This window comes from Tachypleus tridentatus, chromosome 2 (assembly GCF_004210375.1).
Source record: "Tachypleus tridentatus isolate NWPU-2018 chromosome 2, ASM421037v1, whole genome shotgun sequence".
Taxonomy (NCBI): Eukaryota; Metazoa; Arthropoda; class Merostomata; order Xiphosura; family Limulidae; genus Tachypleus; species Tachypleus tridentatus.
The window spans coordinates 44,026,596-44,098,684 of record NC_134826.1 but is presented as its reverse complement, the minus strand read 5'-3'; the positions used below and the strand labels follow the sequence as shown (position 1 = coordinate 44,098,684).

The 72,089-nt window shown below is 34.7% G+C and overlaps 1 protein-coding gene across 2 annotated transcripts; it reads left to right on the top strand.

Moving 5' to 3' along the window:
• The first annotated feature begins 33,497 nt into the window (after positions 1-33,497).
• On the top strand, positions 33,498-70,879 carry LOC143242367 (uncharacterized). Of its 2 annotated transcripts, XM_076485726.1 has the most exons (30): positions 33,498-33,624; positions 36,155-36,199; positions 36,436-36,596; positions 37,797-38,045; positions 38,986-39,138; positions 39,825-40,020; positions 40,671-40,917; positions 41,711-41,876; positions 42,205-42,372; positions 42,585-42,734; positions 43,669-43,813; positions 44,246-44,529; positions 45,093-45,245; positions 46,396-46,730; positions 47,614-47,796; positions 48,092-48,365; positions 48,838-48,994; positions 49,222-49,479; positions 49,941-56,194; positions 56,477-56,806; positions 57,103-57,268; positions 58,046-58,221; positions 58,539-58,819; positions 59,111-59,463; positions 59,714-59,958; positions 60,532-60,883; positions 61,296-61,735; positions 69,329-69,449; positions 69,746-70,071; positions 70,377-70,879. In XM_076485726.1, exons 1-30 carry the CDS (start codon positions 33,513-33,515, stop codon positions 70,473-70,475), a joined length of 12,579 nt encoding a protein of 4,192 aa, XP_076341841.1. In that variant the 5' UTR covers positions 33,498-33,512; the 3' UTR covers positions 70,476-70,879. The 2 variants fall into 2 exon arrangements, with proteins under 2 accessions (XP_076341841.1, XP_076341847.1); XM_076485732.1 differs by lacking the exon at positions 69,746-70,071.
• The last annotated feature ends 1,210 nt before the right edge of the window (positions 70,880-72,089 follow it).

The window sequence follows — 72,089 nt, the reverse complement described above, 5'->3', positions numbered from 1 at the left end:
ACTGTTACATTATTTCACCTCCACGGCTGAAAGGGCGAGTATATTTGGGAGGGGGGATTTGAACACGCAACCCTCGGATTATGAAAAGAGCGCCTTAGCCACCTAGCCCTGCAGGGTCGGAACAAATTCGAAGTAAAGTTTTTATCAAAACATCCAGCACTTCATATCACTGGTATTGTAGGTACCAAAATTTATATTTTATCTTTAATAAAAAAGTTTGCGAATAGAATTCAAAGTACTTTAAAACACTTTAATGAAAATAAAAAAATGCAAGTGAAATGTATGGAAAGAAAAAGTCTGAAAACAGTGACTCGAATATGAAAGGTAACAATGAAAAATTGAAAACGAATTACATTGCTCAAACATGGAATTTCTAATAAACTACATGGAAAATAAGGTAATAAAACAGAGAGAAATATAACCATTTCAACTTTCTTTATGGGCTGTATATTAATATTTATATTTGTCAATATAGCATGGTTTTCTTTTGTGATAATGGCTCGTTTATATATGTGTAATCATATATATATTCGGCAGAAGATGTTTCAATAGATTTAGAAATGACAAAAATAATATTGGATATGAAGTGACCTTGTACTTGAGAATAGCCGAGTACGTAACATAGGAATGGCCTAGTACTTAAAATAGGAATGACCTTGTGCATAACATGGAAATGGGCTAGCGCTTAACATGGCAATGGCCTAGTACCTAAAATGGGAATTACATTGTACTTAATATGTGAATGGTCTAGTGCTTAACATGGGAATAGCCAAGTACTTAACATCGTAAAAAAACTAGTATTTTGCATGGGAATAATCTAGTATTTAATATAGAAATGGCCTTATGATAAGCATGGGAATGGCGTAGTGCATAATTAAGGAATAGCCTAGTACTTAACATCATAATGGCATAGTGTTTAACGTGGGAATAGCCTAGTGCTTAACGTGGTAATAGTCTAGTGCTTTACATGAGAATGGCCTTGTACTTAACATGGGAATGATCTTTTTACTCAACATGGGAATGCCTTTACTTAACATGGAAATAGCATAGTGCTTAACATGGGAATAGCATAGTGCTTAACATGGGAATAGCCTAGTACTTAACATGGGAATAGCATAGTGTTTAACATGGAAATAGCCTAGTGCTTAACGTGGAAATAACCTGGTGCATAACATGGAAATAGCCTATTATTTAACGTGGAAATAGCATAGTGACTAACATGGGAATAGCCTAGTGCTTAACATGGAAATGACCTTTTACTGAACATGGGAATAGCCTAGTGCTTAACATGGAAATGACCTTTTACTGAACATGGGAATAGCCTAGTGCTTAACGTGGGAATATCCTAGTGCTTGATATCGGATTAGCCTAGTACATAACATAGGAATATACTAGAACTTCACATGGGAATGCGAATATCACTCTGTTTTTAACGCAGTGCCGCAGACGCATGGGTCCGTTATGACAGTGAGTGTCATTTCTAATAATTTAATTACAGTAGCCCAAGATTAGGTGGTGGGTGATGTAAACTAGCCCTTTCACTCTAGTTTACTCATGACAAAGTAGGGACGAGTCTTAAGAAATATCCCTTGTATATCACTACACTAATTTCCCAAACAAACAAAGTGAACAAACGCAACGAGAACTAGATGATACCCTAGAATTCTACGGATGTTTGTACTACTTGGTCTCGTTGAAAACTTAAAAATAAATAACTACGACAGTATAATTTAAAAGAGTTAATAAGAAATCACAAAGCGGTTAAATAGGTCTGTTCTACATGACACTGTGTCTATATGGAACAGTTTCTTTATTAGATAAACAACAATCTGTTGTTCACTGGGAGATTTAGTATAACTTTTAAACCCTCACCGAGATACATCCATATATATTCAAAATATTCAGCTAACTTACCTGATAGCAACGTTACACAAATATCTGAAAATCTGTTCCATTATGGGAGATTGAACTATTATATATAGACAAAATAATTCTTTAAGGACACCTATTTTATTGAAACTGTTTTCAACACACTGGTCGTACACCATTTCATCACATTGTTTCAGTTTTATATTCTTTTCGGTACAAATCAGTTTTGTAAATTGTGACGTTCATAGATCCTTGAAGAAGACGTTATATCCGGTGAAACAGAACACATTTATTTGAATATTCAGGAATAATAAACACGAAATGTATTTATTAACGTAGAATGATCAAAGCCCGAACATGAAAAGTACTTTGGTCATAGATACTTTAAGGCGTAATTAGTTGATTTGCACTTTTAATCTTATAATTTATTTTCTACAATATTAAGATAAATTACAAAACAAAACAGAATAAAGTTATTTAAATAAGGGTACATTGTGAAAATACATAAAACTCACCAATATTATATCACCAATATAATAAACTACACTACTTTCATCACTTGTGAGGTTTTACATGGTTATATGCAGAATCTTAACATCTGTATTTCAGTTTTGTCTTTATTTTAAATTTTCTGGAGGTCGATTTACCTGTGATATATTGAGAGTGATACGCTATATAAAACAGACGTCATTGGCTTTCAGGAAATTTCGCTATGTGTTACACATGGAAGATATTACGCTTCATTAGTTTGTTTTCTTATAGCAAAGCCACATCAGGCCATATGGTGAGACCACCAAGGGGAATCGAATCCGTCGTTTTGACTTGTGAATCAGTAGACTTACCTCTGTACCATCGGGGTACGTTACGTTAGTTATGTATACACTGAAGAAATTTAGAGTAACCACAATTAGTTAACTGATTACAACTCAGCACTTATATGGAACCACAGAACAAGTAACTTGGGGATTATTCTAGTTTGAAATTTCGCTATTTATAGTCTCTTAAAGATTAGAAACTTGTAGAAATCCTCAATTATTTAAAAGAAGAGAGAACTAAATCATCGTTAAACCATAATGTTTTGCAATTAGTTTAAGTAAATGTAAGGGACATGGCTAACAATTGTTAACTGGCTAAGAATGAGATCTATGTTTTGTATTTACACATCCCTGCTACCAGAAAGGACTTATGTCCCACAGGAACCGTTTCATTTGTAAATTTTGATCTCCTTTATTCATGACTCTCAAGACTGCCTAAGGCTTCTTTAGGTCTACCATGTCAACGAAGTCTTTCTTAAGCAAGCCTAAACCTCAAACCTTCAGGGACAACCTACACCATCATCATGAGAGACAACGAAATATTCTTTAAGTAAGCTTTAGCCACATCAGATACAGACTTCACCATCATCACGAGAGACAACGAGATTTTCTTTAAGTAAGTTTAAACCATAAACCTTCATGTACAACCTATACTTTCAACAAGAGTATCAATACAGTCTTCTTTAAGCAAGCTTCAACCTCAAAACTTCAGATACAACCTACACCATCATCACGACAATCAACGATATCTTCTTTAAATAAGTGTAAACCACAAACCTTCAGATACAACCTGCACCATCATCATGAGAGTCAACACCATCTTCAAAAGCAAAAACCTCCTCCTATATGAAACTATAATGAGTCAAAAACAACTATTTGACTTAAACATTAATGTAATAACTCTGTTCAGTATTATATATCACATATTGTCTAATTGTCAATTGTGATAATAAAAACACCCTCATCAACACTTGCAGAGGTACGAGTACCATCAGCCCTGACAATTATTCTCTTGATTTCTAAAGATGGAAAGAAAGTATACATATGAATCATTTGCCGAAAGTTGACTGTTCGTGGCCTAATAGATAGGTATATGTATAATGAATCCGAAAATTCATGATCGGTACTGCATTACCGCAACATTGCGTTCTGTGCTTTAAGACTTTAGGTGCGTTGATCAAATCCACTATTCAGTTGAAATAGCACAAGAATTGTCGGTGGGTGCTGTTGATTAGTTACCTTTCCTTGTATATCAATTTAAAGTTAGGGGTGATAGCACAGAGTGCTGTTAATAACAAGAGGGTGTTATAAAGACTATCAACATCGTCAGAAAATGACGAAAATGGGTATTGTGGGATACTTTGGGGTCATACCTAAAAACTGCTGAAAAGTTTTATCATTATAAGAGGAAATTCGTGTTGTAAACATATATACTGGAAGTAACATTAGCTCATAGCTTATCCACGTGCAGGGCGTAATTGTATTTGTGCAATGAACTTGAGAACGCATATGTCAATATTTGTCTGAGCATTAGATGTGGACCAGTTTAACAAGAAGTGAACTAGCTTCTTGCCGCACCCACGTATCACTACTAAACACAGTCACCATGCTAGTCAGCTCTTTTCTGACAGTTCTGCTATAGAATATCTTATGCGCATCATGTATTCCTCCCATTGAGTTTGAACAGGATGAACAGACTTCACAAGCTTACTCTGACTGTAAATAACAAACCTAAGCATGTATCTTTATCCTTTCAACATCAGGTGATAAAATTGGTACAACATGCAGTTATATACCGCGGTAATTTTCTTCAAGTATTAAAACTAGAGTGAATAACAAGCTAGTAGCTTCCAGAGACACCTTAGATAATCTGATGTATCTGATCTCAGTAAATCATTAGCGTGGCACACCCTGAGATACACATTTGAGTGGTCAATAAAATAAGTACGACACTCTGATGTGCACAAGAAACAAGTAGTACAAGTGCCCAACTATTCATGTGCAATATTCATCAACCTGTGCTAACAGTGCACTTTGTTGTTATCAGGCAAGAAATGCTTATGCTAGCTCTGAGCTCTTGATTGGAAATTTCGGCATCCAGTGAAATAACCTGATGTATGACTATTCATTCTTACAGCTAAAATGACTTTTATTACAACTCTTGGTTCTGGATGAGGGCATTTAATGAACACAAGTGGCGTCATTGTATCACAAATAGATCATCTGTCAATTTGTTTTGTATTTCTTAACCTTTTTGTGCTCCTGAAAAAGTGAATTAAATGTAACAACAGACTTCGGGTGCTCACTCAGAAATAGCATAAACATCCATAACAATTTTTCCTACCCTTCCATTCTACGGTATTTTACATTGTATAAATTACTCATATAGTAATTAGTTAGGACCCAGTTACTGAGAAATTCAAATGGAACCAACTTACAGATTATATATTAATGTTTCTATCTTAATTTTCACTCATTTAATCGTGAGTAAGGAGACCAAATACAATGAACTAACAACGACACTCGTTATTCTGCAAAACACAAATTATGATTACAATACACAAAACAAGAAAAATTGTCCAATAACGTATTCTTATATTTTGAAACAAAGTGTATAGAGAATAGACATTTCTGATAATAAAATCCGTGTTTTTTAGGATATATTTTATTCATAATTAAATGATAGTGTGAACTTGCAAATCTCAGAGCATAGTTTATACTTTTACTCAAAAGTTTCATTTAAATTACTTAAGCCTGGCATGTCCAGGTGGGTTAAGAAATTCGACTCGTAATCTGAGGGTCGCGGGTGCGAATCTCCTTCGTACCAAATATGCTAGACCGTTTAGCCGTGAGGGCGTTGGTAAAAGAGTAGTCCAAGAGTTAGCGGTGGGTGCTGACGACTAGTTCTGCCTTCTCTCTAGTCTTACACTGCTAAGATAAGGATGACTAGCGCAGATAGCCCTTGTGTAGCTTTGCGAGAAATTCAAAAACAATAAATTATATAAAATTATAACTAAAATTCCATACAAAATTTTACGAAATAATTCGCAGATTTAATGACATTTTGGTTCAGTCTACACACTTGTAGTAAACTTGGATAATGTACTTGTGGTGTTTTGTTGACCTGTCCTCTTGGCTAAGATCAATCATAATTTACTTTGATTTTGCTGTTTTTTCCCATTCTTGTCTTGTGTTGGTGTTGGTGAGATAATTCTCATTACTTGATAAATGATACGCTAACGATTTCAGTGCACCTTGCTTGCAGTAATACTGGACGGTTGAAAACCAGACTTCAATCGACGAAAGTGCCATCTAGCTGTTTTGAAAGCTTTTTTTCCAATCTCTCGTCTCTCTTTCACGTGTTTTAGTGTCATCAACTGATACAGCAGTGCAAGTACAACTTTTCTCTCAACACATTTCTCTTACACAGTTTGTTACACACCGTTGGTAAATGAGAATTGTTTTATATCATTAGATATCTTAGAAATGTTGTTTTCAATCGCTTTCAAAAGACCATCAGAATCTTCTCGTGAATGGAATTCTTAATACAGTCACGTAGAACACAAGCAATCGATTCTTTTTGTCAAGAGAACTGAAACTTGATGCTTTCAGTCGAGTTTATTCATTTGAAAGTTGAATGTCGTTGTGAATTAGATACCAAAGAAACGTCTAATTAAATAAACATCGTTTACTCGCCATGTCGGAGCATTGTCTCTCTTTTGAACTTGAGTACTTGGATAATTTCCTCGTATCTTACCTGTCACAGAGGGATCCTTAGAGTAGAGTAATCAATCCTTCCTCTTTTCTTTATTGGCGACTTTAATTTTATCTGCCGCTGTTTCCCAGCTGATTTTCGAGCCATTTTCATCTCTGGATCTGAACCGTTGCCACCACACTAATACTGAGGGCATTTCTCACAAGCACCACACATACACACTTTACACTTACAAGACATTTTCTTCTTTTCCCGTATAAACAATGCTGTACCAGCACAAGGTCAGTACAATGCCTCATTAAATGTTGAGAGTTTGTCAATATCTGTTTCGTGACCATCTGCGGAGCCGGTTTTCAAAAAGCATGCGGGAATCTCCTCGCTGTTGTCCAGACAGGTTTCAGTAAAAATGTTAACCAATACAGAAATGATCCGGATTGACTTGAAAAATAAGGTTTTGCAAAATTCTGGAAACCCTAAACTTGAAAGAACTATTAAAACAAGGTGCTAATTTTCTATTTAAAATAAAATAAATCAGATTAAATAACATTATATTATCTTTCAAACCTTAAAGCGAAACTTTTCGCTTAATTAAGTTACGTGTTTTACCTCGGACCACTAATTGTGTAAATAATGAACATAAGTTTTTCTGTTACAGATATTATAAAGGATGAATAAAAGGAACACGGTTATCATTCTCAAAAAAAAAACTATAAAATATGAAACATAATTGCAATTCTTACTAAAACTGTAATACATAAAACAGGGTTATTTTTCTCAATAAATCTGTAATATTTTGATCAGGATTGTCATTCTTTATAAAACTGTAATCTTTAAAATAGGATTCTCATTCTCAATAAAACTCTCATATTTAAAACAAGATTTTAATACTTAATGAACCGTCATATTCAAATAAAATTGCCATTCTAAATAAAACTATAATGATTAGAACAGCGTTGTCATTCTTAATAAAACGGTAATATTTAAAACAAGGTTTTCATTCTTAATGAAATTTAATATTTATAATTATTTGTCGTTCCCTATAAAACTGTAATATTTAAAACCATGTTCTCATTCCTAACATAGTCAAAATGTACTTAGTTTAAGTACGTACTAGGCTTTGTGATATTGTTCACGTCATCTTACTCGAAGCTTCTGATGTGTTAAATTGTGGATACGAGAGAGCAAAACATTTGTAGATTTTTTTGTTTCATGTTACAAATACAAGCAAATCCAGAGAGTTATGTTAGTGTCAGAGAGATATACTAAATTTTCCTCAGTTTAGCCATAAAGTTTCAGTATCGGTGACCATTTAATGTGTAATAATCACAGATTGTAATGTAATAACAGAGTAGAGAAGAATAATTATTCTTGTGATTTTGGTTCTAAAGTTATTAAAGTAGTCTCTGTGTATCTTTCAAGAAGAAAAGAGAATTACTTACAGCTCTACAGTTGACTACAACAACCTGACATGTTTACTATTTTTGTCCGTTAACCTTCTACTACACTGTGTATCTCTGTTCTTATAAAGAAATGATACAAATATCATCCCTACTTTCTTGTTTTCATTGTTCTTGATGGAATTAGATTAGCCATCCTTAGATTTACTTCCTTTCTAGAAAAATTTTTGTCTTTACTTGAAGACATTTATTCTCATACAATTTGTGTATGTGAGACAACCAGCACAAACGCTGGTGTACATTGTTAACATCGTGTCAGGACATCAACCACCTTGTCACTAGGTCTGGATTTACTTCAGTGGAGACAAAAGAAAATTAAATTTATATCTATATGTACCATCTCTCTATAACTTGTTCGTTAAAATTTAATTGTGAAGAGCAATCAAAGTAAACGTGCAATAGCAAAGTACTGGAAGGTCAATGTGAGAACAATAATATATTTATTACGTGTTGCTGAGATATGTTAGAAAGAAAACTGATAACTATATTTAGTTCCAATAAAGATAGTAATGAAAAGTTTATTCGTAATTTACATTCACAACGCTTTCACGTAAGGTACACTTAATATATTCGTACTCTTTTGTAGACCACACGGTCAGATCTTTATTATAAAAAACAATGAAACAACAAATTCAAGTCACTTTTCAAGAAAGTTTTATTGATCATAACAAGTAATTTTACAGATTTCTTTTAATCTAAGAATCTTTGATTGTTAAACAATTTTACAAGTTCTTCAGTGGAAACATTTACGGGCTTACAACCCTAAAATCAGGAATTCTCTTCTCCATGGTATACATAACAGGCATTCCAATGTGGCTTTAAATAAACAACAAAGAAGAAACAGTATTTGATAAATCTTATATAAAATAATCATTTCATACAGTGTCCCACAAAGTGACTTGCTTGCAACTTTTCCTTTGATGTTTACTCACCAGTGGCCTTCACTGATGTAGCATCTCTTGGTTTGTTTATTTGTCTTGGAATTTAACGCAAAGCTACACGAAGGCGACCTGCGCCAGCCGTCCTTCGTTTAGTAATATAATACTAGAGGGAATACAGCTAACTATAACCACCCACTGTCAACTCTTGGGTTACTCTTTCACCAGCGAATAGTGTGATTAACCATTACATTATAACACCCCAGGTCTGGCATGTCGAGCTAGTTTGTTGTGAAGGGTTTCGATCCCGTTCCTCCAACTTACGAGTCGACGCCGTCACCAGCTGAGAATGCCTGGCCAGCATATTTTGGACGCCTAGTGGGTGTTACAAATACTAGAAATTTCATTTGGTTTCTAATTTTCTTGTGCGTACGATTTTTTTTTTTGGCATTTCTATTATTCGTTGCAAATACAAACACAAAGTTAAAGCTCCGTACTAATTGGCTGATTCAATATTTTGTTAAAAATTTCATCTAGTCTCGCATTCTTATATTATTCAAATCGTTTCTTATACTTTCATGAAAATAATTGTCATTAAGCCAAACTCTTATTGTTACACGTTGAAAGCTTCCTCTATCCGAAAACAATTCTTCTAAATTAAATCACAAACCCTTAAAAAAATAAGATCACTCATAATGTCTAGTTTTACTCTACAGTCGTTATGCTTCTAAATAAATCTACATTATTCTGTTTTGTATGAATTATTTATTGGTAAGCACAATAATCATTGTAACAAAATATTGATCCACCCACTGTTTTCAAAACCTTGTGTTGGTATAATTTATAACGTGTGCTATACATACCTTTGTAGCGATTGTTATTTAACAGTCAATCCTACTTTATCTTGGTAAAGAGTGACCAAGATATGATGGTGGGTGATATCAACTCGCCGGCTTCTCTCTATTCTTTCACTTCGATATTAGAGTTGTCTCGTGCAAACAGTTCTCGAGTATCTTCAAGCAAAAATTTTAAAAATCCTGCTGGCACAGGTGTTCTTTATACAGAGATGAACAGTTGAAACAGATCATAAATAACTCTGTCAACTTTTACTTCATACCTTGTGTAACTCAGAACTTCAAAAAAACGTCAATTTGTTCTAAATATATTAATGTTTTTGTGTGCTTCAATTCAGTGTTTATCAACATGATAAAATTACCAATGTCTTCAAGTAAAGTTTAGCTTTAATGTTTCCTCTGAATTGTTATGAAGTAGAAATTGTTGTGTTTATTAGTAAACAAAACTCATTTTGAACATAGTTTGATAGATAATATAATCGAGCTCTCACTGTAAAACAATCGTATAAGAAACAAATGGCACCTTAAGATCAACTGTGCTTATGATTCAGACTGAATGTTGGCACGAGATTCTGGCTTGACTAGCTGATTTCGTGTTTTCGTCTAGGTAACTTGGTACTTCATTACTAATTGTCTATCCAACAACTAACTAGCTTGAATAAGCACATGATGGTTAATTGTTTCAATAACTAACTTGGTTTAGCGCCTCCTGGTTAACTGATCCAAGAACTAACTTGGTTTAAAGTCTGCTTGTTAACTATTCCACCAACTAATGAACAGGGTTTAGCGTCTGATGGTTAACTATCTTACAAATTCACTAAATTGGTTTAGTCCCTGCTGGTTAACTACCCCACCAACTAACTAATATGTTTAAGCGTTTGCTTGCTAACTATCTTAACAATTAATTAAATTGGTTTAGCGTATGCTGGTTAACTATCTAAACAATATCAACTAATTTGGTTTAGTGCTAGCTTTTTATATCACATCTCTTAATTGAAGCATTGCTGATTATCATAATATACAGTAAGAGTTTCTTCACTAGATCAACCAGATATTTTATCATTTGATATTATGTATAACATAGGAAGTAGTTGTGCAATGGGAGGTTTCAATGGAATTCCCGATAGTTGACAGTTGATACATTCTGGAGCACTGACTGTTTAGTCTGCTGCGTCCAGAAGAGAGTTGATACATTCTGGAGTTCTGGCTGTTTTATCGGCTGCCTCCATTTGAGAGTTGATACATCCTGGCGCTCTCTTACGTCTTCTTCCTCAATCTAAGAGTTGATACATCGTGGAGTACTGACTGTTAGTGGGAATTATAACATCTTGAGATACATCAGGACTCAAGGATGTTATAACATGGGTATTTACCATTTTACCAAAATAAAGCAGAGGGCAACGTTTCGACCTTCTTAGGTCATCTTCAGGTTTACAAAAGAGAGTTATCGTTACCGGGCATATGACTCAGGGAAGAGAGTGTAAACTGGTACAGAATTGTAGAGGACGTTGCAATTAGATGATAGGTTATTAATTTGTAAAAGTGTAGAGGTATTCTTTTATGCTGGTTTAATTTTTGTTTTAGTTGTTGTATAATTAGAGCTTCTTAGCATCTGGGTGTTTTCTATGATTATGTTGGGTTTATTTGATTTTCAGTGTTTTTTCGTGAATTCGTGACAGTTGTTGCATTATATTTTATTAATTATGTTGGTGTTTTGTTTGTCAAATAAGTTTTTACACAGTATGGGCTTTAGTTTTGTTCCGTGTTTTGAATAAATTTGGTATTTACTGCAATGTTGTATTTTGTTAAACGTTTCTATTTTTCAAATGTTTATTTCTTTCCTGATGTCGTGAATATGACGCAGATTGAATCACAAGCGATCTATTCAACTTTACACCTACCACTATACTGGTACAGATTTTGTGGCCTGGCATGGCCAAGCGCGTAAGACGTGCGACTCGTAATCCGAGGGTCGCGGGTTCGCGCCCGCGTCGTGCTAAACATGCTCGCCCTCCCAGCCGTGGGGCGTATAATGTTACAATCAATCCCACTATTCGTTGGTAAAAGAGTAGCCCAAGAGTAGGCGGTGGGTGGTGATGATTAGCTGCCTTCCCTCTAGTCTTACACTGCTAAATTAGAGACGGCTAGCACAGATAGCCCTCGAGTAGCTTTGTGCGAAATTTCCAAAAACAAACAAACAAACAGATTTTGTGACGATACAATTGGTTGAATCATATCTACTGGACATATGCTTGTTTTTTCTACCACGTTAACTCGATACACCCTAACATTAAGTTAACCTGTGAACAGGAAGAAACTAACCAAATAGCTTTTCTTAACCTCGATATCACAGGAACCGATACAAAATTCAAAAGAGAAATCCACAGAAAAATCACCCAAACTGGACAATACATTCACTTGGACTCAGCACAAAACTCAACAGATTAAGAAACCAAAACAACACAACCACAAAACTATGCTCTTCCTTAAAATTAACGATGAAATAAACAAATAAAACAACACTTCATCAACATCAACACCAAGAATCGTTGAAACAATTGTACTCACACACCTGGATGAACAACAATAAATCCCAAGATACAACAAACAACAAAACCTGACACTGCTGCATTCCTGAAGATGACGCAAGAAGGTCGATAAGTTTTCTCTGTTTTATTTTGGTAAAACTGTTAATATCCATACCAGTCGTTCTAAGACATATTTTTTTCGTCTAGTGTGTTTCTTTTCATCACAAATCCTAGAGTTCTAAATATTTAGTCTGCTTCCTCCACGGCGATTTACAACATCTCAATAATTAATACTTAAATTAATTTAGACAATTATCAAACTCAACTTTATTTGTATTATTCTAACTCTGAAAGTTAAGTGTTGTTTTGTTCGAAGTTCGATTTTCTCGCTATGGTTTGTTTTTGAAATTCGCGCAAAGCTACACTCGGGCTATCTGCGCTAGCTATCCCTAATTTAGTAGTGTAAAACTACTAAATAAATAAATACTTCTCATAAATAAAAATAATAAAGTGAGTAAAGTAAATCCTACTTTTTCTCTTCAGATGATGAATCAACAGATGTCGCTTGTGTTTGTTTGCCATATTCACGCAGATAGTTTTAAAGAAGACATGCTTTAATTGCAAACCTTTGTTTACTCAATACTAATTCATCGGCGTTATCATCGCGTGCAAGCACTTCAGCGCAGGATGATGCAAGAAGTACCGAGACAAAAAAGTAAAGAAAGTATGATGAAAGTTTTATTGAATATGGTTTTACATGGACAGGTAATGAAGATGGACCTAATGGGTTGTGTGTTGAATGTGGAACATTGTTGAGTAATAGTAGTTTGCATCCAGCACAGTTAAAACGGCATCGAGAAACCAAACATTCCTAATTAAAAAATCCAACTTCCGAGTATTTTAAAAGAAAGTGTTTGCAATTAAACGTAAGGAAAGCTACATTTCGTTCGTTTGTCCATCAGAACAACAAAGGTGCTGTTATTGCTTCATATAGTGTTAGTTACCGTATTGCAAAAGCAGGTAAAACTCATACAGTTACAGAATATTTGATAAAGCCATGTACTAAAGATTTGGTATAATGCACAATTGATGAGAAATTGCTTAAAAACATTAACTCTGTAGCCCTTTCTGACAACTCGGTTTCTCGAAGAATCAAGAATATGTCAGCAAATTCCTTAACGGAGTTAATAAAGTGAGTAAAAGTGAATCCTACTTTTTTGCTTCAGATGATGAATCAACAGATGTCGCAGGTTATGCGATGTTGTTTGTGTTTGTTCGCTATATTCACGCAGCTAGTTTGAAGAAGACATGCTAAATTGCAAAACTTTGCCTACTCAAATAATAGACGAAGAAATATTTAGACTGATCGATTTATTTATGGAAGAACATGAAATCCAATGGCAATTAGCTCAAGTATTTGTACTCTTGGGGCTGCAACTATGAGTGGAAAATTTTCATGCGCAGTGGCACGCATAAAAAAGAAAAAAACGGATTTCGAGAGTATCCACTGCTGTCTTCATCGTCTTGCATTTGTAACAAAACGAATGCCAGAATACTTTGGGTCATAGAAATAGTCAATTTTATAAAATCAAGACCACTCAATGCGAGGATCTTCAGTTTACTCTGTGAGAACAAGAAAAGTCCGACGGTTTTCTCGAGGAAAAGTGCTTTCTCAGTTTTACGAACTGCGTGTTGAATTAGGTTTCCTTTTAGCAGAATGCCATTTTCAACTTGCCTAAAAATTAAGAAACAAATGAATGCAACAATGCAGGGTACCAGGGTAACGTACTTCTAATCTCAGAGTAAAATCTAAGCGCTTCAAAGTAAGCTAAAACTTTGGGTGAATGTATACTTATGGACAAACTTGATTGCTTCGAAGATCTCAGTGATTTTTTTCCTTATGGATGAAATTCCCTTAGTGAAGATGCAAAAGCTTCACTCTTGCGGCACATATCTGATTTGTGTTCAGCTGTTGGGAAGTGCTTCCCTCCTTATTTAGAAAAATTACTGTGGATTCAAAATCCCTTTGTTGACTCTGCAAATACCAACGATTTGCCTTTGAAATAGAAAAAATACACCTTAAAAATAAAATTTCAGCAGGAAGAACTTACACAATTTTGGATTCAAATGGCTGTGGAATACCCTGAAATATGTAACAGAGCTTTGAAAATTTTGATGGGTTTGCCAACAACATAGCTTTGTGAGCAAAGATTTCACTGTATACAGTTACAAAAACCAAATTTAGAACAGGCTAAATATTGAAGATGATTTGCGTTTACAGGTAACAACCACAACTCCAAATATTAAACTACTTTGTGAACAAAAGCAAACCTATCCGAGCAACTAATAAATAAATAAGTACACTGTACTTTTAGTGATGTAAATTTTGCAAGCAGAATTTTTTTTTTGAACAAGTAAGTAGAAGTAAAAATTATTCTTCAAATATTGATAGGCCCGCCAGGTGGATGAAGGCGTTCGACTGGTAATCTGAGGGTTGCGGGTTCAAAAATAAAAGTTCACATATCACTTGATCGGCTAATGGTCACATAGTGTCTAGACTGTCTCCACTTAGAGAAAAGTAAAATAAGAGAATACTATGAAAAAACAGTTTAAAAATTAAAGTGATAAAATTAAAAATAAAAATATAAGTTTTAAACAGAAAGTAACCACTACAGAACATAAAATATCTTCCTTTCTTCATATCTTTGTTTATTCTGAAACTTTAAAACTCACGAAAATATTGTATTACACTTTAAACGTTCTGTTTTGTACGCAACGTTAAAACTGTGCTGGTTATCGTAACTTTAAAATTGTGAATGACGGGTATAAAAAGTGGCTGATCTGGTTGGTTTTGGTTCATACGAGTATAACTATGACTCTCTTAAGGTAACCAAATGCCTCGTCATATAATTAGTGACGAGCATAAATGGATTGACGAAATTCCCACTATCCCTGAGGACTCTCTGCGCTAGCCGTCCCTAATTTAGCAGTGTAAGACTAAAGGGAAGGCAGCTTGTTATCACCACCAACTGCCAACTCTTGGACTACTCTTTTACCAACGAATATTGGAATTGGCCGTCACATTATAATGCCCCCACGGCTTAGAAAGCGAGCATGTTTTGGTGTGACGGGATTCGAATCCGCAACCCTCGGATAACGAGTCGAGTGCCTTAACGACTTTGCGCTTAGTAACAGACAATCAACAAATAGCTGTTTCATAAACACCTGGGTTCAAATAACAGACGAATTAGAGAGTAGCTAATAAACTGCAATAAATAAGTATAGGTTTTAGTTGCTATGCTACTGTAAATGAATGTAAGATTAAAGAACAAAGGGAAAGGTAAGGTTGTCATTTTCAACAATGATTCTCACCATTCATTATCGCCCAATTTGAACATCCTAGCAACAATAATCACTCTAAAACTTTCATATCTTTATCTGCGGGTATAAACATAATTTACTCGTATTAAATACACTGCTACACAAACATCGCAACTACAGAGTAAATACAATAACAGATTTCATGGTCAAGGTCATGACTCCAACAAATTACAATAAACTACGTTAGTCCAAGCTGTCTGACACTCAGTGGTGTATCAAGTTGTCTGTGTCTCCGATAAATTGAATTAATCATGAGTTTAAGATAGTAAACCAACATATCAGTTTTTACACGTGCGCTAATCAAATATTCTTGTGATTCTGTTTTGACCTTTAAATTCATTCTGATAACACGAATTGAATATAATGTTTAAAACATGCCGGAACAACGTCTTTTTCTTTGGCCTAGCCTGAGATTTCCGGTGTGGTGTGGCCTTCTAAAAATTCGTTCTACCCAGACTTTAGGCTCAAATAAATGAAAAATCTAATATTTTAAAATATTTTATCTTTCTTTCACCGACAACTAATGAATAAAATAACGGTAATTATATTTTAACTCCAACTAAAATTACTGAATGACAAACAAGGTGAAAAATAAATATTAAATGATGTATGTGCTTTGCGTCACTGAATGTGCACATTGTTGGAGCTTATTTGCGTGTGCCCTATGACATAGCCTGTTAATGCTAAACGTGCCTGCGGAACAAGTTATTCAATTTCACTGCTTAATTTTACTATTATTTGCATTTAAGCCAAAAAGTGAGATAGTCTCTGGTTATTTGGGAATTTACACACGAGATCAAAATGTTGTATCTTGGAAAATTTCCACAAAAATTGTGTATTTTGGCTAGTTTCCGAATTTTAGCACAAACGTGAAGGTTATCTTCGCATAGCTGTCTCTAATTTTGAAGTTATAAGATATAGAGAATCAGAAAGTCAACAGCACGCACCGCCAACTCTTGGGCTACTCTCCTTTAAGAGAATATTGGAATTTTATCCTTTTTTCTAATACATCTACTTCTCCAAAGTGCGATTCCAGTTTCTGAGGCAAGGTATCACGATCTAAACCCTCCGATTCACAGTATGGGCATATTCATCATAGGTTATTTTTGTTTGTTTGTTTTGAATTTCTACACGAGGGATATCTGCGCTAGCCGTTCCTAATTTAGCAGTGTAAGGCTAGAGGGAAGGCAGCTAGTCATCACCATCCACCGTAAAATCCTGGACTACTCTTTTACCAACTAATAGTGGGATTAACTGTAATATTATAACGTTCTCATGGTTGAAAGGGCGACCAAGTTTGGTATGATGGAGATTCGAACCCATGATCCTCAGATGACGAGCGGAGTGCCTTAACCACCTGGCCATGCCGGGCCCCTATGTTATGTTTCGCCCAAATATGAAACCTGATATTCTATTTTAGTAACGGATTTCATACTTAGAGAGTATTTTTTAGTTAGTAAAAACAATACTCTTATTATTATTGGTGATTAAATGGTAACTGACAATACAAATTCTTACAATACAAGTTCTGAAGTTTTAACCTATTACAGTTTGTCTTATAACATTTGCAGGTCTACGAGACTATCTGCGCTGTGACCACCAATGAGAATTGAAACCCGGATTTTAGTATTGTAAATCGTTAAACTTACCACAGGCCCAGTGGTGCCTTTGCTCTTATTATAGCATCATTTAAAGGTCTATTATATTATATTAACTACTGTAAGATATCACTATTCTCTGTTATAAAAATATTCTTTCATTCTATAAACTTTATTAAAGCTTCTGTTTCGTATAAAAGTATTTCTGAAGAAGTAAGAAACCAAAATTGAGCAGTATTCGAACTTACCACTCTGAGAGCAGATAAGTTAATCCACTGAGACATCGCGTACATAAGACGGCATCTTATAGTTTTCTGTTCATTTGCTACAACTAGATGTTAACAGAATTCGTGTTTGTTTGTTTCGAAATTAAGCACAGAGCTTCACAATGGGTTGTGTTCTGCCCACTGAGGATATCGAAACTCGGTTTCTGGCGGTGTGAATCTGCAGACATACAGCTCTGCCAATGAAGAGCTACCACATGGGTAAGCCTGATAACTTATAACACTAAACACTGGTTTAGATACCCATAGTGGGCAAAGCACAGATTGCCCATTGTGTAGTTTTGTGTTATAACTACGAAGAAACAAAAAAAGCAAACATTATTCCATGTGTTTCAAGCCATGAACTCCAAAGAATCGAGTTCTTCTTCATGTTTTCTTCATACAGCTTTCAAACATAAATTTATTCAACAGATTTCTTAGGACCTTTCTCATGAAGCAACATTTGACCATCCTAGGTCATAACTGTAGACGTTGTGAGGGTAGCAAATCGACCCATGAACACGTTAGTTTGAGATTCCTCAGTCAGCGATCAAGGACTTTATTTGATTTTCGACTTACAATGACACACTGTACAACACACAAGCTTAACAATCAGATCCTAAAACCGCAAAGTTCAGGAATCGTCATTCCCAATTTAAAACTTCTGACCAGAAGGTTGTTTGTTTCTGAAAATCGCGCAAAGCCGTCCCTAATTTATATGTGTAAAAACGGCTCGTTTGGGTTGATAAAATATTTTACGTAGAGGAGCGAACAACGTTTCGGCCTTCTTCGGTCATCGTCAGCTTCACCTGAGGAGCCGTTTTACATATATATTTTTCTCTACAAATGGGTTTTCTCGACATCACTGATTATTATTTTGTCCCTAATTTAGTAGTTTAAGAATAGAGAGAAGGCAGTTACTCATAACCACCCACCGTCAACTCTTGGGCTGCTATTTTAATAATAAATTGTGGGTTTGACCATTACATAATAACGCTCCCGCTGCTGAATGGGCGATCATATTTGGTGGGACAAAGATTTGAACAAGCGATCTTCAAATTGCGAGTCAAGCGCCCTAGACACGTGATCCTGTTAGGAATAATCGTATGTCTAGTCTCAAACAAAGAGATGGATCAACATAACACCATTACAGCGCCTTCTCAGCCAAATTCCGGAGAAAGTTTCAAAGAAACTTTCAAACGTTCAGCATTTTTTCAAAAAGCAAGTCAATAAAGGAGTTCCTTTGTGGGTTGATTACACAGCATAGGTTTTAAATAAAACTATTAGTGTTAATAGGAAGGTTAAATCAAAATAATTAAGTAGTACGATTCAATTGACTTTTCTATTGAATATTTAAATTATATGCCTAGGTACCTGATAAAACTTTGATGTTTTGCAACTAGGTCACGTGCACAAAAATGTTCCGATATTTCTGTTTTTCATTGTTTTAAAGGAAAAGAAGGATTATTTGTTTGTTTTTGAATTTCGTATAAAGCTACACAAGGGCTATCTGTGCTAGCCGTCCCTAATTTAGCTGTGTAAGACTAGAGGGAAGGTAGGTAGTTATCACCACCCACCGCCAACTCTTGGGCTACTCTTTTACCAACGAATAGTGGAATTGACCGTCACATTATAACGCCCCCACGGCTGAAAGGGTGAGCACGTTTGGCGCGACGGGGATGCGAACCCGCAAACCTTCGATTACGAGTCCCACGCCTTAACACGATTGGCCATGCCGGGCCTGAAAAGGATGGAATAAACTGGCTGTTTATCAAAATTACAACATTTTTTGGTTTGGCTAAATGTTTAAAAAAGCTACGGCGGATAGTTGCCATTACATCTTTCTAAAATATAATTTCTTTTTAATTGGATTATTCGAGAGATATAACGACGTACTCTTTGACAATATTCATAATCTATATATTTAAGAATAAATGTTTTATTCTAAGAAAACCTTAAACTATTTACGTTCTACAGACCCAGTTTTTACAATTTCCCGTCTTAGAAGATAAAAGCTGATTTCGCTCTCCAACCACATACAAACGTTTTAGGGTTTCTTCAGCAGAGATAACTAATTGCATGATATGACAGAATACTGTTTATGCCTTTATGATTCTGTCTCTCAAGTCAAGTAATGACAGACAACATAAGCTTAATTCATTCCATAAAAGCTTTGTTCTTGTAAATAAAAATCAGAAATACTTTTACTGTAAAAGTAGAAGGGGCGCTTAATAAAATTACACAAATTTTCTGCTCTAAATCAAGAAACAATCAATACCAATGTGATGCTCATGTTGTAATGTAGATCCTCCTTACGAAAAACTTTAAGAATTTTATTTTACTGTTGTATCCAGAAACAGAAAACCTACGTTGAGTTATCTGTTGTCACGACAGTTAAAACATTAGTTCTGAACATTAAGTTAAATACCTACTTTAACTGATGTTTCATATTGGTTGAAATTCAACTACTTAAATGGTTCTTATAATATCATATGACTGGGAAACACCAATCAACAAGTTAACAATATGTGAACTTCTAGTACAGTGGAGCCTCATATAACGTTATTATAGTGAACCTCTGACAGAAGCATAGTATTTCATCATATTTATCTCATTCTAGGTAAATTACATTAAGATTCTCGACTCTTTTTACTAACGGTGCATTACTACTAAGAAAAAGCTTCAATTTTCACATTAACATATATATATAAAGTTCATATGGAACTTTGATATTTTTTATTGTTCTTTGCCGATAATTGAGCTCTATCATCTACAAAAAACTCAATTTTGTACCAATGTATCATTATGAGCACATACCCTTTGGTAGCAACCATGATTTTGTATAAAAACTGATTGTTGCATTCACCGGCTCGGAAGGTTTAACATGTTTTGTATCCATGTATCATTATGAACACTTACCACTTGACAGCAACCGTGTGATTGTGTGCAAACTCACTGTTGCATTCATCCAGGCCCGGAAAGTGTAATATAGATGAACTTACTGCAACCATAACTCGTAATTAAAGCCCCCGCATCTGTTGTGGTCATGACTACAACCATATCTCGTAATTAATTCCCCTGCATCTGTTGTGGTCTTGGCATGAAAGATACATGCATCCACAATCTAACAACATAATGCAGACATTTCTCCATAAACAGTGAGCAAGTCTCTTTCACTGTACAAATCAAATTGCGTTAGTGATGTCATCAGTGCAACTGGACTAGATTAATCATAAATACACACCGGGAACTATGCATCTGCTGCAGTGAAGATGGTAAAGCAACAACTTAATGTATTTATGGTGTTTTAGAAGCCCTTACGAACTCCGATGGGCAGCTTAACGTAACCACTTCCAACATAATTACCCTAAAAATTACATCTGTGAGAGATGAGATGTCTCACGCACTGCCGTATGGATTTGTTTGGTAACCTCCAAATGAGCTCCACGATATGACATGGATCACTCAAGTCTCCATGAGATTGAAGCTATAGTACACTTACAGTCGGTTAGCTCCTTCTCATCCATGAACTCTAAGACATCGATCATGGAATCGCTTAGACACAGCATAGAAGTTGCAGGAAGACCCCCATTTCATCCTAAGGGACTAGAGGTGCACAAGTTCTCAAAATGTGAACGTATTCTAGCTAAGGTTATCATGGAATAGCATGGTGAAAGGAACTACGTGCCACAGTTACCACCTTAACGACGTCATGCACCGTTATCATTACAAATCACATCATTTTCATTCACCAGTCGTGATTTTGGAGTATTATAATATGATTAGTCTTGCTTGGAAATATCACCCTTCTCACATTATCCATGCCTCCCAGTAACACAACAGTATGTCTGCGAGCTTACAACGCTAAAATCCGTGTTTTGATACTCGTGGTGGGCAGAACACATTGTGTTGTTTTGTGCTTAATTACAAACAACAACACATTATCCTGCTGAATTGCAATAAAATTCTCCCTACTCTACTTGGTGACATTACAATCATGAAAAATATATTATACAATAGGAAACAGACGAAGAACCGAGTTTTGAAAGGAGGTGGGGCAGTCTGAGGGTACTCGATTTCTCCTTTCTTACACTATTTGCATAATATCCGAATACCTGTACTTGATTAAGGCAGGTCCGACCTACCCATGCTCTACCATATAATTATAAGAGGTGTCTTTTATAGTGCAAATCTGGTAAATAATTATTTTTTTAAAGTAAAAAAGGAATAAGAAATAAAACAAACCTCAGCTTCCTCATTACTTCTAGTACGTACATAAGATAAGATTCCAAACCTATGAGTACGAGCATTTTCTTGATTCTTAAAATTAACAGAGAGGTTAAAACATGTTCACGTTAAAACTCTTTCTTCCGAGAAATATACAAAAACATTAGACCTTGTAACGGATTTACTATTTATATTTATTTTAGACTAGACCAATAAACATACTCAACAGTTATCACTTCACATTGGTTGACAGTCTGATTGTAGCTAGTGGATGTGCCATGTGTTTAAGACATCACTGTAACCTTAACATTAAAAAATATATTTAAATTGGTCATATTTGTACAGTATTCTTAAACACTTGTAGTAAAAAATGTTTCTGCCTAAGTAATTAATTACTTTTTATAATTTTTGTCAATTTATTTCATCCTATGATTGTCACTAGAGTCTTTTATGACATTGAAATTATTAGTATCATTACTCATGTTTGAATCAGTTTGTTAATAAATCAATCACTCTGACCCTAATGGTCTATTCTCTGTTTTTAAAAGGTTTTCACTCTTGTTACAATATTATATTGTAGTCCCTTACAACGGTAAGTCTTCAAATTTACAACGTTAAATTCAGGGGTATGATTCCCCTCAGTAGACATAGCAGATAGCCCGATCTGGCTTTGCTATAAGAAAAAAACACACACACATTACATCGTGAATCACTAGAATTAACTTATACGCAAGTAGATCAGGTGGTTAAGGTGTTGGACTCGCAATTTGAGAGTCGTGGGTTAGAATTTCTGTCACATCAGACATGCTCGCCCTTTCAGCCATGTGGGTATTATAAAGTGACGGTCAATCCCATTATTCATTGGTAAAATAGTAGCCCAAGAGTTGGCGGTGGGTGGTGATAACCACTGCTTTCTGTCTAGTCATATACTACTAAATTATGGACTGCTAGCGCAGATAGCCCTCGAGTAGCTTTGCGCGAAATAAAAGAAAACAAACATATACGCAGGTAAAAGTCTGTGTAACAATGTAATATAATTTTAATAAACCATTTTGATTATTTTATGAGTGTACAAAGGAAATTCTCAATAGCTGCTGCTCTAGAAATTCTTTAATGCAGGCTTGGAGCAGAATGATTTATGAGACTTTTGTTTCCTTTTTATTAATTATATTTTTATTCACCAGAAACACCAAGCGAGGTCGCCCCCAGTCGCACAGAGACATGTCTGTGGACTTACAACGCTAGAAACCGGGTTTCGATACGTGTGATGGATAGAGCACAGTTAGCCCAGTGTATAGCTTTATTCTTGACTTAAAAACAATCAAACAATAAACAAACCAATAGGGGGAGCGAGTATACTCGATTCAATTTTATTACTCATCAGGACCTCTACCAACCTACCCTCAAACTGAAATTATTTTAGGCAGGATTAAACTATTCTATGGGATTATAGATGTGGTCAGTTATATCAGGCGAAAGGGTTTCACCTCCTGAACACAAAACTGTAATTAGACATTAAATCGGTAAATAAGTGGCGGAGCTGTGAGATAACAGTTTGTATTAAATAAAACAACAACTATGAACCGATCTATGAGGCTGAATACCGAGGCTGAAAACGTTAAATAATTTCTAAAGTACCATCATTAATAATAAGGAATCTATTTTTGTTTCTGCCATCGGAGAAATAGGGCGTTTACCATATTGTTACTATACGAGGGCTGTTCAAAAAATACGCAGACTGTTTGAATTGCGCGTCTCCAGTTGGTTCCAGGGGAATCCGCTTGGTGTCGCTAGGTTTGCACAGATCAGCTGATTACGACGCCATTTCCCGATTGCAGATATCTTCATTTGTGTATTAGCTACGCGGTTTTAAGTGAAGTGCGATTTTTTCGTTTGGCGGATTTCAGAATGAATGACCTGAAGGAGCAACGACTTACTGTGAAATTTTGTGTTAAACTTGGAAAATCTGCAACTGGAACTTTTGCTATGCTTAACACGGCTTACGTGTTAAGAGTACGGCATGTTTCAAGTGGCATGAACGTTTTAAGGATGGTCGACAGCCCATTGAAGATGATAAGCGTCCTGGACGTCCTTCCACGTCAACTGACGACCCACACGTCGACAAAATCAACACCCTGATGCGGGCAAATCGACGTCTGACTGTCAGGGAGCTTGCTGAAGAGTGTGGGATATCAGTTGGATCTTGTTACGAGATTTTGACCGAAAATTGAAGATGCACCGCGTTGCTGCGAAATTCAGCCCTCAGAACTCGTGAGTTTTGGCCAAACACTCGATCACTGTTCTTCCCCACCCCCCTACTCACCTGACCTTGCTCCTTGCGATTTTTTCTTGTTCCCCAAACTCAAAAGACCCTTGAAAGGAAGAAGATTTGAGACGATTCCCGAGATTAAGGTAAATGCGACGAAGGAGCTGGAGGACATTACAAAAGAAGCGTACCAAGACTGTTTCAACAAGGGGAAACACCGTTGGGATAAGTGTGTGCGTTGGGGAGGAGAGTACTTTGAAGGGATCCCAGACCTGTAACTTCTAAATGAAGTACATTTTGTTTTATGACGTCAGTCCGCGTATTTTTTGAACAAACCTCGTATTTATCATATAGCATTATATTATATTATATTTTCTACAGTCCAGTATTTCCTATACATGAACGCTGCTGTAACTATAATGCACTATAATAATAGGAAGGCAAGCAACGATTTCCAAGTGTTAAGAAAAGTTTTATTGATGGTGAAACATACTTTGTGTTTGGACAGAACATTGATCTGTCTTCTTCAGATATTGCTTTATGAATCTACAATCGAATGTTATTTGGAGAATTTTTAATTTTTCTAATCGTGTAGTGCCACTTTCTTTATTACGTCATGTTTTCTTCTTCCTTATTTCAGTAAAGTTTTATGTTTTTGAAGTTCTTATACGTATCATATACAGCTCCGCATTTGTTTTACATTTCTGTGTTTTGCAGAAAACACCGTATTATTGTGTTTATTTGTTGTAACATCATGTTTCCCTGCTTCCTAAGTCCTTTTGAGATTCAAATGTGTTGTTACGTTTCGAATAGTTTTGTGTCTCTGTTCACCATATAGTTTCACGTTTTTCAGAATCATTTATTTCCTAGAAACTTTAATTATATTAAATTTTCCCTCACTCATAGATGAGTTCAGGGTTTTCTGTGATCCTGAGCTTTATCGTATGATTTATGCATAGTTCCATGTTTTCAAACTTTTATATGACTTACTCAACTAAATGTTTCTGAAGTTGTTCTAAAGTTCCACGTTTTCCAAAGTTGAATGCTTTTCAGAATCCCGTGTTTTTTTTTTTAACTGTGTTTCATATGGAGCCCAGTCACTTCTGCCAAACATTTTCCTGTACAAACCACGTTAACTTCTATGTTACTAATATTTTCTCGGAATTTCATGCCTTTTAAATTTGTTATCTCATGAGCTTTTCATTTTTTACTTTCGCATAGAAATTAATGTTTTCTCGCCCATTTCGTTCCTATTAAATTAACTGTCTTCTAAATTCCTTTCGTTATAAATATGTAAGCTATTATTTATATCATTCCTATCTTATCTCCCCAAAGTGGCCCGACATGGCCAGGTGGTTTAGGCACTCGACTCCTAATCCGAGGGTTGCGGGTTCGAATCCCCGTCACATCAAACATGCTTGTCCTTTCAACCGTGTAGGCGTTATAAGGGTTCAATCAATCTCACTATTCGCTAATAAAAGAGTAGCCCAAGAGTTGGCTGTGTGTGGTGATGACTAGCCATCTTCCCTGTAGTCTTACACTGCTAAATTAAGAACGGATAGCACAGATAGCCGTCGTGTAGCTTTGCGCAAAATTCAAAAGAAACCTTCCCCAAAATCGCCATTTTCTCTGTTTCGAAACTTCCTAGAGCGCCCTTCAGTGGGTGAGTGGTAAGTTTATGGATTTAGGATGCTTCAACTCAATATTATGGACAGCATAGTACAAACGCTCCTATAAATAAAGGCTACTTGTTGCGAATAAATAGCAATATGGACGCCATACTTGCAAAGCATAATGCTTTATAAACTCAGTAAAATTTCATCGTTTTCTCATTAGTTGTTATTAAGCACCAAGGGTTGTCTGTTCTCTGCCCACCACGGGTATCGAAACCCGGCTTTTATAACGTTGTAAGCCAGTAAACTTTCCACTGTTTCACCGGAGAACATAGATAAGAGAAAGAAGAAAATGAGCAATACCAGTGACATTGTCTTTCGACATTTTACGTCGTTTTGCTGTGGATGTAAGTCATTAGTATGATAACTGTTATGGTGTATAATGTGTACAGCATGTTTTTTTCCGATATCACTTAGTTACTGTGATCAGTTTGTATAATATATATATATAGAGAGAAATGTAGAGAGTAAACGTTATTGGCACTTTAATTTATGTTAATATATCACTCTGAAATAGGTTTAATACAGATACTAAATTGTTGAACTCAAAATTTAAAATATAGTCATAATGATAGTTTGTGTTAAACGACGTATGTGTTTATATGGTCTTGTGTTAGATTATATGGGTACTGTATCAGATAACGTTTGTGTTTAGTTCAAGCAGCAGTTAGTTAGTTAGTTAGTCCCTATTTTAACAGTGAAATACTAGAGGCAAGACACATAGCCATCACCACCCACCGCCAACTCTTGACGTACTCTTTTATCAATGAATAGTGGGATTGGGCCTGACATTATAGCGCACCCATGGCTGAAAGGGTAAGCATGTTTGATGGGACCAAGAATCGACCCTTAGCTTTCTAGTCCAGCGCCCTAACCATTTAGACATGCCAAACCCTCAAGTAAAAGGCATTTATGACACAACCAGTGATGTATTGGGTTAGATAACAGGAATGCCATGTTAGACAATGTCGAGACGTGTGTTAAGTTAATTAAGCAGAATAACGTACCATAAAACATGGCAAAGATTTTATGAAAATTAATCATCTTATTATTAAATCAAATCTTTCTTCTTCCTACTAATAAAAATCTAAATTAGTGGTTCCATATCATTCTGTAGAACTTTGTGTTCTTTATACAGCACATTTTCTCAACATAAAATAGATGTGTAAACCTAAACATAATAGCTTGTTATTGAATTTTGTTCAAAGCTACGCGAAAACTCTCTACGTTAGCCGTCCCTAATTTAGTAGTGTAAGACTAGAGACAAAAGCAGCTAGTCATCACCCATCGCCAACTCTTGAACTACTCTTTTACCAACGAATAGTGGGATTGATCGTTACATTATAACGCCCCCACGGCTGGAAGGACGAACAAGTTTTGAGTAGCGAGGATTCGAACCTCGACCCTCTGATTGTGAGTCGAGCGTCCTAACTACCTGGTCATGCGAGATATTAAATATAATGTGTATCGTTACAATGCTAAAACCTCCAAAAACAAAATTAGTTGTATAAGACGTTACCAAAATATTTGTATGACCGTTTAAAAATAAAATTAGTTAATTGTTGTTTCGCGTAGTAACAGTGTTCCAAGGAAACGACAGTCAATTGTCACACTTCATCACGAGTAACCAGAATAAATATTCTATTTCACCACAAATAGTCAAAAATAATGCTTATATTTCATCACAAGTAATAAGAAATTGTGGTCATGTTTCAGTACAAATAATAAAAAACTGCAGTCGTATTTCATTACAAATAATAATAAACTGTGGTATTATGTCATTACAAGTCATATTATTAACAACTTCCCATTATTTCAGGAAAAAAATTGTTTATTAATGAGGGAAGTAAACTAGATTCCTCGCCAAGAAATATAACTATTTCTATTCTGCGAAAATCGAATACCAAATTAAGTTCGACATCAAATAAAAAACACTAGAAAAGTTCCATTTCTCTATGATGCTATTAAAGCAAAAGTGTTTCGTGACTAATTTTAATAACTGGAAAGTTTTCCCTAAGTCTTTACGTTTGTTTTTATTATATTTTAAAGGTACAATATATTACGTTTACACAGTGTTTGCAAGTTTGGCGTTCATTATTGATATAGTTCACAACAGTGAAAAATCAAGTGATTGGAAGTTAAAGCACAAATCTAAATATAAATAAATACGAATCGATTATTAGCAATTTGAAGTTACGTATAACAGCAAATTCTTAAACAATGTGAAATGTGGTAATTGTTTTTCTTATAGGATGGACAAAAGGGACGATTATAGCACATGTACGCTGGGAGAAATGTACGTATTTTGCTCTCTCTCTGATGGTACATTCTCGCAGTGTTTTGTTTGTTTGTTTTAGACTTATGCTGGTAAAAACTTATCTCTAGTTTCCAGACTGAGACACTTTTATCTGGTACAATGTAAAAGTGACCTACTGAGTTCTGTTAGTTTGTCCTTTGTAAAGAAAGAATTGGCGGTCTTTCACTCCCAAGTTGTATCCAATCTTCCCTTCCTTCAGTCCAGTCAGGTAAGACATTCAGATTGAACATTTTTGATTTTTCTCTAGTTATTTGATTGTGTTTCTAATCTGTATGGTTATTTGGGTATCTGAGAACACCACGTGATCAAACTCTTTACGATTTCCTGATGTTGCTAAAAATTGGGTTTCGATACTCGTGGTGGACACAGCACAAAAAGCTCATTGTGCAATTTTGTGCTTAACAACAAACAAACTCTAAGGAACACTTTAACTCTATATCCATTAAAATTAAATGTGTAAAAAAATTATAAACTATTCATCTTACAGTTCTGACCCAAGACCAGGTTTAATCTTTTCTTGTAACTATCACAGATCGAGAGACTTATGATAAAAAAAAAGAAGAAGAATAGTCAGGTATTATTATTATTATGCCACTCGATTCCATGAAGAAACATAGGGCCGCAATCGCTTGCGGATTCATTAACAGGCTCTTTTTTTAAGTGAGCAGATTGTTAGCCTATTGCACAATCCCCAACCAGGACGAGAAACCTGAGCCGTCCCTAATTGTGCAGTGTAAGACTAGAGGGAAGGCAGCTAGTCATCACCACCCACCGCCAACTCTTGGGCTACTCTTGTACCAACAAATAGTGGGATTGACCGTAACATTATAACGTCCCCACGGCTGAAAGGGCGAGCATGTTTAGCGCGACTGGGAATGCGAACCCGCGACCCTCGGATTACGAGTCGCACGCCTAACGCGCTCGGCCATGCCGGGCATAATAGTCAGGTATAGATATATATATCTAAATAGTCTCATCCTATATTTACATACATATATATATAGATCTAAATAGCTTCATCCTATATTTACATATATATATATATAAATAGTATCATCCTATATTTACATATATATATATATATGTTGTTTCAGAAAACACTTTACTCACAGTAATTGTAAGAAGATTAAAAAGCCTCGTATAATACTTCGATATTTCTCAAAAATACATATATATTTGATGGGCAAAAAGCAATTTTATCATCTGTGTTCAAAATATAGACAAAAACAAATGTGTTTGGGTAGGTGGCAAAAATTTTTTGTTTCTGTTTTGGCTCATTTTGTTATGAAATAACTACAGTATTGTTAATCATGATGACCCACATATGACTCGACCAGACTAACTTATTATCAAGAAGTAACAGATTATTTCCATTATAAAAGATGACAATGAAGTTATCTACAACATGACAAACTTCGAACCCTGACTGTGTGAACTATATTGTACAACGTTTGTAAAAACTACCAAATAATGTACTGCCAAGGTCAAATACGTGCGATTAATATTAATTCAAGCCTATAAATTATAATATACACTCTAAAAAAAGGTCGGCCCAAACTGTCAAGATTAGTGTTTCTAAGCCACCAGTCCAGAGACCAATGTCAGTCCATCATAGCTACCAGTCCAGAGACCAATGTCAGTCCATCATTGCTACCAGTCCAGAGACCAATGTCGGTCCATCATAGCCACCAGTCCAGAGACCAATGTCAGTCCATCATAGCTACCAGTCCAGAGACCAATGTCAGTCCATCATTGCTACCAGTCCAGAGACCAATGTCGGTCCATCATAGCCACCAGTCCAGAGACCAATGTCAGTCCATCATAGCTACCAGTCCAGAGACCAATGTCAGTCCATCATAGCTACCAGTCCAGAGACCAATGTCGGTCCATCATAGCCACCAGTCCAGAGACCAATGTCAGTCCATCATAGCTACCAGTCCAGAGACCAATGGTGGTCCATCATAGCCACCAGTCCAGAGACTAATGTCGGTCCATCACAGCCACCTTGCTGAACCATGTGATTTCACAAAACAAACAAATAAAGGAACAAAAAATTAATAAAAACTGGAAGATTATTCACAATTTTGGGAGACAACGTTCTGGTTCCTGTATCGAAAAGTTTGAAAAAAGCTGGTATATGTAATTTTCTAAATACAAAGTTAATAATTATTAAAAACATTGAACTAACTTTTTTATCAAACAGCGCATTCTAAGCGCTTGACTTTTAGTTTGAGCCTAGTTTGCAACGATTACAGTTTTCTAATATTGTTATTTTTTCCATTTACAAGTTATGATCCTCTGTTGTTTTTTCCTCTCTCATTTGATTTTATAATACCGTAATCTATTTTAAATGAGTAGTTTTTGTTTGTTTTGGAATTTCGCACAAAGCTACTCGAGGGCTATCTGTGCTAGCCGTCCCTAATTTAGCAGTGTAAGACTAGAGGGAAGGCAGCTAGTCATAACCACTCACCGCCAACTCTTGGGCTACTCTTTTACCAAGAATAGTGGGATTGAGCGTCACATTATAACGCCCCCACGGCTGGGAGGGCGAGCATGTTTGGCGCGACGCGGATGCGAACCCGCGACCCTCAGATTACGAGTCGCACGACTTAACGCGCTTGGCCATGCCGGGCTCAAATGAGTAGTTAGCGAGTGTCCATAGATTGGGGTTTCAAATCTCTCAGTTCACGTGGAATGTGATTAATATTTGTATTTAAGAAAATTTATAGAACATGAGGTAATTGTAGCCTCCATAACGTCTTATTTAATAACAGATGATCATGTTTATTCTGTAATGATGGATAATTAGGTTCGTCATAAACAGTTATAATTAAATTTCTAGAATGTGTAAAGTAGCTACTGAAAGTTTTGTTGTTCTAAAACAATGATGATTAATAGATGGCTGACAAAACTTTTAACTCGCGAAGATCGCCAGAGATTTTATAACGGACTGACAAAGAAATGTGGCGGATTATAGCCTAAGTGGGTCAGTTTCGGTAAAGTACTTTTCTCTTCTCCAGTTTAAAGCAACTCAAAGAAAAAAATCCTCACTTAATCCACCCGTATTAAAATGAGGATTTCGTAAAAAGTTTCCTTTCAAAATTACAAATAAATTAAAATCATAAGCAACCCAAATATTTTCTACTTTTGTCTGTAGCGTTGTCTGTTTGTTTTGGAATTAATCACAAAGCTACACAATGGATATCGAAACCCGGTTTCTAGCGGTGTGTCGTCTGTTGCATGTGTCCTACAAAAATCATGATACATTGACTTTCAAGTTATATTCCATAGTAAATTCCTGCCTGTATATTATCTGTCATAAATAATAGACAATTGAAACTATAAATTATGAGTTTAACATTTTACAGTCGTGTAAAAATTATCATAACATGGTGACATCGTTTCCTTTTTTTTAACACCTTTGTGTAACTTGAACGAAGACTATTTTCACACAGTCACCTATATGTTATAACTACTAAACTAAAGAGAAAGAAGATAACAAACAACGTTCGCTGCAGAGTGTTGGGTTGATTATATCTGAACAAATAGTGGGATTTGAAGATCACTGTTACAGCGCACTCGAGGTCCCAAAGTGTGGGGTACGATTTTGCGTCAATGGGACGTGAACCATTAACCATCGATTCACAGTCAGGATCGCAAACTAATAGATCATCCCCAACACAGGAAACATTAATAACTTATTATCGTTGCTGTTAACATTCTGAATTATTTAAGTTTAACTGAATTGGGTTATTTATTCTTTATTTGATTTCATTATAGAGCACAACTAGGGGCAAAAGCCTCATTTGTTTTGGAACTTTATGGGTTCAACTACCTGAACCAGGTCCTCTGATAATTTCAAATGTGTTCATCTGTTGTTGCACACAGGTTCTTACCTGTACCCGGCCTGGCATGGCCAGGTGTCTAAGGCACTCGAATCGTAATCGGAGAGTCACGGGTTCGCATCCCCGTCGCGCCAAACATGCTCGCCCTTTCAACCGTGGGGACGTTATAATGTGACGGTCGATCCCATTATTCGTTAATAAAAGAGTAGCCTAAGTGTTGGCGGTGGGTGGTGATGACTAGCTGCCTTTCCTCTAGTTTTACACTGCTAAATTAGGAACGATAGCGTTCCTAATTGCACATTATGGTATATAGTTTTCACTTTGTAATTTCATATTTATTCATTATTATTATTGTACACATATACAGTAAATAGGCTTTGTATGTTTTGTCTTAAACGCATATTTTTTATAATAGGAGTTAGGTACAATGTGACAATACAAGGGATGGAACTCCGGACTTTAATATTATAAATCCTCAAGCTTACCTGTGATGTACATGAAACTATTGAGGTGTGAAGTTAATCTTCAACAGTTTATGGTGAATTAAAATAACGTTGTGTTACTCGTTGTTAAAACGATTATTTGGTTTATGAAATAAAAATAAAAATGTCATGTGTTTTAAAATGATACTTCTTAACATTATAATCCTATTTTTTTTGAGGGGTGGCTATTCATCCATTTTAATCTAATAGGGCTTTTAATTTTCCCCTTTTCACAAAAGTCATAAGTGCATCAATTACTTGGTAACTTAATGTTGGGGAATTCTATGGGGGGGGGGGAATTCAGACTCTTCATAATGACAAGAAACCCACTTGAAGTAAAAATGTATTCTCAAAACGGCTAGTATGATTATTAAAACTTTAATTAAAATCAAGTACATAAGAACGTTTAGACCTTCTTTGGACATCTTCAAGTTAACAGACTCTTTCTTCAAAAACACAATTCAAAGGTAAAATATTGTTTCACTTATTTTCATTTTGGCTAGATGGGTTAAAGCGTTCGATTCGTAATCCGAGGGTCGAGGGTTCGCATCTCCGTCGCGCCAAACATGCTTACCCTATCAACCGTGGGGGCGTTATAATGTGACGGTTAATCCCACTATTCGTTGGTAAAAAAGAGTAGCCCAAGAGTTGGCGGTGGGTGGTGATGACTAGCTGCCTTCCCTTTAGTTTTACGCTGCTAAATTAGGGACGGCTAGCGCAGATAGCCCTCGAGTAGCTTTGCGCGAAATTCAAAAAACAAACAAACATCTTCATTTTATATAGTTACATAAAGCACGAACATCTAAATATTTTGTTCCAATAACTCATTTTTCGGCATTATCAGGAAAGACTATGACAACAATGATTGTACATTCTTTCTTTCAAATTAATAGAGGCTTTCTACTACGGTTTATTGCCCATAATAGTATAATATCACTAACCAAATAATACAGCAGAAAGTATAACTATCATTTTAATTCGACAGTTTCAGAGAACAGCTGTCTGTAGTTACGTCTAGAGGCCGTCGTGCATGCTAATGAATGTACATATAAAATAAAAGCGATTGTATCGATGACTATTCGATAATAGCGGAACCACAACCAAGTTGAAGGGTTCATAATAACAGCTGATAACGACATCAGTTTCCAAGCAGGGTGGATTCTGTAACAGTGTTCTCTGTTTTCTGAACCCTCAAATCACATACTACATCACAGAGAGTTTTGTTTGCGTGTGTTTGTGTATGTATTCGTAGGTGAGTTGCTGTCGTCTATCTTATCAATCTGGCAATTATCACTGTTTTAAAGCGAACTCTGGACATCCTGGATGGTATAAAAGGACGAAAAGATGATGATACGTACATTGTTACGGAGAATTAAGCCAAAAAAGCCGCTTTTAAAATTTGCGGCCATGAAGTCTGTTCTCCTAGCTTTCGCCTTCGTAGCAAGTGCAGTTGCTGGTAAGTTTTTTGACAATAAAAAAAATATTTTAATATGTTTAATATCTTAACGCTAAATACTGTGGAATAACAATAGAAGTAGAACGTTACTAGTTTTACATATTCATGTTATTATTTTTTTACAAAGAAACAACAGTAACATTATAATTCGGATAATACTTCGTATTAATAAAGCAGTTTCTTAAGTTAGTGTTTCTGAAAGTGTGGGGCGCAGTCCCCCAGAAGGCTCAAATGATATCTTCGGGAGCGCGAGCGATTAGGTTACAGTTAATTGTTGTTGTTGTTTTGTGTTAAGCACAAACCTACACAATGGGCTATCTGTGTAAGAATAGAGATAAGGCAGCTAGTCATCACCACCAACCGCCAATTCTTGGGCTACTCTTTTACCAACGAATAGTGGGATTGACCGTCACATTATAACGCCCCCACGACTGAAAGCGCGAGCATGTTTGGTGCGACAGGGATTCAAACCCGCGACCCTCAGATTACGAGTCGAACGCTTTAACCCATTTGGCCATGGTCGGCCTCGCTGACCTAAGAAATAAATTTAGTTTATTTTGAATAAATTTAAAAATATATTCAAGTTATTAATCTTCGTATTAGGCAAATGAACGCTATTATGGAGTTTTAAACCACTTTTTTATTATACAACTAAATATTTAGTTTTGTTTATTCTGGTAAATGAATGACTTATGCTCAATACATGCTTTTGTTATTTCAAGAACATAATATTTATTTTATTAAGCCTAAAAAAAAACAATTATGTATGTCTAATTGACAAAAAACACAATTAATTAATTCTATTTAATATTTAAGAGGTTTGCGGGTCCTTTTTTATCTTTGGTTAAAATAAAATAAGTCTGTAATATAGTCATTAAACAATTAGTATTGTGTTTTAAGTTACTGTTATCGTTTCTTATATCCAAATGTTTTTCTGCGCTTCTGGTATCGCGTTTAGCAAAACTGCAGACAAACAAGGCCTAACGTTCGACGTTCGTTATGAAATCACGCTAGGCTGCAGACGCTCATTTTTGCTTCGTAAATCTCAGATATAAAATTCAAAATGTAATAATTAAAATAAATGTAAAAAAAATCTTCAGTCTATGTGCTTTTAGCCAAGAATATTAATCGTATTTATTATTTTGTTTTTAAAGCTCTGACTTTCATATCTTATGTGTCTTAAGTATCTAACATATTTAGTCTTCTTGAAGTTAACTAAATTTTTGTATTTCAGAACGTCTGGTATGGTTTTGGAATTTCGCACAAAGCTACTCGAGGGCTATCTGTGCTAGCCGTCCCTAATTTAGCAGTGTAAGACTAAAGGGAAGGCAGCTAATCATCACCCCCCACCGCCAACTCTTGGGTTACTCTTTTACCAACGAATACTGGGATTGACCGTCACATTATACACCCCCACGGCTGGGAGGGCGAGCATGTTTAACACGACGCGGGCGCGAACCCGCGACCCTCAGATTACGAGTCGCACACCTTACGCGCTTGGCCAGAGAACAACGTTTCGACCTTCCTAGGTCATATTCAGGTTAACCTGCTTTATGTGTAAGAGTTTTAATACCCATACGAGACATTCTGAGATACATTTTTACTTCAAGTGGGTTTTTCGTCATCAAAATAACTAAATTTTTCTTTCAACTTTTGGACTTGCAATAATTTATTTTGAGCATAAATTCACAAATTTCAACATAAGCTCATCTTTCCTTCTAGTAACTTCACAGATTTAATATAAGTTAATAATTCCCTGCATTAGCTTGTTGAGTTTATTAAACAGCTAATGTTTATTCCAGAAACTTCTTCAGTTAATCATAGGTCGATCGTTCTTCAAGTTCTGTTAACAAAACTCGTTTTTGTGTTATGACTACACGTAAAAACTAGTTTGGAATCGTTTTCTGCTCGTATATTTTTCCATACGATCCCGAATAAACTATTCGTTGATTTTGACGGTTAAATGTGAATATATTAGCGTCACACTCCTGAGCTTAAAAGCACTTTGTGTTTAGTATTTGACGGATTTTAGTTCATTGTAAACAATTATAAACACAGTTATAAATTTAGATAAGTAATATTAGCTGAGCTTTCGTATCGTGAAAGAGCTATAATAATAATTAACTGATATTGAATCTCTCTAACTAAAACGAAGAAGAAATGTTTTTAAAGTAAATATTTTCCTTCACCATTCCAATGTCAAAAATACGTCACATTATGTTTTAGCAATTTTATAAACATTTTTAACTTAAGATAAACACACAAGTTAAAATTTGACAGTAAGCCTGTAAAACTGTAATTAATTTTTGCAAATTAAGAATATGTACATTTTGTAAAACTTCAACAGATGTCACTCCTTTTCTGAAATCTCACTGTTTAAGCTTATTGTGCTTTATTAAACTTGAAAGTATATAACGAGATGGAACTTCTACGGACTTCCATTTGTGTTAAAAATAGAATTATTTCTTGCATTTATATCTAATATTTATAATTCATTCTAATAATAATTCCTTCTCTCTTTCGCTTGTAGTTCCACTGGAACCTACCAGAGGGCAATGTGCTAGGCATTGTACGGGTTAGTATAAATTTATAGATCTTGTATCATATAAGTTAAAAGGGCTGTTTTTATTAAGTTCAATATGTAATAGCAAAAATTTATAAATGATGATGTAATTGACGATTAATAATAATAATAAAAATTAACTTAAAAAGACACTTAAATTAAGTTCAATTTGCTTTGTTGAAACTACAAGTAACCTTAATTTGTTAATATCTTCATAATTACTCATTTGTTCACCTGTCTCATTACAGAGACCAAGAAGTTCAACTACGACCCCGGCAGAACTTATGTGTACGATTATGAATCCCATACGGTAACGACCTTACAAGGAACAGCCAGTGAAAAGTCTCAGCTGTATATCAAGGCACAGGTTGAGATCGAGGCTCTGTCTAAGTGTGATTTCTCTCTTCAGGTATGATGTATTCATAAAACATATTTGTATGTTTGTGCTTTAGCTTTCATTCCTAAAAGTCACTTTCATTTACCCTTCAATTGTTTTTATGTATGTTTGCGTTCACATCACGGTTATCTGATTAGTTTTACATCATAGTTATCACTGATAACTGATCAGTTTCTTTCATATCGCACTTCATTCGTTCGCTGAACGACTTCAAACTGTTAATGTTTTTTTCGTAAAATGTTTGAAAACAAAATTCAGTATTCTAGATTTACAGTATTTGATATATAATAAATTTATTTCACAAATTAAATATCAAAGTTTATTTGTTTCTGAATTTCGCGCAAAGCTACACGAGGGCTATCTGCGCTAGCCGTACCTAATTTAGCAGTGTAAGACTAGAGGGAAGACAGCTAGTCATCACCACCAACTCTTGGTCTACGCTTCTACTAACAAATAGTGGGATTAATCGTCACGTTATAATGCCTTCACAGATTACGAGTCGAGCGCCTTAACCACTTGACCATGCCGGGTCAAATATCAAAGTGTATCACAACTATAAAATATATTTACTTGAAACAATTTGAAACCGCTAAGTTAAATCTTTATAAAAGAATTTGAAAATGAATTGTAAGTTGTTGTTTTTTGTCTCGCGAAGAGACCTCTATAGTGTAATAGCATCACTAGACTTGTATATTGAAAAAAAAAATAATATGTATTAAAAAATCAATAAATTTCGTATTACAGTAAAAAAACCTTTTAAAGCATATTAGTCTTTTTTAAAAAAAATAAACAACTGTTTTGAAATATGTTATTAAAGTCTTATCATTTCTTACGAATTTTACAGCGAACTAACGTCACTTCCTACAGCAAAACCACATCATTTCATTCCTTCTGTCTGCTTGAAAAGCAAAACAGTCATAATTATTTTCATAATTTCTTTGTTCGAAATTAAGCACAAAGTTATACAATTGGCTATCTGTGCGCTGCCCATCTGAGGTAACGAAACCCGGTTTCTAGCGTTATAGTTCAGCAGACATACCACTGTGCCAGTTATAATTATTTACATAAAACCTCATTTTATTTAAATGGGTTGAGTAAATTAATGTCAAAAAGTTACAAAACACTCTTGAACTGAAGGTTTATTAAGAAGAAATGCCACTATTTGGAGAGAGGTAATATGTGTTCTCACGTTTAATAATTTTACTTCATCAGCTCCGCCGGGTTAGTTTGGAACAGTCCGACCCAAAAAACCCTGGTTATCGCCGTATAGCTGTTGGGACTGCCGATTTCAGAAGAGAACTGGAACAGAACACTCTACGCTTTTCATTTCAAGACGGCACTATAGACACTCTATGTCCCACTGAGAACGAGCCCACGTGGGTGTTAAACATCAAGAGAGGCGTGCTGTCTGCCTTCCAGACCTCTATGAATGATTTGTTCACCAGTGAAAACACTACGGAAGTAAGGAAATAAACGAATCAAAACCACTTTTACATATCGTGTTAAGCAGTTAAGAAATTGTTTGTTTTTCTTGTGTGTTTTGTTGAGCTCAGGGATACAAAATAGGCTCTGTGTTATACTCATCACGAGTATCGAAAACCGGTTTTGTTTTTAAGTTATAAATCCTCAGATCTGCCACTGAACCACCCAGAGACTCAACCCTTATACCAAACATTACAACTTCAATGATTTGTTTCTTGTCTTCCTAAGTGTGCAGCTACACAACACAATGGATTATTTGCCTTGCGCACACCGCGAGTATCGAGCCCTAAATTTTAACTTTGTACAATGTTTTAAAAACTTCAGTTATTTTACAGTGATAAATGGATTTCTGTTTTCATCACAGATGTAACCAAAGCGTAACTACTACTCTTACTGCCCAGATTAAATGTGAAAATATTTATATCACTCCAGGAAAAAAGTTTTACGTTTCTTAGCTGTTTCAGAAAGTGTTTAAATTTAGAATAGAAATAGAATACGGAGTGTAGAACTTCCGTTAAAACAAAGGGTCTGTTTCATAGGTTTCATAAATACAGAGTATTTCATAGTTTTGATTGTGAAATAATGAATAATATCACAAGAAATATTTTTAAAAAATATACTATGCTAAATAAAGAAAAATTTTACATCACATTAGGAAAACACTTATGTGGATGTAAATAAAGTACTTTACAAAACTATGAGACAGAATAAAAAAGAAACTAAATTTTTCTTGATAACAAACCAAGTTAAGATGTTCTCACAGAACTGGTCACTTTGCCTAGAGGAAGAAAGAGATGTGAGACATTTTGTAAAGTGTAGAAGAACTTGAAGCCATAGATATCTGATTCAGATGTCTTAAAGATATTTTAGTCTAAATGTGTAAACATGATCTAACATTTTATTTGTTTCCTTTTCATAGACTGATGTCGCCGGTAAATGCGAGGTCGAATACATGGCGATGGGACGTGGATGGTACAAAGTCAACGTAGAGAAGCGTAAAAACCTGTTAACGTGTGTTAATAGGGAAAGCATCGATAGTGCGATGCAAACCACGCCATACAACTCAGACGTTGTAAGTATTGTTATCAGAACGTTAATTCATAACCCACGTTGTACAACTCAAACGTTGTAAGTATTGTTATCAGAACGTTAATTCATAACCCACGTTGTACAACTCAAACGTTGTAAGTATTGTTATCAGAACGTTAATTCATAACCCACGTTGTACAACTCAGACGTTGTAAGTATTGTTATCAGAACGTTAATTCATAGCCCACGTTGTACAACTCAGAGGTTGTAAGTATTGTTATCAGAACGTTAATTTAGATGCTATTACACTTTTCAGAATTACCGTATTTTAAACAGTAGCAAAATATACCAGGTTCAGTAATGGATGATATAGAATAAGTCGTGCAGTGTTGTTTAAGTTGCACTTTTTATAACATCAAACATTTAGCTACACACTATAGTAATGAGCACAGTTGTTGGTAACTTGAATCAGTGAAAGAATATGTAATGATTTGTAATTACGGATAAACTCGTTTTACTGTAAACGTACACATATACAGCAAAAATAAAAGAAACTCGTAATTATAATTTAATACTCCTCATGTCCCTACTTTTACTTCATTATAACATAGTTTATTTATTTCTACGTACAAAATTTAGCTAAGTTTTGCTATCTCTTTATAGTCAAATTACAGACTTTACCATCTTTATAAACCCAAAATATCACAAAGCTTTGTTATCTATCTACAGCCAAAGAAGTCACTTCCTTTACTGAAAGGCACCCAGAACTGTGAACAGTCCTTCAGTAACGACAAACTGTATTCAGTCACATGTACGGAGCAGCACGTCTTCAAACCTTTCTCCAACCATGACAAGAGTGCCGTTACAAAATCCATCCAAACACTTACCTTCAACAGCCAACGTCAAGGGTCTTTCACTGGCAATGGTAAGTCCCACATTTATATACTGAAACATATTTCTGTAAGTAAACAAACCCTTTAGTATTTTTTCTCTATTTTTATCTTGGTTTATTCTGAAAAATAAAGAAAAATATGGAAGAAGTTTACACTATTATTGATAAAGTTAGAAGAAGATAAACACTTTACAGTACGTTCTTAAAAAGAAACGAGTCAAGCTGTCCAGATAATCTATTGTGATATAACTTTTTACACCAACAAGGCTATAAAGGCTGAGTTATGAATTAATGCGAGGAGAATTGTTTCTAGAAACCTTTATTTGTTTGCCGATAAAATTAATAAGGTTGTAAAAGGTGATAGTATATAAACCCTAGTATATAATTTAGTAAATATTGGACAGATGATGATGGAAACTGACAAACCATGACAACCAGATGGGTAGTGTAATATTAACAGACAAACCATAACAAACAGATTGGTGGTGTAATATTAACAGACAAACCATGACAACCAGGTTGGTGATGTAATACAAACTGACAGACCATGATAGCCAGATGAGTGGTATAATACAGACTGGCAAACCGCTCCAATCAGTATATAATGTTACAAATGTTATAAATCTTATTGCGTTACAATGTCACACAGACTAACGTTCTCTCTTTATCACTTTATGTCACAGATTACCGACCTACCCGTCATGACCTCCTTTTCGACCACGGTTACTCTGAACCAACAAATCACGTGAAGGGACGAGAAGCAGAACAAACGCTGGTTGATATCTGTGAAGCAGCTAGACATGATATTCGTCCATCAGTTCCCGCCAAATTCGCTCGCCTGGTGTACAAACTCCGCGAACTTGATTATCAGTCTCTGTATTCCATCTATCAGCGTGCTGACAGCATTTGTAATGGAAACAAAAACTCCAGGTCAGTCTCGTGCACCTTGAAATCTAAAACAAAAATTATTACAGGAGCTTTGTTTGCTTTGAATTTCATGTAAAGCTACAAGAGGGCTATCTGCGCTAGCAGTCCTTAATTTTATAATGTAAGATAAGAAGGAACGCAGCTAGTCATCACTACTCACCGACAACTCTTGGACTACTCTTTTACCAACAAATAGTGTGAACGACCGTTACTTTATAATGCCCCTGCTGCTGAAAGGGCAAGTATATTTCATGTGACGGGGATTCGAATCCGCGATCCCAGGTTACGACTCAAGCGCCCTAACCACCTGGCCATGTAGGGCTTTGTAATCTAAACAATTCCCAACTGTCACATTAATTAGTGCTAAAAAATGACTTAAGCGATTTTGACAATTTTACTCTAAGCCTCTGATGGCGAGATTCTGAAGTTATATTTTAATATAATTTCTTTCAAACTCATGTAAAAATTCTGGTGTGTGAAATCACATTTTGCTAATACAATACTAAATTAATAAACAATTTACAATAATGTAGATATTAAAACAAAACTTAGAATCGCTCACGTTTCAACTGTTGAATTTAAGATTTGTTTTGTAAATCTTCAGAATTTTTTTTATTTCAGGTGATTTGCTGCTGTTTCTCCCGAATTAGATAAATTTTGATTTTTAAAACTGAAGATTTTTGTAGTAAAATTAATTCGTTAATTATACAAAGTTAATAAGGATTTGCGATCTTAATGAATGCATAATTATTAAGAGCAAATTCGATAACGTGAAATATTTTTGTCTGGTCACTAGGCAGTTCATTACGGATGCTATTCCCGTGGTTGGGTCCACAGCCTCAATCCGTCTGATCAGGGAACTCATCACAAAGAAAGAAATTTCCGATGCTGAAACCGACATGTGGCTCTCTTCCATGGCTTTTGTAGCAAAACCGACAGCTGAAATGATTGGAGAACTCGTTGTAAGTTGTTGTTTTTTTTTCCTTTACATGTCAGATGGAATAAAACTTCAATCTGTGTTATTAAATCTAACTATAATTTTCTCTAAATAAACCCCAAATTCACGACAATCGCTTTAACAAACACAACCATGCAATGAAGTGTCTTTACTTGAATATTAACATACTCTGACACTTACATTTTACGTAGAGTTATTAACTACCATGCTAAGCTTTGTTCTGATTATTGATATTCACATATCAGATGTTGCAGTCGGATGAATAAGCAATCCCATATGACATGAAATGCCAGGATTACCACACATTAGAATTATTTTTCCTTATTTTTAAGCATATTATTGACGGGACCTCTGGCAAAGCCATCCTATACGTGTCTTCCCTCGCTCACACTTTCTGTCGAACTCATAGCGAATGTGGTAGCGTACCAGAAGTGCAACGACTGGTGCGACGTCTGGTTGAGAAACTAGGAAATAAATGTATTGCCCAAGATTCTCAAACGGTATGCATAATATCTGGTTTTCTTTATTGAAATTAGATTTTAGAAAAATAACATTCAATGTAATTATACAGAATTATTAAAATAGGCTATTTTCCTTAAAGGTGTTTGTAAAAACATGATATATTCAATAAGATGCAAAAAAGTATTTTTTGTTTTCAAAAGTATACAAAATATGAAATTTAAAATGGTTTAAATGACATATTTGGGTTTAGGTTTTACTATCTCTCAAAGCTATCGGAAATATCGGAGTAGACGATGGTGTGATGGAAGCTATTGAAGATTGTTATTCTAATCCTCAGCTGGACACTGAAATCAGGCTTACTGCCATACAGGCTTATCGTCGCTTCTCATGTAGTGTCTCGGTAAGCCTATGTACTTAATACCTGACAGATATTTTAAAACACTTTCTTAATCGTTTTAGTGCAGAGAAAGCATTGACTAAATACAAAAAAAAAGCAGAAGAATATGGCAGAAAACAACAACGACACGCATTTTGATTTAGGGACATTGAAATAAAAATAACGAGGCATTGGTATAAAGTTTAAATCTTTTTGTAAAGAACATCTGAAATGATGCGTTATAAGAATAAATAGATCTTTCTCATACACAAACATATATCTAACTTTTTTTTTAACACATTTTAATTTTTTTACCATATACACATTAAAACCTTTTACTGGTTAAAATCAAAATGGCCCGATATTTAGAAACTTTTTTAACAAGTGTTCAAAAATCTGTAGATATACATATGTTCCAAAACACAAAAATAGTGCATGTTTTATAGCAAACTCCCACCGGACTATCTACTGTATCCACAGAGGGAGAATCGTACCCCTGATTTTAGAGTTGTAAATCTGTAGACTTACCGCTGTTCAAACGAATGACTAAAAGTAGTCTAAAGCTTGAAATGAATTAAATCAGAAGTTTAAACCAGTAATAAACATTATATGTATGTATGTCAGTTTAAATGTAAGCTATACATGATAATATCTATAATTTTCATTTCGCACAAAACTGTTCGAAAGCTATCCCCAATTTATTAGCGATAGACTAGAACGAAACAATTTAACACCAACACCACCATACAACTCTTAGACTACTATTTTCCAATAAGTAGGGGAATTGACTGTCATATAATAACGCCTTTATTACTGAAGGGATAAACATGTTCGGTGACGGTATTCACACCTGCAACCCTAACGATTACGACTTGAGCGCCCCAACCACGAAGCTATGACAACAGTCGATAATATTCATAAACTGATGTGCAAATTATGTTTTGTATCTCTGTTCTAGCGGGATAACCTCGTGAAAATTTATACCACTTATAATGAGAACATCGAAGTTCGTATTGCCGCTTATATGGCTGTGATGCGCTGTCCTAGTTTTGACGTCATCAACAACGTTAAAGAGACGCTAGAGAAAGAAGTAGCTAAGCAAGGTGAGTCCACTAATGCATACAAAAAATAGAGCAGTAAAAGGTATTAAATTACAACATTAATTGTTGTCCAAGAATGCTTCATTTGTACTCTCCAGAGTGGGAAAAGAACCTGAACAAGTTATTCAAGTAATAAAAATAATAATAGTTAAGCATGTACTTATTATGTAGGATTTTAAACGCTTAACATACATTAAATGTATACAACATATATACCTGATTGTTATAAATACATTCACCCCAGCCTTTTAAAAATATGTAGCGTATTTTGTTTAATTTTAATGTGTTTTGTTTATGGCTTAAAAATTTATGGTCATTATTTAATTTCAAAACCCTAGGATACATTTTATAATCCCGAGTTGTAGCTATTATCCTAGGATCCTTTTAAAAATATACAGCCTATTTATGGTTATAATATATATATATATAATTTAGTGGGCTCATTTGTGTGGACACACCTGACCAACATGCAGAAAACTTCCCACCCCTTCAAAGAGGACGTCAGACAAATACTCATGAATGTTCATTTTATGAATAAGTTTAACTCCGATATCCGGAAATTCTCCCGGTACTTCGAAGGCTCCTTCTTCATGGATACCATTAATACTGGAGTTCATGTAGATGGTGACGTTATCTTTACACCTGAATCCTACCTCCCACGCTCAGGAATGGTGAACTTCACTGTTGACGTTTTCGGGAACAGTTTAAATCTCTTCGAGGTAACGTCAGCAGATACGATTATCAACACTTTTCTAGCCACTTCCTAATATTTTATTATATTTCCTTTAAGTAGCCCCTAGTGTGCAAATTTATTATCAAATCATGATGATTTTTTAGTTTTAATAAAGCAGTTTACGTTAATAATTAGTAAATAAAGGAACTATTTAATTTCGCATCGTAGTGTAACATTGTTTGATTGTCTGGAATTGAGCACAAAGCCACATAATGGGCTATCTGTGCTTTACCCACAACGGGTATCGAAACTCGGTTTCTAGCGAGGTGACTCCGCAGACATACAGTTGAGCCTCTGAGGAGCTCTTACTATAACAGTTACCTTTTGTCTGATCCATCTCATAAATAAATCAAACTTCACTTGTTGTTACTGCCTTTCTTTAATAACATTTTTATTTAAAAAATAAACTCTAATATTTGAGTACTCACTCACTTTTTACTGTAAATAATCCCCTCTTAATCTTTTTTTTTGAAAGGGGAAATCTGTCTAGTTCATTATTTTATTATCTTAAAGTGATTTGTTTTCGTTATCTGCTTTCTACACATTCAGATTGGTGGACGAATGCAAGGTATGGAAGAACTAGTTGAACGATTCTTTGGTCCTGAGGGCTACTTTCCACAAACAAATATCGAGAAGATGTTGAAAAAAGTCCGGGGAAAGCGATCCACTAAGGATAACATAATTGACAAACTGAGTGCTATGGTAAGATGTGACTTTCTCTTTTCTTAAACATTCATCGTTTTCTTATAGATTATTTTTATTATATTGAATTCGCGCAAAGCTACACGAGAACTATCTATGCTAGCCGTCCATAATTTAGCATTGTAAGTCTAGATGGAAGGCAGCTAATCATCACCACCCACAACCAACTATTGGGCTGCTCTCTTACCAACGAATAGTGGGATTTACCGTCACATTATAACGCCCACACGGTTGAAAGGACGAGCATGTTTGGTATGACGGGGACTCGAATCCATGACTCTCAAATTGCGAGTCCAACACTCTAACTACCTGGCCTACCTGCGTATAAATTAATTCAAATGATTTACAGTATAATAATGTGCAAAAGTGAAAACCTTTTAAAAACAAGGAATAGACCAATCGGTTCAGAGTGATTGATTTATTAACAGACTGATTCAAACAAGAGTAATTATACTAATAATATGAATGTTATACAAGACTATAGTGACAGTCATATGGTGAAATAAATTGACAAAGATTGTAAAAAGTAGTTCATCACTTGGGCAGAAATTTTTTTACAACACGTTTCTGAGAATGTTGAACAAATATGATCAATTTAAATATATTTTTAAAGTTAAGTTTCCAGAAATGTCTTAAACACATGGCACATCCACGAGTTACAATCAGACTGTCAATCAATGTGAAGTGATAACTTGTGTATGTTTATTGGCTCGTTAAAATCATACCACTGTGTTCAAAGAGGTTTGATATCGGGCCCAAAGGGCTCTTTTATTACTCTTCATTATAACTTGTAGACTAGAAAAAAAACTGATATAAAGTGTAATTTCACAAACTTATAACTACACGTTGTAAACATTTGGACCTCAAATATTGTTTAATAATATTTATATTATTGGATCAGTTTTAACATTTTCAAGGTATATAGCCATATTACTTCATATTTCTGAAATCAGGGTATCCAGTGGTATACAAAGTGATATAAATGTTTCACATAATATTAGAAAATAAGTGTTCTTTAAAGATTGTTTACATTTTATAGTAAAAAGCTTATTTTAAATATATACAGAAACATATTAGGCTTAACCTTTAATGTAACACGTCCCTCATTTGTACCACAGTGTATTAAGTTTTAATATTTCTTTGTTTTCAGTACAAATCCACTTCAGAATCACCAAAAGACACTTCTGGCTCCATCTATATGAAAGTTTTTGGAAACGAAGTGTTCTATTCTCGTTTCGAAGAATTCGAAAGTATGACTCCAGGAAGAAACTTGTTGGACATGCTCCTGAAACTGGCCAAAGAACAAGATGTGGAGTTGACAAAGAGTTTTATGTTCTTAGATACAACCTACACCATTCCCACCAGCAGTGGTCTTCCACTGCGTTTGGCGGTAAACGGAACTGCAACCGTTGGGTTAAAAATGGGTGGCAAGTTTGACATTCGCTCCATCAGGCACGTGGACGTACACGGTCACTTTCAACCAAGGTAAAACTGAGCCTACAAATATGGATGTGATCCAACATAATATTTCATCAGTCCAAGTTACGTCATTTTAGTCAGGTTTGATAGTTCAGTTTAATATTTTATTCAAAGTGACGAAATCAAATAACAATTGTCTGCATAACCCTTGAAAAATTGTTCCCGAGATTTATTATTTAGGGTTAGAGTTACAATATTATTTAGTATTAAACAACCTTCGTTTGTTGCCCAAATAGCTCTATTTAGGTGCATTCACACAAAATCAAAGATTAAACTGATTATTTAAATCCTTTCATAATTCCTCCCATCCTAATACACCGCGAAAATATTTTGATTCAAAAGCAATTCGTATTGTTATGGAATCATCGGGTAAGTTTGAATATGCTTAGTGAAGACGAGCTTTCTGATGTTTTCAATTACTCCAACAACGTGCATTTCTGTAGCTAGATACATAACCCCTATATGAAAACTACAAAATCCCAGCACAGTCCAAACAAGATGATCTATTGGTTGAGTGTTTGTTAGCTTGCTTCTTTGTAGTTAAACACAAAGCTATACGATAGGCTATCAGTGTTGGACCAACTACGAGTATCGAAACCTTCTTTCTAACGTTATCGCTATGCTACTGGGTACTTCAGTAATTATGATTCAGACACGTTATAAATTAAGCATAACTTGATGTTGCCTATAACTTTAAAAATTCACAATTCTGAACGAATATTAAGAGTTTTAAACAAATAGAATAAAATTATAATAAAAAGTGTCAATCATTATGCTCTCATTTGGTGTTCACGTAGCATTTTAAACACACGTTACTAGTTTATTATGAAAATAACACAACATACGTGTCTATGCAGCATTTCTAAGAAATATCACCTTTTCCTTCTAGTGGTGCCGTCGAAATATCAACTCTAATGACAGTGGATGCTAATGTAGCACAGTCGGGTCTTAAAGTGGCTGCTGTACTTCATTCTTCTACTGTTATGGATGGCTTGGTGGAGGTTAAAGATGGCAAACTGTTGCATGTGCAGATGAATGTACCTCGTGACAACATCGAGATTGTAGATATCGAGTAAGTTATCAACATAGTATTCTCTATTTTTCAGAAATTTCTTCTTTCGGTGCCTAAATACGCTACGTTCTGCCAAGTTTTTAAATTAAAAAAAAACGTTTAAATGGAAGAAAATGTTAGATATATTATAAACTTACTCGTCCAAGATAACATGATGTAGAGAATTCAGAAACTTTAGTTTCTATAAACTTATTTTCTTAAATAAACAAATATTGAAATTTCTAGTATTTTTTCTTGTTGTATTGATGAATTAAAACAGTTAGTTTAAAATTATATATGATGAAATATCTTTCAGGAGTAAGATATACTTGGTTCATGGTGGCGAAAAACAAGAACAAAAAGGTAGACGAGAAGATCGGACAGAAGTCAACAAGTGTACAAGTAAATATCTTGGTCGAATGATTGGAATGGAGCTATGTGGAGAGATGAGCTTTCCTGTTACAGATGGCAGAAGAAGTGATGCTTTCTTGTCTCCCTTGAGTGGTCCAGCTTCCATCAAACTACTTCTTCGAAAAACTGATCCTACTCTGGAAAGTTACAACTTTGAAGCAAATTTCAGAAGTGAAAAGGTAACTTGTTCACTTTCCAGTCTCATTAAGGTCGAATAAAAAAACACGTATTGAAATTTGATAAAGTTGCTTCTCAATGTTTGCAGAGGTTCCGAAAACACTTTGTACTGTTGTTTTTAAATTAAGGCAGTTTTTGCAAAGTATCATATGACACATCAGTTAGTGTTAACGGAATCTTTTGATAAATCAATCAAAACTGTAAATTAGTACTGATGGAATCTTTGGATTAATTCATCAAAACCATAAATTACTTTTGATGGAATCTTTTGATAAGTTAATAAAGACTATAAATTATTATTGATAGATTATTTTGATAAATATAATCAACATAAATTATTGTTGACGGAATCTTTCGATAAGTTTATCAAAATCACTAAGTATAATATAACTATTTTTACACCTTAGTATTCAAGACAACAACAGTTTACTTAAGATGTGGAACTCGAGTTTTAATATCACTTTTACTCAATAGGTGGGCACAGAAAAATACATCCGCCGAGTTCTTCTGTCTTTCAACACACCTCATTCTACCGTTGACCGTGAAATGACCCTAGATATTCAGCTCAATCAACAAGAAAATTCATTTGACTTTAAACTGAGAAGCCCCATCAAGAAATTTGAAGTAAATGGTAATAAAAATGGTATTTAATACATTCTCTGAACACGTGGCGTAGTATAATTTCTGTGTTACTGAGTCATAAAAAAGGATATGTTTGGTAAACAAAAGTAGTGTGATATATATAATTAAGCCTGATTTCGCAACATTAACGACTAAAACAAGAAAGAAGCAAAATCTATGCAATACGAATTAGTTTGTTAAGAGACACAGGTCTCACTTTGAGTGAATTCATTTCAGCTAAATACAACAACGACGAAATGGAAAAGAAGGTTGACCTTCGAATTACCATGGACAACAAGGAACAACTTTCGTTTATAACGAGTCTTCGTACAGAAAAAAGCAGAAAGTCCTTACGATTGTTACCTTACATCGAAATAAAAATCCCAAATCGTCGCCTGGTGTTCGCCAAGGGCTACTTAGCTCTTGTGTCTGGTGAAAAATATAGTGGTCAACTGACGATCCAAGACCTTACAGAGAAACCGATTTTACTGAAAGGTATTGGGATAAAAACAAAACAAAAACTTACCTAAGTCTGTATTTACTAAGACTACTGCGTGGTTGTTGTTTTTATTATTAATTTTACTGAAAGCTGAATAAGTCCCAATCTCCCTTGGAGTCAGTATATCTTGACACAAGAACTTAGAAGACAGGATAAGACTGGTAAATAAAACTTTACAATAATCGTAATGCTTACCGCAAACTTTCACATTTCTACACGTGTGTTCAATCACCTTTATCTAACCACGTGTCAAAACAATTTATTCTAACTAATTACTTCGACAAGTTTACAAATAAGAAGTGTTTTGCTATTATTACCGATAACAATATCATGAAATTATAGTATTCTTAAAATTTTCCAAACTAAACACTTTTATAGCATTCAAATGTTTTTGTAATAACCATACATTATGTACGATAACATGACCTATTTTAAAATTACATTTACATTTCAATAGGGGATGTTGACGTCAGTAATCATGGCCGATTTGAAGGAGAGATCGAAATCAGTTCCTACATCTTAGATACGACCGTTAAAGGGAATATTGACATTGGGTCAGGAGTGATCACCAAGTTAAGCGTCGACTATCAGGTTCTTGGAGGAAAACGTGAGAATTTTGATATCACCGGCAAATTCCGAAACTTCTCTGCAAACTCTCTCACGAAATACACTGGTGCTATAACATTTCAGAGTACAGCCGTACCAGACTACACCACTGTGTTAAGCTTGGAAATGCAGAATACTGATGGGCATCTAGAAAATGTGTTTGATGTTTCATGTGGTGACGGACGTCGAGGCAAAATTCATAGAATGAAACTCCAACAACTTCTCCATTATGAAGGGTCACTAGCCGATAGCCAAATCTCTGCTAGTTTGAAATTCGAGTACCCCCAACGTAGCATCGATTATGCTCTGATCCTAAAACATATTCATAATGCCAATTCTCTCTCTAGTTCCTTAAACCTCAAATACAGCAAAGAAAAAGAGATCATATCGAGTATAAAACTGAGCAAAAAACACATCCGTTTCTTTCAACTAAGAGCTGATGCTCAGCTTAAATACCCTGGAAGAGAGATGAGGTTAACTGGAGAGGTTATTGAAAACAATGGTAATGATTATCATGTTTCCATAGATGGACACTGGCAAGAATCGCAGATGAAAGTCATAGCTAACTATAAGAACAAAAGTAACCAATATAAACTAGGGCATGAAGTTGATGTTGAAATTGTACTTCCACGCACGACCCCTGTCAGTGCTGCTGGTTATGTTAGTGCTGCACCAGGAGACTATGCAATAGCAATCAATACGGAAGTAGCTAGAGAAAAGTACAGAGTACAAATTGATTATTCAACTAGTTCTCTTTGGAACCACAAGTTTTCTGGTATAGTCAGTTTCTCTGGTGGCTCCTACTCTACTGTTGCTGCTATTGAAAGTAACCAAAATACTGTGAAAGGAAATATAGATGTCAACCTTAAAGGAATCCGTCGTATCTTAGGTAATTTTGACCTGAAGAATACCGACGTCATAAAAACTGGTTCTTTGGATTTAAAGTGGGATGCTGATAGAAACCAAGAAAAACGAATCATCATTGACTCTGAATATCAACATGCAGTTTCTAGACAAACAGGCACTATCAATGTGAAAATTCTCAAACGTACAATTAAGGCCTCTTTCAACAACAGGATAGAGGGTCACCTAACAAAGGGACCCTTCACATTGAACACCCAGGGCGATCTGGAGTGGGAACCAGGTCGTAAAATTAATATGGATCTTAAAGCTGACTATTACATCTATTCAAACAGACGGAAGATCAACACTGACATCACTTTTATAACTCCTTTTGATGGCTTTCAAAAAGGTGGTGTCCACTTAAGTCACAGTGATGATGGTGAAGAATGGAAAAATAATCTTGTAGTAAAACAAAACTCTCGACAAACCAAACTAACCTCTGAAGGACGATACAGAATTAGCAAACTTAGTTCCTACTTGCAAGGCTCTGTGAAATTTAACAATCCAAACATGAGACAGATGCAAATGGACATCTATCATAATATGGACAGTTCTGATATATCTAATAGATTAGAAGTCCAGTGGGAATATAATAGAAAAATTAGTGCTTCTGTGTTCGGATCTCTTCTCAGTGCAGGCATTCGTGGAGGAGTAAACTTTACAAGTCCATTTGCATCATTTCGAGCCATTTCTGCTTCTATTTTACACACTCAAGATCAGAATCATATTCAGTCACAAGCTGAGTTTCAGTGGGATGTTAAAAAGAAAATTGCCATTGAATTTGACGGAAAGCTTAGCCTCACGAACAATAAACACACAGTTACAATTAAAACTACAGCAATAACACCTTTTACTGGCTTTGAATCTGCTTTAGCCAAGATTTTCTATTCCAATGATGGCAAGAATGTTAAAATAGACACTGAAGTAAACTGGAATTACAACCGAGTTTTGTTTGGAATGCAGGGATCCAATAAAAACACATATTACAACACAAATGTTAATGGAAAAATATATTTTACCAGTTCTTTCCGTGGATATGAAAACATGGATATCAGTGGTTTCTGTGAAATTTACAGCCATTCATTTAAATCAAACATTGAAGCTCGTCTTCCTACAAGAAAGAAGGCGTCTTTCAGCACTGAAGTTAAAATTAGATCCTCATCTGATGCAAACATTCAGTTTTTGGTCACTACACCTTTCCGTAACTTTGAACTCATTTCCCTCGACCTCTCTCATAAGTTTACTGACAGCTTGAAAACTGTTGGCAAAATAAGATATAGAAATCAGGAAATAACTATGCATCTTAGTGGAAGTAACTTAGTCAGCTACAATGGACAACGTTTGGATGCTGCACTTGTATTCACGACTCCATTTGTTGGCTATGAAAAAGTAAAACTAACTATTGCCCATGACAACAACCAACTGGATAGATTCAACAGTCACTTAGAAGCTTCCAAAAATCAAGATTCCTTACAACTAATTCATAGATTTACAATTCAGAATGCTTACAACTTTCAGTCTGAACTAGAGATATTCACTCCATTTGAGAGCCTCAAGTCAGTTAAAACAACAACAGAACAATCCTTCCTTTCAAGTTCCTTTAAACACAATACAAATTTTATCTGGAACAGACAGACACCAGTTGGCATTATAATAGAGTTTCTAAGTGATCGCCAGACATACGAGCAAAACATACAGGCTCGAATTAAATTGACCACTCCATCTGACATACTCCAGTCGCTGTTAATTGAGACTACATTTGAGAATAACAACCATGAGTATAAGCCACGGTTTAATATTAAGTGGAATGACTCCAAACAAATCACCCTAACTGGACGTTTGGCAAGTCATGGAATTCAACAAGTTGAAGGAAATATAATTTACACAAGTCCTTTTTATGGATACGAAAAAATCACTCTTTCTGGAAAGTATGATCTTGCCAGTAGAAAGCGAACTGGTGAACTCTCAGTTGAATATGACCCCAGAAATAATGGTAAGGTGTTCATCAGTGGATCATTGTTTGCAGACAGAAGAAAAGGGGAAGCTGATATAGTTTTCAAAAGTCCAATCAGTAATTTTGAGGAACTAGCTGTTTATGGAAAATACACATCTGACAAAAACCCAAAAAGTGCAGAAGTTTCCTTGCAATGGCCTGGAGATCAGAAAATAAAGATTTATGCAGAGTTTAGTCAAGAAAAGGACAATTTTGAAACGTCGATTTCTTTTACTAGTGCATTTCGAGGATACAAACCGTTCCACACTGAAGCCAAGGCAAATATCAGACAAACACAAGGAAATTTTCAGATCACAATAACGTGGGGACTTCAGGATAAAATTGAATTTTCCTCTGATTACGAAATTACAAGTAATATGCTTTCTACTACACTAATACTTCGAACGTCTTTCCAAGGATATGAAGACATAGTATTGAATGGACGCCTACAGAATAAACATAATGAAATTGATGTATTTCTTACAACCACCTGGTCACCTGGCAAGAAAATAAGTGTAATGGGAAATGTTAAGCACAATGATTTCTATCCAACTGAACTCACAACTAACATAGAAACCCCATTCTTATCATACAGAAATATAAAACTATCATCTACCATCGAGAATGTAGACAACGAATTTTCAATGAAAACTCTTCTCAACTGGAACAGTAAAACCTATAACATGAATGTTCTTTTCAGCAAGCAGGATCTGGAAGCAAAGTTAAATATTAACATGCCAAATCCTAACCATAAAATAAGTATTGAAGGACGTTTTAATGGTATAAATTCTCAGAAAATTGAGGGTAGTATAAAGTTCACTACTCCTTTTGAAACAATTAGCCCATTAGAAGTAACTGGTAACCTCCTGGGTTCTGAGAAAGGAAAACAAATTTCAATAATTGGAAGCAGCAGAAATAGTCGGTTCTACATTTCTGGAGACTTTAACAACTATAAAAATCGTCAAATTACAGGTAACTTGAAAGCAGATTTGCCATTCTTAAAATTTTCGAATATTGATATGAATCTTAACATCAATAGTGATTGGATTAACCAATTTGACGCTTCAGTCAGAATGACAATTGAGAGCTCAGCACATACAGCTAAAGTAGTTTTAAGAAACTTGGAGCTCACAAGGGAGTTGTTATTTGAAATTCAGTCTTCTCTTCTTCCTACCAAACAATTAACTCTAGAACTACAGCTGGCATCTAAGCCTAATGCGTACAATACAGTCTTAAGATTTTATACACCTTATACTAGTCACCGTTTCACTGGAAGTATCCAAAAAACTCGACAGAAACTTAGTATCGAGGGATCTTTAGAGAGTCCAGTTGTTGAGAATGGTCTTTTAAGATTTAGTGCCATTTATAGAAGTGAAAGATTTGAAAGAACAAAATTGGATGTTATCCTTGATACCAAACTGGATAAGCATAGTTTGCAGATGGCATATGAATACGGCAAAGATATCATTGTAATTTCAGGAAATGTCGAGAGTAAGCTTTTAAAAAGTCGTTCAATCGAGATAGAGTGTAAATATATAAACAATAACGATCGTGAATTAGAAACTTCCTTCAAATTAACCACCCCTTATTCCATCCATACTGCTTCAGGAATCCTAAAATTATATGATACAGAAATAGAGATTATAGTAAGTATACAAACACCAGTGTTCGATGTTCGATCTCTTACAGTCACAAGTAGCTTTGTGAATAAAAACTTTGAAGTTATGGAAGGTAACGTTCTGATTAGAACGCCTAAGAATGAAATTCGTGTAGCTGGAAACATTCGTAATAGTGGATGGAAGGGACTGGAAGCTTTCTTCACGATTAACACTCCTTTTGACATTTTGAAAATGGTGAGAACTGACATCAAACTTCTCAATGAAAACTTCAAGAACATAGAAGGCTCTCTTGAAATACAAACTTCTACTTACATTTTTCCAAAAATGTCTGTTGCTGGAAAATTTCGCCATAACCCTGGTATGTATGATATATCCATCAACTCCAAGCTCCCTATTCAAAGATATCACAGTATTAGACTGTTGACTACTCTACATTACAATCGTGACTTGACTTTTGTTAATCCCAGGTTTACTTTGACACTTCCACAGAAACAATACTCGTTTTTCTCCATTTACAAAATCTCTGGTCAAGAACTTAGAGCAACTTTGGGATATGAATGGAATCAAAATTCACAAATACAATTTTCTACATCAATTAAGTTTGCTCCTGGAAACTGGAATAGTGAATTTGCCGTTACTACTCCTTTCCATGGTTATGAATACTACAATTTCGGTATAACCTACACTGTTGAACAAGGACACTATAATATTCGTATTACCTTTAAAGGCCCTCAGGATGGTACATCACTTGTTGATGGTTCTTTCCGGTTCTTTAACCTTACTAATATGAAAGGAGATATCACCATCAATACACCATTCCGAGGTTTGGAAACCATTGCAACAAACTTTCTTGTTCAAGATTCTTCCGAAATGTTTCTTAGTAGCTTTCAGCATAGCTGGGGAAACAACCAGAGAATTGTTTTCAACTTTCACAATAAAATGGACAGTGAAGGGAACTCAGGAATGCTTAAGATTACTTCTCCTTTCCAAATAATCAGGAAAGCTAATATTGAATACAATGTTGTCAATAAAAATGACATGAAAATTGAAATGGAAATAACTTACAACAATCAAAAAGTCTTAAAGGTACAAACATCATCTATATACGAATCGTGGGGATACCACAGATATATGAATGTTGAACTTCCATTATCTGCTATTCACTTTTCTCTTGATGCCAAATCCTTAGAAAATGGAATAGAACTCAAAGTTGTAAGTAACATCCCCTCCAGAAAAGTGATTTTTCACACCATCTATCAAAACACCTGGTTAGACTTTAGTCATGCCACTGAATTCACGTGGGATGCAGAAGCTCGTCGTACCATCTCTTATGAAGCTAGGCTTGTTGAATCATCAAAACGTGGTCTAGACTTTTTTGGTAAATTGAGTCTTCCCAGCCGTTCCATTGAGCTCAAAGGAGAAACCGAACCTCTTCAAAGCGGTAAACATATCAACATTGAGTTTTTGTGGGACGCAGCTAAAGACACAAACAAACGCATTGGTCTTGGCTTCGAGTATCGAGATAAAAGTAAAAGAGATATCACGGCCCACAAACTCCAAATGACCTTCAAATACCCTCGTCTTCCCAAGGCAAGAAATCTAAGTTAAACTTATATAAATAGTAAAAAAATAATTCTTCATATAATTCAGTTGAAACACAAGTGTAAATTATTACTATGGCTAAGTTAGTTATTTAACATAACTATTAGAATATTATCTCCCAATAGAAAACTTGGAAAGGCTAGCGTATCATGTGTAACAGTTAATATGATACGTTTTTACTATTCTCGGATGCTTTTGTTACTTCAAATCATAATGTGTAATAATAGTGTAATACTTTTCAAACAATATACTTTTATCTTACCTCTCTAGGAAATTGTAATTCTCGGTGATTTCTCAGTTTCTTCGTCTGAGTTCTATATGAAAACTGAAGTAGACTATTCTCGATACAGCCAAAACAACATGGTTGCAGAGATCAGAGTTAGAAATATCCAGAGTTGGACAGAATCAAAATATATGCTACAAGCCAGACTCAAACATCCAGTTAGCAACTTAGATACCTCATGTAGTGGTCATATAGTCAATAATAACGATGAATATGTTTTCAATGTGAAGTTTGGTTACCTCGATCGCAACAGAATACAACGTGTCCAAGAACTGATGGTTAAGTTCATGAAACTGCAACAGAAAATCAACTTTCAGGTAAAACAGTTTGTTTTTTCATTATTTTCAAAAACATGGGTAAAATATGACAGTAAAATAGGAACAAAAATGATACAATTAAAACCGAATTATCACATGTAAACAAGCAATAGTTGAGAAAAATTGTATGAACCTATGTTAAAGGTTCAGTATGTAAAAACTGAGACAAACTGAGAAATGGAAAGTATGCAAAACATAGCATATACATACATCATTATTTCATAATTCTGTCCTATTACATGAAACACTGTAACACAACACTCTACTGAACACTTGATATTTCTGTGTGTTATCAGATGAAAGACAGTGTCAACCAACTAAAAATATTTGGCCGCATGTTTAATCGAGACCATGAATTTACAGCTGCATTGGAACAACAACTCAACGACCACAGTCCTTTCCACTCTCACTTCCGGTTTAGCAAACGATACCTGAACGTGGAACTGAACATCACCACGCCAGGTAGTTATTATAAACTTTACTCATCAGTTATAGTAAGGTATATTTAGATTAGAATTTTTTTAAATGAAGAGCATTAAAAATACCCAAATTCTAAAATGATAAAGCCAATAAAACTGCATGGCGCAAACACGGTGATTTAAAAAAAATATTTTCGGTATAAATTTCTTCGTGCGTCGATTTTCATGAGTAACTTGATAAAATGTGCAACGTTATAATAAATAATTACCTATTTTGTTAATTAGGTATACATTTAACTCGTAGAATTGCATGTGCACATGACTTATTTGCAAAACATAATTTTTATTGCTTTAAAATATGACAAATCACGAATTTTTTTCATCAGTTAATTTTAAAATATTCATATGTCTCTATAAGTAATAATAATTAATTTTAAAATAGTTATATTTCTTTGGTTTGTTTAGAATTTCGCGCAAAGCTACTCGAAAGCTACCTACACTAGCCGTCCCTAATTTAGTAGTGTAAGACTAGAGGGAAGGCAACTAGTCATCACCACCCACCGCCAACTCTTGGGCTACTCTCTTACCAACGAAAAGTTGGATTGACCGTCACTTTTAACGCCCTCACGGCTGAAAGGGCGAGCATGTTTGATATGACGGGGATTCGAGCCCGCGACCCTCGGATTACGAAACGAGTTCTTTAACAACCTGGCCATGCCATTTATATTTATTTACAATTAATAATAATTAATTTTAAAATATTCGTATGTCTCTATAAATAATAGTAATTAATCTTAAAACATTTATTCATCTTAATCAGAAAATGATGGAATTTATGTAAGAATCGCCCTACCCGAAGATGCAGCTCATTTTGAGATTAACCATATCAACAAAGGCAGTGTTGTTTCTGATGTGCTCTTTGATCTTGGTTTGGAGGAGTTTAAGGTACTTAGGAGTCATATAAGCTGGAGACCCGAAATGCTAGACGACATAAAGGTAAATTAAATGTTGAATGTTTTTTTAATTATCCTGCTGTTTATATATTGGAGATATAATTAAGTAGCGAAAATACGATGCTTTTATTCAATCAAGGTTTATCCCAAGTTATCAAATATTTAAGACACATCTTAGATATTCTGTGTGCTGTGTAACGAGATGTAATAAGAAACTTAGTATAAGAACGAAAATCTCACTAAACAGTACTTTTAAACTTCACTGATTACAGTTGTAGACGTATACTATATTTGGAATGTTCTTCTATTTTTTCATGTTGGATTCTCTAACATGTACCATTAAACATTTGGTTAATGCAGCAAGTAGTGTCCAAGCACGGAGATATCAATAACATGCATGCATCCATCATCGATGATGTCTCCAGTGAGGTTTTCCAAGAATTTAATGCCAAATCCACCATGCTGAAAAGCTCTGTGGCTCAAGAACTAAAGCCATTTTATCAGGAAATGGAGCAGGATTTTGCTAGCCTACAGCATGAGCTGATCCTAGGCAGCGAGGAGGTTTATAAGATGTATAGAAAGAATGACTTCTACATCAAAGATATTATCGGTGGTATTGAAGCAGTGGCTAATTCTGTTGGGTAAGTCTGGAGGCCACAGTTCGGTCAGAAAATATTTCTTGCTAGAAAAGTATGCATTCATATAATCAAGTACAAATGAGATAACACAAACACTAATCAAGTGTTTTTGTACTATGAAATATTACCTTATGACTTCATTGTTATATATATAAATGTGTTAATAGATATATTGTAAAGAAACACAAGAATATGTAGTATTTTCTAATATTATTTAACTTATAAGTAAGTGCACAAAAACTATGTTTTACTTGATTGTCTGATTTCCTGCACAATGAAATTTAATCTATCTAGTTCCATCATTTCTTCAACTGGTGAAGCCTTGAAAAACGGTGTTTTCATAACTGGGCGTGTCTTCACAATCACCTTTAACAACATTAGTAAACAATCCATCAAAATCCTGGAAACTATCGTTGATCTTTATGGACGAATTTTCTATGGGGTAGTTCATATTTTCAGGAAGTTCAGTCTGAATGCCTATGAGTGGGCAAAACCAATTGTTTCCTATGTCACTGACGTTGCCACAGAATTAAGTCGTGTGATCCAAAGAGACATAAAATGGTTCATCCGCCATTATACTCCATTCATTGAGCATTATTGTTCCATTATCGGCAATACTTATTCTGAGGTCATGGAAACAATAAGAGGTAAGAAATTAAAAGTCTTCTTGCAGTAAGTTATCAACCTAGTTTACATACTTATTACTTCGTAGGTCATTCAAAAAGAAATTGGAGAAGAATTTCATATTCTGTTTTTATAAAAGAGTATCTGTTGATTTGAATGAAAGTATTTCGAATGAAAAATCCGTATAGCAAACGTAATGGTGTTATTCTTTACATAAACCTGAAAATAAAAGTGTTTGGAAAGGCCTTAACTCCAAAATACATGTTTCTTTAGATTCTGTTGATTACCTGATTGAAGAGATTTACGGTCATCCCTATTACATTGCTTTGAACAACTACGTCTACCGAATTAAAGCCACTTTCGCTGCTTTTCGTCATGGTTACTACTCCGACCTGTACAACAACATCAAGGAAGACACTATGACTTCCTTATCATCCCTTGCGACTCACTATTCCGAGTTCCATAACCACCCACACGTAGAATATATCAAAGATTTATCTAGAGACATATACAACAAGGTATGGTTCTTTTATATCATGAGAGAAACTTTTATCAAAGGATTTCTAATGCGCGCCTGTCATTTAATTCTACTCTTATACATTAAAGATGTTGAAAACAGTAGTTCAGAAACAGAAAATCACTTAAATCGAAATTATTTTCTTTCATGATTTCTCTCTGACTTTTCACATTCTGAATATTTCACTTTAAAAAAAAACTGTTAAACAAAAACATAGTTTATAACCCTTCACTGGTTCAGTGTTAAACCTGTGACTTTATAGAACAAAACGAAACAGAGATAACAACAGCTTAAAGTTAAGTCTATGCTATTGGTGCCTCGTGGTGTTTCCTTCGAAAGTATCCTTACCTGACTGAATTTAGCAGTTGTGGTTTTCAAACGCATCATTTAGTGCTTTATTTCATTGCACGTGTGTTGTTGGTAAGATAAACGTAAGAATTTCATATTAAACTCAAATGTTTTTATAAGTTGAGGGAACATTGATAATTTGTATTAACATAGCAAAAAAAATAACCTAACGTAACAAGAAAAAAATAAGAAAAATAAATTACAGTAATATATTTTACTTTTTCAGGGAACTAACACTGCTAGATACTTTGGAGTAGACGATATTATCAGTGAATCTTATATTTATTTGAAAAAGATAACTTTAGAATCTGTCAAGGTACTTATTGAGGACTGGACCAGCATGATTGCAGGAATCAGTTACACCTTCAAACCCGAACAAGGTCAAATAGGTTTTAGTTTCGAACTTCCTGTCAGTCGCCAGAGCCTACTAGATGTACTAGACGTCTCGAGTTATCCAACGTACCAGCACCTGCAGGATTTCAAGTACAAACTGTTCAGTGGATATTTCCATCTATTGGATGGTTACTACAGTGTCATACGTTTATTGAATCCTCAGAATTGGACCCATCCATCTACAGGTGTCTAATGATTAATAATATTATTTATGTTACATTAGTGTTATGAAGTATAATTGTATTTTATGGTAAAAAGTTAAATACATATATTTCTATATATGAGCATTTTAACAGAAGTATATCACCTAAATTTTAGAGAAAGATAAATAACTTTAGAATATTACTGTGAATTTGCCAATAAATTAAAGTTTGCTATCACACACACACACACATCACACACACACACACACACATTATATATATTCACCAAAAGGTTTACCTTTTGTTAATGAAATATTACTAGGATGCTATTGTTGTAGTTTCATTACATTGTATTTTACCTAATCCGAAAGCCCTAGAGAACTATACTTATATTTCAGATTGTAAAAAATAAAGTGTAGATTTGCTAATAATGTTTACATGGTTGTTTATCAAGTGCAATGTGAAACATATGGTGGCACCACCTTGCTAGAAGGAGAAAGTACTGTAATCAGAAACATGTCGCTTAAAACAGCACACATTGTGTTCATCATTGAAGAGAAAGTTTGTAACAAGGATGTGATACCCATGCTGGATAAGCTGGCTAGAGGAGCGGACAGAAACTACCGACAGAAGGGTTACTCTGATGTACGATACACTGTTGTTGGGTTTGGAGGTGATGGAATTCATGGTCTCCCCCATCTTCACACCAGTAACGGTGAAGTTTTTACCAGCATTCGCTCTTTCGACTCAGCAATAACCAGTCTGGCAATTGGCAATGGCCCAAATAACATCTTCCATGCCATTCGCTTTGCTACTGATCTTCCATTCAATGTTGGAGCCACCAAGACTTTTGTCCTTGTCAAATGCTCTACTTGTGAAAGTGAAGATGAAAAGGTTAGTAGAATCTATTGCTTTACAGAGAAGGTATGGTTTTTGTATTAAGGTATTTTCCCATTATCTTAAGCTATTGTTAATTAGGATATTCTTCTACAAGATAGATCACAGTATTAACCTCTATTCATGTATGTAAGGAAATTGAGTAGCTTTGTGAATAAAAACTTTGAAGTTATGGAAGGTAACGTTCTGATTAGAACGCCTAAGAATGAAATTCGTGTAGCTGGAAACATTCGTAATAGTGGATGGAAGGGACTGGAAGCTTTCTTCACGATTAACACTCCTTTTGACATTTTGAAAATGGTGAGAACTGACATCAAACTTCTCAATGAAAACTTCAAGAACATAGAAGGCTCTCTTGAAATACAAACTTCTACTTACATTTTTCCAAAAATGTCTGTTGCTGGAAAATTTCGCCATAACCCTGGTATGTATGATATATCCATCAACTCCAAGCTCCCTATTCAAAGATATCACAATATTAGACTGTTGACTACTCTACATTACAATCGTGACTTGACTTTTGTTAATCCCAGGTTTACTTTGACACTTCCACAGAAACAATACTCGTTTTTCTCCATTTACAAAATCTCTGGTGAAGAACTTAGAGCAACTTTGGAATATGAATGGAATCAACATTCACAAATACAATTTTCTACATCAATTAAGTTTGCTCCTGGAAACTGGAATAGTGAATTTGCCGTTACTACTCCTTTCCATGGTTATGAATACTACAATTTCGGTATAACCTACACTGTTGAACAAGGACACTATAATATTCGTATTACCTTTAAAGGCCCTCAGGATGATACATCACTTGTTGATGGTTCTTTCCGGTTCTTTAACCTTACTAATATGAAAGGAGATATCACCATCAATACACCATTCCGAGGTTTGGAAACCATTGCAACAAACTTTCTTGTTCAAGATTCTTCCGAAATGTTTCTTAGTAGCTTTCAGCATAGCTGGGGAAACAACCAGAGAATTGTTTTCAACTTTCACAATAAAATGGACAGTGAAGGGAACTCAGGAATGCTTAAGATTACTTCTCCTTTCCAAATAATCAGGAAAGCTAATATTGAATACAATGTTGTCAATAAAAATGACATGAAAATTGAAATGGAAATAACTTACAACAATCAAAAAGTCTTAAAGGTACAAACATCATCTACATACGAATCGTGGGGATACCACAGATATATGAATGTCGAACTTCCATTATCTGCTATTCACTTTTCTCTTGATGCCAAATCCTTAGAAAATGGAATAGAACTCAAAGTTGTAAGTAACATCCCCTCCAGAAAAGTGATTTTTCACACCATCTATCAAAACACCTGGTTAGACTTTAGTCATGCCACTGAATTCACGTGGGATGCAGAAGCTCGTCGTACCATCTCTTATGAAGCTAGGCTTGTTGAATCATCAAAACGTGGTATAGACTTTTTTGGTAAATTGAGTCTTCCCAGCCGTTCCATTGAGCTCAAAGGAGAAACCGAACCTCTTCAAAGCGGTAAACATATCAACATTGAGTTTTTGTGGGACGCAGCTAAAGACACAAACAAACGCATTGGTCTTGGCTTCGAGTATCGAGATAAAAGTAAAAGAGATATCACGGCCCACAAACTCCAAATGACCTTCAAATACCCTCGTCTTCCCAAGGCAAGAAATCTAAGTTAAACTTATATAAACAGTAAAAAAATAATTCTTCATATAATTCAGTTGAAACACAAGTGTAAATTATTACTATGGCTAAGTTAGTTATTTAACATAACTATTAGAATATTATCTCCCAATAGAAAACTTGGAAAGGCTAGCGTATCATGTGTAACAGTTAATATGATACGTTTTTACTATTCTCGGATGCTTTTGTTACTTCAAATCATAATGTGTAATAATACGTGTAATAGTTTTCAAACAATATACTTTTATCTTACCTCTCTAGGAAATTGTAATTCTCGGTGATTTCTCAGTTTCTTCGTCTGAGTTCTATATGAAAACTGAAGTAGACTATTCTCGATACAGCCAAAACAACATGGTTGCAGAGATCAGAGTTAGAAATATCCAGAGTTGGACAGAATCAAAATATATGCTACAAGCCAGACTCAAACATCCAGTTAGCAACTTAGATACCTCATGTAGTGGTCATATAGTCAATAATAACGATGAATATGTTTTCAATGTGAAGTTTGGTTACCTCGATCGCAACAGAATACAACGTGTCCAAGAACTGATGGTTAAGTTCATGAAACTGCAACAGAAAATCAACTTTCAGGTAAAACAGTTTGTTTTTTCATTATTTTCAAAAACATGGGTAAAATATGACAGTAAAATAGGAACAAAAATGATACAATTAAAACCGAATTATCACATGTAAACAAGCAATAGTTGAGAAAAATTGTATGAACCTATGTTAAAGGTTCAGTATGTAAAAACTGAGACAAACTGAGAAATGGAAAGTATGCAAAACATATCATATACATACATCATTATTTCATAATTCTGTCCTATTACATGAAACACTGTAACACAACACTCTACTGAACACTTGATATTTCTGTGTGTTATCAGATGAAAGACAGTGTCAACCAACTAAAAATATTTGGCCGCATGTTTAATCGAGACCATGAATTTACAGCTGCATTGGAACAACAACTCAACGACCACAGTCCTTTCCACTCTCACTTCCGGTTTAGCAAACGATACCTGAACGTGGAACTGAACATCACCACGCCAGGTAGTTATTATAAACTTTACTCATCAGTTATAGTAAGGTATATTTAGATTAGAATTTTTTTTAAATGAAGAGCATTAAAAATACCCAAATTCTAAAATGATAAAGCCAATAAAACTGCATGGCGCAAACACGGTGATTTAAAAAAAATATTTTCGGTATAAATTTCTTCGTGCGTCAATTTTCATGAGTAACTTGATAAAATGTGCAACGTTATAATAAATAATTACCTATTTTGTTAATTAGGTATACATTTAACTCGTAGAATTGCATGTGCACATGACTTATTTGCAAAACATAATTTTTATTGCTTTAAAATATGACAAATCACGAATTTTTTTCATCAGTTAATTTTAAAATATTCATATGTCTCTATAAGTAATAATAATTAATTTTAAAATAGTTATATTTCTTTGGTTTGTTTAGAATTTCGCGCAAAGCTACTCGAAAGCTACCTACACTAGCCGTCCCTAATTTAGTAGTGTAAGACTAGAGGGAAGGCAACTAGTCATCACCACCCACCGCCAACTCTTGGGCTACTCTCTTACCAACGAAAAGTTGGATTGACCGTCACTTTTAACGCCCTCACGGCTGAAAGGGCGAGCATGTTTGATATGACGGGGATTCGAGCCCGCGACCCTCGGATTACGAAACGAGTTCTTTAACAACCTGGCCATGCCATTTATATTTATTTACAATTAATAATAATTAATTTTAAAATATTCGTATGTCTCTATAAATAATAGTAATTAATCTTAAAACATTTATTCATCTTAATCAGAAAATGATGGAATTTATGTAAGAATCGCCCTACCCGAAGATGCAGCTCATTTTGAGATTAACCATATCAACAAAGGCAGTGTTGTTTCTGATGTGCTCTTTGATCTTGGTTTGGAGGAGTTTAAGGTACTTAGGAGTCATATAAGCTGGAGACCCGAAATGCTAGACGACATAAAGGTAAATTAAATGTTGAATGTTTTTTTAATTATCCTGCTGTTTATATATTGGAGATATAATTAAGTAGCGAAAATACGATGCTTTTATTCAATCAAGGTTTATCCCAAGTTATCAAATATTTAAGACACATCTTAGATATTCTGTGTGCTGTGTAACGAGATGTAATAAGAAACTTAGTATAAGAACGAAAATCTCACTAAACAGTACTTTTAAACTTCACTGATTACAGTTGTAGACGTATACTATATTTGGAATGTTCTTCTATTTTTTTCATGTTGGATTCTCTAACATGTACCATTAAACATTTGGTTAATGCAGCAAGTAGTGTCCAAGCACGGAGATATCAATAACATGCATGCATCCATCATCGATGATGTCTCCAGTGAGGTTTTCCAAGAATTTAATGCCAAATCCACCATGCTGGAAAGCTCTGTGGCTCAAGAACTAAAGCCATTTTATCAGGAAATGGAGCAGGATTTTGCTAGCCTACAGCATGAGCTGATCCTAGGCAGCGAGGAGGTTTATAAGATGTATAGAAAGAATGACTTCTACATCAAAGATATTATCGGTGGTATTGAAGCAGTGGCTAATTCTGTTGGGTAAGTCTGGAGGCCACAGTTTGGTCAGAAAATATTTCTTGCTAGAAAAGTATGCATTTATATAATCAAGTACAAATGAGATAACGCAAACACTAATCAAGTGTTTTTGTACTATGAAATATTACCTTATGACTTCATTGTTATATATATAAATGTGTTAATAGATATATTGTAAAGAAACACAAGAATATGTAGTATTTCCTAATATTATTTAACTTATAAGTAAGTGCACAAAAAACTATGTTTTACTTGATTGTCTGATTTCCTGCACAATGAAATTTAATCTATCTAGTTCCATCATTTCTTCAACTGGTGAAGCCTTGAAAAACGGTGTTTTCATAACTGGGCGTGTCTTCACAATCACCTTTAACAACATTAGTAAACAATCCATCAAAATCCTGGAAACTATCGTTGATCTTTATGGACGAATTTTCTATCGGGTAGTTCATATTTTCAGGAAGTTTAGTCTGAATGCCTATGAGTGGGCAAAACCAATTGTTTCCTATGTCACTGACGTTGCCACAGAATTAAGTCGTGTGATCCAAAGAGACATAAAATGGTTCATCCGCCATTATACTCCATTCATTGAGCATTATTGTTCCATTATCGACAATACTTATTCTGAGGTCATGGAAACAATAAGAGGTAAGAAATTAAAAGTCTTCTTGCAGTAAGTTATCAACCTAGTTTACATACTTATTACTTCGTAGGTCATTCAAAAAGAAATTGGAGAAGAATTTCATATTCTGTTTTTATAAAAGAGTATCTGTTGATTTGAATGAAAGTATTTCGAATGAAAAATCCGTATAGCAAACGTAATGGTGTTATTCTTTACATAAACCTGAAAATGAAAGTGTTTGGAAAGGCCTTAACTCCAAAATACATGTTTCTTTAGATTCTGTTGATTACCTGATTGAAGAGATTTACGGTCATCCCTATTACATTGCTTTGAACAACTACGTCTACCGAATTAAAGCCACTTTCGCTGCTTTTCGTCATGGTTCCTACTCCGACTTGTACAACAACATCAAGGAAGACACTATGACTTCCTTATCATCCCTTGCGACTCACTATTCCGAGTTCCATAACCACCCACACGTAGAATATATCAAAGATTTATCTAGAGACATATACAACAAGGTATGGTTCTTTTATATCATGAGAGAAACTTTTATCAAAGGATTTCTAATGCGCGCCTGTCATTTAATTCTACTCTTAACCATTAAAGATGTTGAAAACAGTAGTTCAGAAACAGAAAATCACTTAAATCGAAATTATTTTCTTTCATGATTTCTCTCTGACTTTTCACATTCTGAATATTTCACTTTAAAAAAAAAACTGTTAAACAAAAACATAGTTTATAACCCTTCACTGGTTCAGTGTTAAACCTGTGAGTTTATAGAACAAAACGAAACAGAGATAACAACAGCTTAAAGTTAAGTCTATGCTATTGGTGCCTCGTGGTGTTTCCTTCGAAAGTATCCTTACCTGACTGAATTTAGCAGTTGTGGTTTTCAAACGCATCATTTAGTGCTTTATTTCATTGCACGTGCGTTGTTGGTAAGATAAACGTAAGAATTTCATATTAAACTCAAATGTTTTTATAAGTTGAGGGAACATTGATAATTTGTATTAACATAGCAAAAAAATAACCTAACGTAACAAGAAAAAATAAGAAAAATAAATTACAGTAATATATTTTACTTTTTCAGGGAACTAACACTGCTAGATACTTTGGAGTAGACGATATTATCAGTGAATCTTATATTTATTTGAAAAAGATAACTTTAGAATCTGTCAAGGTACTTATTGAGGACTGGACCAGCATGATTGCAGGAATCAGTTACACCTTCAAACCCGAACAAGGTCAAATAGGTTTTAGTTTCGAACTTCCTGTCAGTCGCCAGAGCCTACTAGATGTACTAGACGTCTCGAGTTATCCAACGTACCAGCACCTGCAGGATTTCAAGTACAAACTGTTCAGTGGATATTTCCATCTATTGGATGGTTACTACAGTGTCATACGTTTATTGAATGCTCAGAATTGGACCCATCCATCTACAGGTGTCTAATGATTAATAATATTATTTATGTTACATTAGTGTTATGAAATATATTTGTATTTTATGGTAAAAAAGTTAAATACATATATTTCTATATATGAGCATTTTAACAGAAGTATATCACCTAAATTTTAGAGAAAGATAAATAACTTTAGAATATTACTGTGAATTTGCCAATAAATTAAAGTTTGCTATCACACACACACACACACATTATATATATTCACCAAAAGGTTTACCTTTTGTTAATGAAATATTACTAGGATGCTATTATTGTAGTTTTATTACATTGTATTTTACCTAATCCGAAAGCCCTAGAGAACTATACTTATATTTCAGATTGTAAAAAATAAAGTGTAGGTTTGCTAATAATGTTTACATGGTTGTTTATCAAGTGCGATGTGAAACATATGGTGGCACCACCTTGCTAGAAGGAGAAAGTACTGTAATCAGAAACATGTCGCTTAAAACAGCACACATTGTGTTCATCATTGAAGAGAAAGTTTGTAACAAGGATGTGATACCCATGCTGGATAAGCTGGCTAGAGGAGCGGACAGAAACTACCGACAGAAGGGTTACTCTGATGTACGATACACTGTTGTTGGGTTTGGAGGTGATGGAATTCATGGTCTCCCCCATCTTCACACCAGTAACGGTGAAGTTTTTACCAGCATTCGCTCTTTCGACTCAGCAATAACCAGTCTGGCAATTGGCAATGGCCCAAATAACATCTTCCATGCCATTCGCTTTGCTACTGATCTTCCATTCAATGTTGGAGCCACCAAGACTTTTGTCCTTGTCAAATGCTCCACTTGTGAAAGTGAAGATGAAAAGGTTAGTAGAATCTATTGCTTTACAGAGAAGGTATGGTTTTGTATTAAGGTATTTTCCCATTATCTTAAGCTATTGTTAATTAGGATATTCTTCTACAAGATAGATCACAGTATTAACCTCTATTCATGTATGTAAGGAAATTGAGATTATTAATATAACTTTCGCAAGTTTTAATATTAACACTTTACTGTATTTGTTTATACTACAATAATTTTCCATGTTTTTATCAATTTTGGTTACTTTTATCTGAAATATAGAAGTAGTGCTTAAACGAAGGCAGTTTCTCACTTGTATATTAGTATCAATGTTACATATTAAATTATGTTGGAAAATGGATCTTTTCGAAATACAAAAGATATTTAGATTTATCAATATGCCTTCAAAATTATTTCACAATTTTTCCTCCAGGATGACTACGGTGAAATTATGCAGATTCTATTGGACAATGAAATCACTCTTCATCTGCTGATGGACCATGAATTCCAGATGAAATCAGCTATTAAGTCGAAAATAGCAAACCGATTACTAGGTTAGTTTCATCCCTTAGACCGACATTTTATGCGTACTTAGCTGATACTATAATTTTACAACAAACTATTTTAAATCAGAATCTAGTCTTTTGGAACCTTTAAATCTGTATTACAATATATTGTGTGAAGATTTTTATACAATTACAACTTCTATCACTTTGCAAATTTTACGGAATACCGTACGAGAAATGAAACTGTTTTTCTGAAGTAAATAAATAAAGCTGATGCTTCTATTGACCCTTTAACTTATGTGGATTTTGGTTTGAATTCTAATGCAAAATTATGAATTGCTTAGGTCTGGACACGGAATACGCATACACATTAAAAGATGCTAAAGACAAAATTTTAAAGGGTGATAAGGCTGTTCGCTCTCAAGTAAAAATCCCGAAAGACCACTGCGTTCCCTTGGCTTGGGAATCAAAAGGAACATTTTTCAGCACAAATAAGTTGACAAAGAACGTTAGAAAAACCAAGAAATTCGTTGATGTCATAACCCGCCGCATGACCATGACTGCAGAACACTCACAGTGTCAGGCTTGTAGATGTATCGCGACTGAAGATGGTGTCGGCAAAATGGCGTGCCACGCTTGTGCCTCTAGTTCTGTAATAGTGAAGGACGTTGTAAGTCAAAAACTATAGTTATCTTCTCAATACATCATTGATACTTGACAATAATAAAATCACTTTGAATGTAAAAGTTTTATTTATAAAATTGTGAAATACTTAAGAATTTATACACAGTTATATAACAAAACTAGGAATATTGACCTTAGATATAAGGTAGATGCTTTTAATGTAGGCAAATTAAAGGTAAATTCGAGCATTAATCGTGGAAACTGTTGTACCTTACTTTTCCGTTATATATTATACATTTCACATGATGGTAATTAAGATCTGCAAATTCTCATGGTGTCTTTTGTTTACAGACCAACTACAACACTATGGAGGCTGGTGATGGCAGTAGTGAAGGCGTAGACGACGAATTGGACGAAGACTTTGAGGACCATATGAACCAAACTCTATAGGTTAAAAAATGGAAGATGTAGAATTGATTTAAACTACTTAACCATCTAGAGACCCTAATAATTAATAAAACGTGTCATTACAATGTTATTTACTTCCATTTCTAAGTTATATAATTTTTTCACGTAAAAGAAGACTAACAATTTTCCGAATGATATCATTTAAAAGTACAATAAAAAAATTGCCAATCATGTGTCATTACCTAATTCGTCCTGCTAAGTTATGATGCTCAAATAACACAACAGTTTATCACTATGATTATTTTAAGTTGCTTGTATATCTGTATTAACTCAGATACGTTTGTAAAATTTGAAATTATTATATCAGTAGAATGAGTTAAAGAATGAACTTTGATTTTAGTATATGTATTTATGAACTAAATAAAACGATAAATATGAAATAACAATGTACTAAATTAGCTTTGTTCATCTTCTTGTATTTACTTTCTTAAAACATCCACAGAATTAGTACTTAAAAATCTCTCGTACGGTTTTGCATTTTAAAATTTAAAGAAATCTTTTCTAAAAATGACACGAAATTGTGCTGCAAAATTCGTTTTCATTTATTATATTTTGCACATGTACATATAATTCAACGCCAGACACTAGTAATTATGTGAATCGCGAAATGCTATAGTTAACGGTGACTACTATAAAAATTAGTTTTCCGAAATTGAAATACAAGAGTAATTTTGTTCATATTCTCTTGTGCTTCAATATTTATCTTACTTACCAACAACTATTAACCATGAAGTTCGTATTAGTCTACAGACTAAGTTCTCAAATATCTTTGTCATCAGTCACCAAACAAACATTTGAAATCGAATGGCCAAAACATAAAATATTTCTTGACTCCAACAATTAGTTTCATGGTTTGCGTTGCGATGTTGCGAAAAGAAATTGTCTCTTCATACTTTAACGCTTTGGGTACGTTATAAAGAGCGGAGATGAAATTCCAGTATTTGATTAATTAAGGTAACTCAAAAGTTGATGGTGGATGCTCTTAACTATCTCCTTCCTCTGGTCTACCACCTCAAAATTAAGTACGTCTCGTGCAGTTAGCTCTTGTGTAGCTTTGCGAGAATATTCGAAAAAACAGAACAATAATTATCAGGCATATCTCACTTATTTCAACATAAGTCGTATAAGGACAATTAATACGAACAAAGTTAACAGACACATACTGACAACTACCTGTCACGTAGAACTGCTTTACAATTGTAATATCTTATTCTAATGATTATCTGACGTAGTCTGTAAGTTACCGAGAAATATTTACAAGTACCAAAGAGAGCACACACAGTCATACCAATACCTCATGCAGACATGTGTATGCGATGAGTTTCTCTACATCAGACAAATATTCCATCATTTACTAGTAACTCACCAGAACTTACCATATCCACACTAAACATCTGAAAACAAATACTTTCTTTTGGAGGACAATTACCAGTAGTTACAAATCGCAGCTGAAATATCTCGATAATGCGCAAATAATAACAAAAAAATAACACCAGAGAAAAAAAATAAAAATACGAATGCTCCCGGAAAGCATACTTTCCTTTATCAGGTTTCAATGACAAAAGTGCTTGTGTTATTGGGTTTCTTGTTTGATGA

Bases quoted from the DNA above. Each gene is read 5' to 3' on its own strand.
- LOC143242367 (XM_076485726.1), top strand. From the start codon at position 33,513: ATGATGATACGTACATTGTTACGGAGAATTAAGCCAAAAAAGCCGCTT. The intron at 42,373-42,584 runs GTATGCATAATA...ATTTGGGTTTAG, and splicing joins TTGCCCAAGATTCTCAAACG to GTTTTACTATCTCTCAAAGC. The intron at 45,246-46,395 runs GTAAGATGTGAC...CTTTGTTTTCAG, and splicing joins TTGACAAACTGAGTGCTATG to TACAAATCCACTTCAGAATC.